This window comes from Cupressus sempervirens, unplaced genomic scaffold, assembly GCF_028749045.1.
Source record: "Cupressus sempervirens isolate cs-2001-9-10 unplaced genomic scaffold, ASM2874904v1 CseChr00s100002_03, whole genome shotgun sequence".
NCBI classification, from domain to species: Eukaryota; Viridiplantae; Streptophyta; class Pinopsida; order Cupressales; family Cupressaceae; genus Cupressus; species Cupressus sempervirens.
In genome coordinates, this window is record NW_028322207.1 from 2,489,376 (window position 1) to 2,561,464 (window position 72,089).

The following is a 72,089-nucleotide window of genomic DNA, read 5'->3' on the forward strand; positions in this document are numbered from 1 at the left end:
ATGGTATGATTGAGGATGCTACTATGACTTGGGATTCCTAGGAGTATCTAGTAGATTTTTCCATCTTATCACCCAAAGCTACCTTGGGAGGTTACCCTATTATTCTAGGTAGGCCTTGGTTAGCCACTATAGATGTCAACATAGCATATCGTTCTAGAAAGATGACCATTTCTAATGGTTCAAACATTAAAAAGTTGGCTTTATACTCTCCTGCTAAACCACTTTTGCAAGATGATACAGTCATGTGGCCGAATTTAGGAGATAATGAACCCAAATCCAAATCATTGAGTCAGTTAAAGGTGATTGATAGGAACCCATTTATGATCTCCGAAGAAGAAGAAGTAGTCCTCATGGCCATCCTATCTAATGAGCATGGTGAAGATTCTCCTCTATATGGTGACAAGATTTGCTCCCTAAAAATAATGCTTCCTCCTAAGAATGTAGTTTCTTTTTCCTACATCAAATAGCTACCTTCACACCTTATTACCCCATGAGATTTAGTCAACTAATTTTTTTGAGGTAGCCATGTTAGACAAGGTGTCCAAAATTGAAGTAAGTCTAGGTAAAGAGATAAATATCAGTAAAAGCCTTTCCCTTCCCAACCTAGAGAATTTACTTTAGTTGCTACTGGAAAACCAGCAAACCTTTGCTTGGGACTTCACAGACGTGAAGGGGCTTGACCCAAATCTTTGTACTCACAAAATTTACATTAGCCCTAAATGTAAATTTGTAAAGTGGCCACAAAGAAGAGTTAATCTAGCATTAAGAGATATTGTGAACACTGAGTTACAAAAATTGTTGAGTGTTGGATTTATCTATCACATTTCTGATAGCTAGTGGCTTTCATCTTTGGTCATAGTGCCTAAAAAAGGAGGTAAGTGGAGAGTATGCATGGACTATAGATAACTTAATGTGGACACTAAGAAAGACCACATTCCTTTTCCCTTTGTGGATCAAGTTCTTAACAATTTGGTTGGTCTGAAGTATTTTGTTATAATCTAGAGCTTTCGTTGCACCAAAAGATCGACCTGTCCATGCTTGATACAACCACTAGACTTATAGAACATAGGAGGTAGTTAAGCCATGTTACAGGAGATAGGTAGAATACATGTCATGAATCTTGAAGGAGAACGTTGGTGATTAGTCCAACAATCCCCCCTCAGCATTACATGAGGAGATTCGAACGTGTGACCAAGCTCTGATACCACTTGTTACAATCTAGAGTTTTTGTTGCACCAAAATATCGACCTATCAATGCCCAATACAACCACTAGACTTATAGAACATAGGAGGTGGTTAAGCCATGTCACGAATCTCAAAGGGGAACGTTGGCAGTTAGTCCAACATATTTTTCCTTCTTAGATAGATTCAATGGATATAATTAGATTCAAATAGCACTAGAAGACAAAGATAAGAAAAAATTTACCTATCCTTGGGGCATATTTTCTTTTTTGGTACTCCTTTTGAACTATGTAATGGACCTGCTACTTTATAGAGGGTTGTGATAAGTATTTTCTTTGATATTTCTATTGATTTCATGGAGATTTATATGGATGATTTCACTTTATATGGGTCAAATTTTGAAGAAGCTAAAGATAATCTAGAAAAGGTCCTAAAATGATGTCAAGAACACAACTTCTCCTTAAACAATGAGAAGTAATTCATGACGATGGAAGACAAAGTTATTCTAGGCCACTACATTTCATCCTATGGCATCCAAGTTGATCCCATGAAGATAGAAGTAATAAGGACTCTGCCCACTCCAAAGAAACAAAAAGATATCAAAATCTGTTTTAGACCTACTAGTTATTATAGAGGGTTTATAAAGGATTTCAACCAAATAGCAACACCATTGTATAATTTGTTAAAGCAAGACTTTGAATTTTCATGGAATTCAAAATGTGACAAGTCATTCCAGCAATTGAAAGAAGTCTTGACCAAAGAACCTGTAGTGTTGAGCCCTAATTGGCACCTACTATTTCATATTCATATTGATGCTTCAAACTATGCCATAAGTGGTGTACTAGGACAAAAAGAAGGAATATTTGAACATGCTATATATTACATCAACAAGAACTTGCAGGGAGCAGAGTTAAACTACAATGTCACAGAAAAAGAGCTACTTGTTGTAATCTATGCACTTAACAAGTTCAAACACTACATCATTAGTTATGATATTTTTGTACATATTGATCATGCACTCATTAAGTACGTGATGAACAAGCCTGCCATTTCAAAATGTACACTCGAAAGTGTCCCACTCTAAACCCTTCTATCCAAACGATTCCATGAGTTCGGAATGTTTGAATGCCGGCTTAGAGCTCCCTATCCATGGAGTGCAAGAGAGTATATTTCAAGAATAAGAAAGCTCTCAGATGAGGCTTAGAGATACTCTTCTTGCTAGTAAACCATGCAATGGGAGGTTCCAAAGACAAGATGCAAGAATGCAAATGTCCCAAGGAGTTCCTCAAGAATGCAATGCAAATGAAGATTAAGTTAGAATGAAATGCAAAGTGCAGCTATTCTAAGCATGGATGAGAGTGTTACAATACCATTATTAAGCTATGTGAGATTAAGCTACATGTAAAAATGAAAGCTAAGCTAAGATGCTATGGTATGAGAGAATGTAGACAAGAAATAGAAGTTCTCCACAAAGCTCCAAAGAAACCTGTTAGAAAACCTGCAGCATAACAATGTTCAAAAGATGGATTCTTTGAGGGGGAAAGCTCTCTCCCTTTTAAAGATGTACGGACGGTGGAGATCAAGATGAAGATGGTGGATGATCAACGGTTGAATTCGAAAATAGGAGTGATCCATGTGCACACACAAATCAACCAATAGAATATAAGTTGACTTGTCATATAAGACAAAAGTCACAAAGCCTTTTCTTTTAATTGCAAAATAGAAAAAAGACTTTATGTGTGCACTTTAAGTGGGTTTAGAAGAATGGGGTCTTTTATTTAATTAAAAGGGGACATGTTCTTTTAATCAAATAATAAACTTAGGATAGCATAGTCAAACTATAGGTTATAATCAAATAAATTGATTATTAGCAATTTGGCTTAGGTAAGTGATTAAATTAATTTAGCCAAAATGTTGAAAAGGGGGCTAATAGTCTAGATGACCATTTTTAGGTGATTACACAAACACTACATCATTAGTTATGATATTTTTGTACATATTGATCATGCACTCATTAAGTACGTGATGAACAAGCCTGCCATTTCAAAAAGATGAGTTTGTTGGTTGTTCCTCGTGCAAGAGTTTGACATCAATGTAATAGATGAATTGGGAAGAGCTAATGCGTGGAAGATTTCCTCTCAAGACTACAAGTTCCTGATGATCCTACAACCATTGATGTCAATTTTACTGATGAGCGCCTATTTTCTTTGATAGCATACAATCCCTAGTATGTTGACATTGCCAACTACCTTGCTATAGGAATAACACCAACACATTTCTCCCCAAAGGAACAAAGGTTACTAGTAGAGAAAAGGTTCAATTACTCTTGGATTGCTCAATGTATGTTCTATATTGGACCTGATCAAGTAATGCGTAGATGTTTAAGGGAAGATGAGATATACGATATTTTGTGTGCATGTCATGATGGACCATATGGAGGACACTTTTCAATAAAGAGGACAACTTTCAAAATTATGGCAATAGGGTATTATTGGCCAATTCTTCACAAATATGCAATGAGATACATAAAGAAATATGACGGATGTCAAAGAATGGGTAGACCTACTAAATCTCATGAAATGCCCCTACAACCACAGGTAGTAGTTACACCTTTTTTATATGGGGAATTGACTTTGTTGGCCTTATAGAACCTCCATCCAAAGGTAAGTCATACATCTTATTATGTATTGATTATGCAACTAAATGGGATGAAGCAAAACCTATGAAACCGACTAGGGACAATAATGTTGTTGAATTTCTATATGAGGTTTTTTTTACAAGGTATGGTGTCCCTAGGGAATTAGTGACTGGTTAGGATGCCCAATTCACCTCAAATCCCCTCACTAAACTCATGAATGAGTACACCATTACACATGGTAAGTTGTCCCCTTACCACCCTCAAGCTAATGGACAAGCTAAGTAATAGGGAGATTGAGGCAATTTTGACAAGGATGGTAGAAATCCAAAAGAGAGATTGGGCATCTCCTCTTCAAGAAGTTTTATGGGCATATAGGATGACCTGGAAGACCACAACAAGCTTCACACCAATTGAATTAATCTATGGGAAGGCAACAATAACGTTGGTTGAGTTTGAACACAAAACACTCCTGATAGCATTGGAACAAAACATTGATCTGAATGAGGCACGAAAGGAAAGGGTCATGTAGCTTAATGGACTTGATGAATACAAGAAGTTTGCCTTGCATAACACTAAAATTATTCAAAGGTAGTGCAAGAAGTGGCATGAAAAGTTTATAAAAGACAAGTAGTTTGTTGTTAGAGACAAGGCATTATTGTATGACTTGCGCTATCAGTCCAATCCTAACAAATTCTAAACCAGATGATTAGGACCATGTGAAATAGTTGCAGTATATAACAATGGTGTTGTGCAATTGTCCACAATAGATCCTGTACGGTTCAAACTTCTGTTCAACAATCATTTCTTCAAGCTCTACAAAAAACCACAAAGTAGGGAAGAGTTCCTGCAATAATTAAAATTACAAGGAACTTCCTATGCTCCCACAACAAAAAAATTTGAGTCTTCCACTCAGACTCACTCATCTCTTTGAATTTATTTCAAAGCTTCATAATAAATTCTTTCACTTGTGGAAGCCTTATTTTTCATATTCATCTACCATCTCATCTTATGTCTTTCCACCCATCCACCTCACCCTTCCCCACCTCAACTACACATGATGACAATGTAATCATTTTGCCAAGATGGATAGGTAAGTATGATGTTCTCGTACATATATTTACTCATTTAATTTATAGATTTATATTTTAATGTACTTAACTGTCTAGCTCAAGCACATGATAAGGTGGGACCTGTGGCTCATTTTAAGTTGGTGGATATATGCCATTTTTATTCATTTTTATTGTATGGTCTGATATTATTTTATTTTTCCATATAAGCTCCTACTTAAAAGAGTGATCACATGTCATGATAAAAAGAGGTAAGTTCACATTGATATGACTATTTAAGCATGTATGGTTGCTTGATAATTATGGAATGGCATGTTGCACACTAAATCAGTTTAATCATGATGTGACATCCATAAAAGATTATGAAAATTGCCATTTTTTTATTATTTGTTAATTTTTGTGTGATTGTCGTCACTTTCATTTTCTTGTTTTTGTTAGTTTGAATTCTTGAACATTGCAATCTTGCACTATGAATTTGGTGTTCTAGGTCTGTTAGTAGCTTGAGAAATGGTGATACAACAATGATGGGAGGTGACAATTTTTTTGTAAACCTATTGTTCATGACCTTGTCCTTCAAGACCAGCCTACTGAATAACAATTTGAAATTATGGGTTGGTTGAAATACTTTCTCAAATTGGTAGCATATGATGATGTGGTGGCTTTCCAGTTCCTAAATTATCTGCATGATGGCATATATAGCTACATTTAAGGGACTATGTGTTGAATGTAATGAGGATATTATTGTAGAAGTTTCAGGGTTATCTTAGGAAGGAGAGTTGTATGAAGAAGATTTTGATGTCAAGTCTGCAAAAGCCCAATTTACTCTATACTGACGAATATCTAGAGGTTAACAAAAAAGTAGGGCACGAGGGGAACTTCATTTTCAGAACCCTATGACTAGTGTGTTGAGTAAATTAATGCACTATATAACTTGTGAGAGTCGGTATCAATGGCTACATGGGCTCCATTCCAAACTCCATAGTTGCCTTCATCATTACAACATGCCAGTGAATATGCCCAGTTTCATGTTCAATCTCCTAAAGAAGAGGGTTGTTGTACTCCAAGCGGGTAAACCTAATTATGTCGATCATCATTGTTTAATTAAGTTGTTAATTGAAAAATATTTGCAAAAGGATGCAACTGTAACATTGGAATATTTTATATTAAATGATACATACTCTCCTAGAGTCATAGGGCCTAGAGGAGAAGGGATAAGTAGGATAATTAGAACTCCTATTGGTAAAATGAAGTTCATTGAACACCTGGAACCCTCTTCTGCTAAAAACATCTAGGCCTAACAGGAAGAGGAAGGTCGTAGTCTCTCGGGAACACTCTCTAAGAATAAGAAAGGAGAGGTTACCCCTTCATTTGGGGTAAAAACTAGGTCTTCCACCCAGAGGGATGAAGAGGAAGTAGTAGAAGATCATATATAATAGGATGAAACTTAGCCTAAAGTGACATGGATAGATAAGGACCATAGTGCCTCTACAAGATGACCTTTAAAGAAAAAATTGGTTCAATTTGAGGAGACACCTACAGCTTCAACTGAAGGTGAGCCTTCTTGTAACAAAAGAAAATGGGTCCCTAAGACCTCACCTAAAGAACCTATTAGGAGGAGTAGGAGACTTTTTGGAACTCCTGACATGGGTAAAACACATGATGAAAGTGATGTTTCTTCTAAACATGTAGCACATGAAACAATTGACCTTGAACCAGAGAAAGAAAGAGAAACATCTATGCCACCAAGGAATGATGAGGAAACACAAACTAAAATCAACGTGTCATTAGAAAAATACTAGAAATGTTTCTAATAAAATAGATGAAGTGGTAAATGAGGACATTCACGAGGGAATTGATTTGGTTCCTAAGAAAGAATCATTTATCTCTGAGGATAATGTGAACACAAATGAAACTTAGCAAGATCTTCCCCCGGCAACTAAGGAAGACACCAATGCTAAGTTTTCTAGTGAAAATGCAAAATTTAGTGGTCAAATAGCTATGCATATTCCTAATTCAGGATTAGAAACTCTTGTTCAAGTTGTAGAGAGGTTGAAGAGCCACATCACCTACGGTTGAGAAACCTAATCAAGATAAAGTTGGCACCCCACAACAAGAACAAGGTGCATAGACACAATAGGTGGAAGTTGAAAACCATGAAAGAACAGTTTCCTTGACAACCGGCACACCAACTCATGAAGCAGAATCAAGTCACCCAAGGGTTTATATAGCACCAACTTTGATTGATATAGAGAGGCAATTGGTAAAGCCTCTACCTAATTTGTTTACTCCCTTAACAACTGAACTTAGCTTGTATCAACATTTGCTATTAGAAAAGGCTAATTGGAGGGAGGAAATTTTGAGATTGAAAAGAACTATTCATAATTAACAATAGGAATTAAGGATTAAGGATTATGAGATTACGGTGTTGAAAGATAAGGTCACTCAAATTACAACCATGGTACCTTATTTGCTTCAGTGTTGACCACCAACTCAGGTATATACCCTTTTCCTTAACGAAAAAATATTAATTTTTTCAAACAACTAGAATAGTTCAAGGACTGAGTTCCTTAGACACACCTAATGAATTTTATTATGCCCTCACAAACTCCCCATCTATGATTAAGAACCTCCTTTGTAAGCTCTATTTACACAACCTAGCAGTTCCAAATGATAGGGAATCGAATCCCTTAATGTATGTAGGAGATATTCAGCTTAGAGCCCTTATGTCTTGGATACAAAATGAACTCACTAGGGAAGAATAAGAAAGACCTTGTATGGGAGAAGAGATGACTATGCCCTTTCTCTTAAGGCCTGAGGTTGAGGATACTAAGACCTACTACATGAATTGGTTAAAGGTAGTTAATATTGAATCAATATATTGTAAAATGAATCCTTTGAAGGAAGTTGCCTATATAGAATTTGAACTGTTAGTTGTTAGGGAACTTAGGGAAGTTGGGAGGTCTACTATGCAGAGGTGGATAAGACTTCCTAATGATTTAAAGGTAAAAGGACCTCACTCACCACAGAACCTCATCATGGCAATGAGGAGAGCTCCCAGGTATATCAATTTGGGCCAAGAAAGAAAAAGTTTATGGTTTCCTCTAAAATGTCAGCCACCTTTTCTCATTCATCCTTTGTTTGGTGTGAATGAGGATCTTGATGAATATGATAGAGTTGCAGAGGAAAGAATTTGATAGAACTACATGGAAAACAAAAGATATTATTGGAATTCTAATGAAGGAGGAACTAGTGAGAGTATCTCTGCTGACTTCCATGTGAAAGCCCGGGTGAATAATTATATGCTTGCTAAAGGACTAGCAAGGTCTTAAGTTGGGGGGAGTGATGGGACTATTTTATAGCATTTGTTTTGATGAGTTTCTTAGTCTTTTTGATAGTTGTCTATGAAGAATTTTAAACTGCGACGATTGTATAAATATGTGGATTTGTAAACTTATGTGCTTTCCACATACTTTATGGTTTATGGACACAATATTATAGGTTAAGACTTTTGGATGATTAATGGAGTTAGAAATGTGCATGCTAAATGAATATGATGTTCTCTTCCTATAGCATAATGGGTTATGTTCCTATAGTTGTATGTTGTGAGCAAAGATTAGTTAGTTAGTGCATTAAATGTTTTAATATGGATTAATGTTTTCAATTTATGTTTTGAAGTTGGACATTGTGCTAACCCTTCATAAGAATGAGTCAATTGTACCTAAGGAGCAACATTAATCACTTGGCGACACATCCCTGCAATAATTACAACAAATGATTGAAAAGGAGCAAGTCATCATAATTGTCAATGCACCTTCCTAAATCGAAGGCCACGATGAGCTATATTACAGGAAAACTTGTTTCATGATTAATGATTCCCTACATTTGTTTTAATTCATAAAAAAATAATTGAACCCACATTGAGGAGAATCTTAAATGTATGAAAGTTATTTCAATTAGATAGGATAAATAAGAAGTTGCTCTGATTTTCTAGAGTTAATCACAAATCCTTTTGTAATGCAACAATAAGTAGTTAAGTTTATGATTCTATAAATCTCAATTGTATTTCCATAAGTTGAATATGAATAACATGATGCTCTTTCTATCTAGTATTTGAGTTCTGAATAGTTTCTTCATTTGCTTATCCAAGGGGGGGCACTTGGTGGGCAAATGTTGTCTTTTGGTAGAAATTAGTTTTCATCTTTATTTAGAAGTAAGTTAGTATTTTGTTATTCCTGCAACCACGGGTAATAGAACTGGTGGTTGTTCTTGCAACATAGGCAATAAAGTATATTCATTTCTATATTGTGGTACTCTCAATAGAATAACTGCTTTTATTTCAAGTTCAGTGTGGTAGCTTAACATTTCATTCCTATAACTTAGTGATGGCACTTAAAAAGGAATTTAAAGCCTATACTTAGCAAACATCATTTCAAGTTTATGTCCCTGGTCAATATAGTAAATGATTCCAATAGGTCATTTGGTTTCCACTTGAGGATGCCCAAATGCACAAGTTATAAAGCTTAGTTTCCAAGATGATATATTGGTCGAGCATGGAGTCATCATGTAGAGATTGTAAGAGGTTCCTTGAGTCTATAAATATTATTGCCATCCTAAGTCGTAATGGTCTTTCTTAAATGGCCTACTTGCAAGCTCATTCACCACCCTTCTCTTATGCCTTGGGCCCTTTCTCCTGCAAGGTGGATTTTAGACCATATGTATACCTATTCTTTATCAAAGAGGCATTAGTGCTAATCCCAAAAATAAAGATGTGTGTCATGGTTGGCGATCTTTAGGCTTGTCAACAGACCCTCAAGGTTGGAAGAAGAATTGTAAAAGGATGCCCTTAGTGTTTCACTCTTTCACAGTGCAATAGAGTACCCATATAGTTTCTCTCCCTTAGTTGTCACTGCAACAAAGTGCCTTTAGTAGTTTCTCTCTCCTTGTGTGGTAGGATGCCTCAATAGTTGTTCTTTCTTAAGTTTCAATGTAACAAAGTCCCTTAATCGTTTTCTCTCTCACCATTTAGTAGGGTGCCCCCATAGTTCTCCCTTAACTGTCACTTCCACAGGATGCCCTTAGAAGTTCTCCCTTAATTGCAAACTCTCCTCCCACTCTCTGGTGAGAAACTATTATGACATTATATTCATGTTTTTAATGTTTTTTAACATTAGACTGAGATGGGAGAAGAAAGTTGATTTTTCCCTTGGTTGTGTTCACATTTTGACGAAATGAGCTCTCGCTATGCAGATTTTTGAATTCTACTTTGCACAAGCATGTACTACCCTTTGTGTCGATCTCTTATGCCCCCACTACAATTTTCCCTGTAGTTAAAGTGGTTTCTAATGCCTAGTACTCTAGGGTTTGTGTTAAGGATTTGCATATCGTTGATGGTGATCCTATGGTTGGGAATCTAGTTTCTTCCACTAAATGTTTAATCGTTACTGGTAAACATGGTGTGATGAATGTTAGTGTTTCATCCCCCACCTCGGTGGCTTTTTCTAAGCAGTGTATTGATGGTGGGTTGGCTAGGCAGGATGTTATGGTGCAATATGTTTTCCCAGCTCCCTTGGTCTCTAGGGTTTCAATGGCAACGAGTGTTGTTTTGGATTATGGATTGCCCCATTTTTAGGTTCATTAAATCACTAATGTTGCTATCATGTAGGAAGTTGGGGTTAGGAAGGAGATCTCAGGGGGGTTCGAAAGGCCCATCTTATGCCCAATTTGTTTGTATTGGTTGTGGTTTGGGGACATTCACTAAGTCTACAGTCTCTAAACATTTTCCTTCATACAACCCTATTTCAAACAAGCTAAATAAGGATATTGTCTCAAAGATTGAGCAATGGCTTGAGGCTCTTGAGGTGGATGTGCTCATTTGACAATTTAGGCGTTTTTTGCCCTCTCTCAAGGAGCTCCATACTTGGATCTCAAAGCATTGGAATCCATATCTTACTATTTTTGTCCAAATCTTTCCTTTGGTAAGGGGTTTCTTTGTTGTCAAATTTGATAATGTGAATGATAGAAAGCAATTTCATGTAGTCATTTCTTCACTTGGGAAAGTCACTTCCCTTTCATGGTTAAACCTTGGCACAAGGACTTTAATCTTGTCATTGACTCTTTTTGCAAAATGCCTATTTGGGTTCAACTTCCTAATCTCCCTCTTCATCTCTGGCATGATTCTATGCTTGAGGAAGTTGGTGAGGCCTTAGGTCATTTCTCAATGGCGCATTCTAAATCCTCTAATGTATTGCACTCTACCTACGCAAGGATACTTGTTGATAGAGATGCTTCTAAAGGCCTTCCATTAGAGGTTAAGCTCTATATCCCTATTGGCTCTTGGGTCCTGTCATTAGCTTATGAGGGTCTCCCATTTAGATGTAGGAAATGCTTTAATATCACGCATCTTGCGGCAAAATGTGTGGCTAAAAGATCCAATCTAAGAAGCTCTCTTACTAGATGGGGGCTTTTTGTGGCAACCTTATACGGTGGTCAAAAGATATGAAACTGAAGTGGAAGTTTCTTAGGTTGTTATTATTGTTCTCTAACTTCAAAATGTTGATGTTGTCCCTTCTTCTATTTAGGTTGATGAGGTTGGCCTTAAGGATGTTATTGAGTTCCCCCTTAGGCCGATTTTGTCAATGGAGCCTTCGATGTTATTGTTTTTGTTGATCATATTTTGATTGATAATGTTGGCTTAGCCCAACATGTTACTATGGCCGGAAGTGGCTGCATCGTTTTTTCCACGAATAAGATTAATGTTGTTGGACCTCCTTGTTTGGGCTCTATGATGAGTGGTACTTGTGTTATTGGAGGTGCTTCTATTGTCCATGCTCATAAGGGACCCTTGTGTTCTACAATCATTATGCATCTATAATACTATTTTTGATCTATTCTCTCCTCTGCTGCAATTGCTTCCAAAAACCTTCGTGTTTTGCAAACAAAATTGGCTTGGAAATGCATACTCAATTAGAGAATGCACTATCTTCTATAATGACCTTGGCCAACTTACTCTTCTAGAGTTCAGTTTTGTTCAATTCTTATACCTTGGGTCATGCATAAAGTTCTCTTTGTACTTGTTTCTCAAAATCTCCTAGTTTCAAAGCAAATGCATGGTATAAACATATTTGATAGGGAGAATACACTTTGATAGGATTAAGTTGGCAACTGATATACTCAATTCAGATTACATCTGCATCATTAGTTTAAGTTGCCTCTTTGGAAAGAATCACATAAAAGCCATTTGACCGTCATAGTTTTGCTTTGTGCCATTCAATTTTTTATATGCTAGGAATTTCAGTATGCTTAATGGAAACGGTTGGTTGGGTAATCATAAGTTTGTCTTGTTTACCTTGAAGAGTTGTTATATTTAATTTTTTAGACATTTGGAATCAGGTGAACTAGTCCAAGATGAGAAACAAATTTTGTTCATTGTGCACACCTCTGTTAATTTTGAAAAGCCTTCGATTTAATTTTATTTGTGGAACCCATCTCAAAGTATTATTATGTAGCGTCAGATGCACACCAACCTTTAAAAAGTGTCCAAAAAGTTTTAAAAAATCCAGCTGTATGGCAAAAAATTATGGTCTACATTATGCACAATAATATTTGATACCAAGTATTTTTTTGGGCAAGCATATTGAGTATGAACCCTGATTAGCATTTACTGGGGTGAAACGTTGTACAATGGTTTTCAATGATATATCCAATCACATTAACTTTGAACAGCTTCAACCAACTGGATTTCGATGTTGATCAATTTTGACTACAAGGGTATGTTCAGGCTTTGAACCACATGGTCCATCCGAATACATAGCAGGTAAATATGCTTTATAAGCTGGCATATATCTCGAGACAAAATCTGCAATCTATAGGATGCAAACATGTTAATTTTTAATAAAATACATAACTAATAAACATTCATTTCATGTAAAGATTAAATGTTGAGTCTGAATCTGCAGGATGTGAAAATACCTGTTCATCAGACATTCCAGGCTTTCCTTCTTCTCTCATTGCAATCTCAGCCTGCCACAAGATAAGATACCTTAGAAATCTACTTCAACAGATATAATAAAGGAAAAACATTATCACAGGAACCTGTGATAAACCTCAAAGACATACCTCCAGACGCCATTTATAAACCCATTGTGGTTCATCAACTTCGATAACTATCCATGACCCAATGAACTTCTCCCATGCATCATAGTAAGATTCAAGGTTTCTGTTTACAGACTCCAACTAAGAAAAACTGTTTTCAGTGACTAAAATCAGAATTAGAAAACAATGAGCCAAAATGGACAGTGAATCTATTATCAAACCAAAGAACATACTGCCATTTTCAAGACGATAAAAAATTGGGTTTCCTGCTCATTAAAACTGAAAATAGAATGAAAATCAAAAAATTCATCTTGCAACATTACATTTTTTAAACGTTTCCTATTCAAGTCTTGACATGGAGTGTTAGGTGGATACATGACAACAAATGTTGAGTTGAATGTGATCATTAGATATTTAACATAGAAACTTATAAAGGATAACATTGGACACTATCAATCATAGAGAGTGAAGAAAGAACAGTTCTTCATATTATGCTTGAATCCCTATTGCCTGTAGTGTTCTTTGCCAACTGAATTATGTAAATGTTAGTTACATCCTAATTATCAATTAATATATCTGTCATGGCCAACTATAATATGGCCATTGCATATATCGTCATACCCTCCCTTAACAGTAAAACTGAAACATTGTACAGCATAAAGCTCATCTCCAAACCTAATAAGAAATTTAGTATTAAGTATCATTAAAATTAAGCAAGTCATATGATACAGATTCTTACCCTTCACTTCCGTCTTTCACTTGAATTGTCTAGAGAGAGAAGAAAGAAATTATGTTATTGTTCATAAATGACCAAAGTAGTTCAATGGGACTCAAGAATACAGAAGTTTACAATAAAAACCTCTAGGAAGAGAAACCTAGAAAAGCACCACAAAGGAGAGGAACAAAAGTAAAGAAACCTGAAACAAGGGACCACCCACATAAGTGGTCAAGAAACTAGTCCTTATAGCCAAGAAGTGGAAATGGGAACCCCAAAGAGCAACTGCTAATGAAAGTAGAAATCGAGTAATCACTGTCTGAACTAGAAATTGTTCCCTAGTGCCATCATCGATCACTGTGAAGGGACTAATACAAGATTTGATAGTGCTCGTCAGGGATTGTTAAGGGCCATGAGGTCATGCAGGGTAATCCCTCAAGGAAAACAGCACATTCAAGGCTAGGGAGATGATGTATTGGTGAACAAGTTCATGATGTGCATCTGCCCCTGTAGCTGGGAGGGATGACTGGAAAGTCTATGCCCGTTGGAAGAAGATGAACCACACCCTTGAGAAGAAATAGGACACAATTTATAGGAACAAATCTGCTGGCCATATCCTGTGCATAACCTACAACATTGCATTCTATTCTACTAGTATCAAAAACTGATGAAGATAAGAACTAGACTGAAAAGCATTGTCACTTCTAATAAAATCCCTACCAATTTTTGCCTCCTAGTTTAAGATATCCAATGAATCTAATTGTCATTGAATGATTGCTATAATTAGTGAACAAAAGTTGTTTAAATCAAAATCCAGTTTTCTTTCTTGAGGAATAAGGACATAAGCAGTCTTCCCTTGAGATATTTGCACACACATGCTTCCCCAAGAGTAATGCCTTCAATTGCTTTATAAGAAAGTTTATTGAGCACAAAAACAGTATGAACTGTCTCCAACCAATACTTTTCTCGAACTCCTTTACCTTTTAACATGATCTCAACAATGTTCATAACCAATTGATTCTCTCCATCACAACATATTCCTGAGGTGCACAAGAATCTGAATTGCTTGTGTCCCCTCTTAATTGTAAAAACCATAAGCTACTTATAGAACCATAGTCAATTCAAAATGTATATTCCCAGACTACATTCATTTTCAACAGCAGCCTTGAACCCATAGCAGACCCAAACCCACCCTAAAAAAAATTAGTTGAACCCACAAACTGAGATCTCCAACCTGAATCCAAATCTGAACTGGGACCAGCAACTTCCACAATAGTACTCCTCTCCTTGTGGTGAATCCACAAAGTCATCCATCATGCCATATCAATCCCATCTAAGTAGCTGAATCGGTCCATTTCTGTAATCAATTCCAAGAACAAGTAGTACCAAAATTGGAATCTAGGTTGAATCACCTGTGGGTATGCACAAGGTTTGACTTTGGCCACCAAATCCTTTCAAAGAAAAGAAAATTTATCCCAATTGATTCTATCAATAACATGGCAATTCCATGTAAATTCTTGACCACTTGCGATGGATTTGACTTGCAAAATCACAAAAAAAACCTCAAACTTTAGTGTCATCTTTATATTCCGTGCACTTTTTCTTCCAAGGGGTTGAGATTGAGATGTCATCTACTTACACCTAACTACACATCAAATTCTCTGGACCCCATTTCAGTATGAGACCGGTCATGCAACCGCGAGTGAACAAGGGCCTTGGTTCCCTTGCTTTGCTTAACAGACAGTGTTTTTGACACCACGTCCAAGTTGTCTATTATGGATTCTTTGATTAGGCCAACGATCCTTTATGGCTCCATGGTTTGGGGCCCCTTCCTCCTGGCCTCTAATTGGACTTCTATCGAGTGGGTCTAGACACTCCCATGATGTATTCTTAAAAGCCGCCAATCTACGCCTATAAGTATCATTTTGGCTAACTTCGGGGCTCACCCCCTTAAACTCGACACCATCTTCAACATGACTTGGTTTTTGTATTGTCTTTGGGGGTTTGCCGACTATGTCGAGGCTCACTATAGATATTCCTACTTGGCCTATCGCTCCTAAGAGGCGATTGTTGCAAATGACCCCACTAGTCAGGCCCAATGTTGGTATGCGCAAGCCTCATATCTTCTTAGCTCGATGGGCATTGATATTAATTGTTTAACTCCCTTCCAATACATGTTGGATGCCCCCACTCTTCTCCCTACCCAATCAAAGTTGAACAGGCATGTCAAGATGGACATCTACAAGAGATACATTTACATGACTTGGATCGACCCCCCTAGGGGGCTACTTTCCAAGATAGCCTTTTATGCTAAGCACTATATTGATATACAAGACGAGATCATTGTTTGATCCTCTTATGTTAAGCGGCGTTGGATTCATGCCCTGTGTATGCCTTTGGGCTCCTTTAGAGTGGGCTCCCACCGACTCCACATCTAGACCAATCACCAGATTGATAGGGATGGTCGAATTTGCCTTCTTTGAGGCATAAGGGTTATGGAGATTGAGTGGAACTTCTTATTCCACTGCCCCACTTACTATAAGATCCATAGGAGGCTCTATTGTCTGTTAAGAGATTGTCAATCCCTTGCTTCCTCCATCAAATACACGGACCAGCAGTCCTTGCTCTATCTTCTCGAGGCTACACATCTTCGCGATCACTGTTTATAGCTTCAATCTCCCTCAAGACTTGCGCTTGTTCAGCTCATCACCTCCTTCACGTCGTTCACTTCTCCCACAAGCACCAAGTGTTTGTTGGACACCTCGACTTCAATTCATACTAGAACTATGAGATCTCACAGGAACTACACACCTCGACAACAACCCTCTTCTAGTTGTTCTTGGAGACAGCCCCAAACCACCCCCACTCAGCTTGGTAGATACCCCTCTATGCGGGGGTACTTCCCTATCATTGGTGGCCCCTTGTGGTGTTTGTAGGTGTCCTTCCTTTCTGTTTCTTGTTTGTTCACTTTTCCTTGGACATCGTTTGGTGTCCCTTTAGATTGTTGTTTCTTGGTTGTCTCTAGTTGAGCATTAACAAATTATCTTATCTTATCTACTTCACGTGGCTACTTGATATTTCACGGGGATAATACTTGTGACAACAAAGCAGTGAGCAAAGTATAGTGTCTATGGGGTGAGTTGTGATTGTGTGGAAACCAAAGTGAGCAGGTGTGTAAAACAAAAGTTTCTACGTCATAATAAAATAGTGTTTCTACCAAACGTAAGCATACCAAAGAAGACCATGTCCTATGCGTGACCATGTGCAGACCAAAGTTTCTACGCATGACCATGTGCAAACCAGAGTTTTTGAGCTAAACAAAATTGGAGTGCATAATCCTTCATCCACTCAGTGAAGTGCAATAGGTTGACATCAAACAAAGCAGAGGATCTAGTCTATGGGAATTCCAGCTTCTCACTCACAAAAAAGATGAGTACAAGGAACGAGCAACAAAGTTATGGGATGTAGAACCAGAGTGTACTAACTTATGGGATGTAGAACCAGAGTGTACTAACTTGGATCTTTCTATTGCTGCACTATCTTCAATACTTGAGGAGTTGAGTGGCCAGCATTCTTTTACTGCAAGTGACAATGGGGTTCCATCATCTAATGTCAATGTTGGTGCTAATCTTGATATTGATGATGGCCCATATGGTTCTAATTACTGCACTGAAGTTTGATTCCTAATTGTATTATTTCTATGTTGAACAATGATTATCTATCATGAGATTCTCATTTGATCTTTTTGATATCAAAAATTGAGTTTAAATTAGTATGTTATTTCAAAATTTTAAAAATTGCAAAGGTTTTGTTTAGCATATGTATTGGTATGTGACACCCTAAACTTAATTTGTTTTTTAGCTACATACATACACACACGCATACACATACACATACACATACATGCATAGACACATACATACACACATACATATACACATACATACACATACACACGCACATAAACATACATATGCTATGGACATACCCAAACATACCGAACCCCCAAAACAAATTATGTCATACTAGCATTTCGTACCCATGAACCTGAACCCATCCCCATACCCAATTTGACAACTTAGGATCCCATCCATCATTAACCCATCATAGGAAACACATACATATGCATGCATGCACATATAAATGCATACTGTTGGTTCTGAAAACCACAAATTGGAAATCCAAGAGCTTTGTCAGTTCTCCAATAGGATTACCCAATCAGTTTTGGCTAAGGAATGGGAATAACCTTGATTCCCCTGCACTTTAGGCTTTGCTACACCTAGTCAGGTGTACATTCACCTTAAACCCCGACTGCTTGGTTCAATGGTTTTTCTAAAGCGAATTTAAACTTTGTGAATTATAAGTTGGCAAAATCTATAAACTTTGTTCAAAATGGAATTTTATGAATGCTTTAATATGATTGAATGTTTATATAATAACTGAGTTGATGCTTGTAAGGAGATATGGATACATGTATTCATGCATACATGTATTCACACATGCATATACAAAGACAGACATACACACACACACGCATACAACCATACACACACACACAAACACACAAACATACACACACACACACACACATATTATGGAGGTACCCAAACATACCCAACCCAAAAAAAAATTCTCATACCGGGATTTCGTATCCACAAACCTAAAACCGTACCCATACCCAATTCAGAAACTTAGGATCCCATCCATCATGATCCATCATAGGAGGCAAACCATCAATAGGAACCTATTCTTCCCCTAGACTGTCAAAATGCATCTCAAAGAGACGATTATGAGATGATAACTCTACATCCATATCAAGTAAGGGTTTTAACTAGAACTTGGAAATCATTGTTACCTCCCATTTGTGACATCGTTTTTTTATCAATGGCCAGATTCTCCCTGCATCATTTTGTATGTAGCTATATGAGATCCCTCCTTTGTCATTTCTCTCAACACTACCATTCTATCCTCAATCTGAAATTTCAGCTCCATAGATTTTAAGTTCGAGAAGTTCTCAACAAGAGAACAAAGCCATTGCATGACAACAACATTCATTCGTCGTGTAATCACAACATAATATCATCATTGAATTTGTACAATTTAGGAGTTTCAAGTATGGAATCTTTGTCATGCAAGACATAGTGTGTGCATTTGCAAACATGACTCTAAAAGCTCCAAATTTCTTAGCCTTGGGTCTACATTGCATCATAATGTCTTCATCAATGAAATAATCAGTGGCTCATGTCAATAAGAGCACTAATTTACTGTTGTTTCAAGAGATCTCTAACACTTCCCTAGAGAATTCAGCTAGAGTGCCTCCACTTCCCTTCTCTTCCTCAGGCTCTTTTGTTGATTCCTTTCTTCACTGTCCTCTATTTCAGCTTGGTAGTCTGAAATTTCTAATTCAGATATATCAGCTAAACATGCCATCAATTGACAGTTCTTTTCCTTTTGTAAACACTTATGTCCTAGGGCCCATGGTTCCTTGCATGTGAAACAAGTGTTTTTCTTACTTTAGAAGTCATTTTCCACCTTCAAAGATGGCTCTTTGGGCTGAACATTTTCCTTGTTATCATGCTTCCTACCCGTTTCATCTTGGAAGGCCTTGAACGAGAATTATTTTTTGGTGGCAGTGAGCTCCACACTCCTAGCCTTCCTCATAGCCTCCTACAAACTCAAAGGAGCAAAAACCTTGAACCATCCTCTAATAGGCTCCATTGGTCCTCCACTAAAAAAGTACTACTAGTATACTGTCTATAATATGAGAAAACATAACAGATAACCTCTGAAACTTGGAAATGTAAGCATCCGTGGTGCCTATGTTACAAGTTTCAAGTACAAGATCAAGTTAGGGAACAATGATTCGGATGATATTCGGCAAGAGAAAAAATTTGGAAAAAAAAATGGATTAGATTATCTTATATAAATTTAATTTTTAAGTATAAATAATAAATCTATAAAAGTAAAATAATGTTATATTAAATTTGTACATGTTATACAAAAAATTATTGAAAATACTATAATAAATTTTATGACATAAAGAAGTCTAAATTTTAATTTTAATATTATTACTATCTAAATCATAAATATATCAATATACAACTTTAATATATATATTGATCCACAAGGACGCATCCCCCCTACCTCCTCCCTGAAAAAAAACACTCATAGTCTTCTATAGGGGAACGTTTCCGAGCCACGGGGACTTAAGGGAAACGCCCCCCCAAGAGAATCACCACTTGCGCCACCTCCATTGGGGGCACTCCCAGGTTTCTTGCTATGTGGTACGTCATTACATACTAAATGCATCCTTTAAATTCTAGAAGATTAGTTTTCCTTTTATTGAGAACTTGCAGAGATTCTATATTGCAAATTTTTACATTCAAGATTTTGATTTGCCTCAATTTGTTTATCAAGACCACCCCCTCAACCACTAGTCCGTCGCTGTTCCCCCGCCATCACCTTTTCATTCCCATATTTAGGCCATTGGTCCCCCCATCTCCAAAGTGGAATCAAAATCCTGCAAAAATCGCTCAGCGCACCAAAAAAAACATTTATGCTCCACGGTTTGAGTTGAGGCTTTCTTGAGTATGAAAAACACAGGCAATAATTTGTTCGTCGCTAGATGGATTTCTATGTCTCTCTAGAATTGATGGAGTGAACAAAAAACTAAATCAGAGCCAGAAAAAAAAAATATTTTCAGAATAAATTTATTGGAAAAAAAATTATGCCCTGCGCCTGTTCGAATATAAGACGAACTTCAATGAACTTTAAGTCATATTTTGAAGTTTTCTGAGCTTCAAACTTCATGGTCAAAGTTCAGCAAACTTCATGACTTAGCATGGTACCGTGTTGCCTCAACTATACTAGCTAGGTTCTCGATAAATCTCTCTATGAGTTTGTTGCTTAACTCATTGTATTTGATAATCAGATCATGCCCCAGAGTGAACAAACCATGTTACCACCAATCACAGGCTTCTCACAAAATGTGAAATTTAATTGCCTCGTTCTCTGCCCTGGTCCTAAGAGCCAAATAGTTGTCCAACATTTGAACCCAAGCTTTTGCTCTGTATTTGTCTCTAACATCAAAGTGTGGCAAGGTAACCTTGCTCAAAGCCTGCTGGAAGTCCCTCTAAAATGTTGGACCCCTGTTCTCAACTCTTCCACCACCTCACTTATTCCTCTGATTTAGATAATCTTTCAATTATAAGCCCTGCTTAATCTAATCTGAAAGATAAGTATACTCAGCATAAGCAATGCTCACCTCATCAACCAAAGGAAATGGCATCACTACGGCAACTTGGGCCTCCTCCCTAAATGCGAAAGTGGGTTTGAGAGGCCTTGGAACAGATCCTGACACTATTGTAGTAGTGTGTCTCTCTGTCTTATTATGTTTATTTGAAGAACTTGTTTCACCACTTTGACCCTGAGCAACATCTTGAATTCCCTAATTCAAACTTAGCAAGCATTTGAGACATCATATCCGACATGGTAGTAAATTTCTTCTTTCAGTATCAGTACTAGTTAAACCAGCTTTGTCCTTACCTTTGTCACCCATGAGCTGTCATTGTTACTAAACAGCCCCTGCAACCAAGTGCTAAAAGCACTGGCTGGCAAGAAACCAGCTCTAATACAGTACTGAGTTGGTGACTCTTGGGGAGGCATTTTCCGCCAAGGGAATGATCAGAAATCATTTTGGCCAAAGTTTTCAGTATTGCACAAATGGTTCTTTCTAGGTGATTTTGAAAAATTAGACTTGAATAACTGCAGATCAAAGAAATTCACACCATTCAGCCTCTTAACAGGTTCAGTTTATGGCCTCAAAAGATGGAACAACAAGTTAGAGTAATTTTGTTTTATTTTTTATTTTAAAATATATAAATACATATTGGCAGTTAATTATGAAAGTAGTTAAATTTTAGGTTTCGACATTTTTAACTTGCAACTCTCATGTTGTGTATTACGGATTTGCAATGTATAAGATGAATACCTTATCAATGTTATCATATAAATGTTTAGAATTTTCATACACTTCTAAATTTTCCCCAAAATTTTATATAGCCACCCCCTTCAATGTCCCTAAAAATGGCTTCAAAAAACTGTCCTAAAATGGAGTCCCCCCATCCCCTATTGTCCCTATCCCAAAAACTTAGTAGAATAAAATATTAATCAATTCAATTATTAACTAATTCATTCTCATCTAATCTTATGGACTTCCTCCTTGTATCACAAATCTTTTTATGAAACTAGGATTACTTCCATTTTCCTCAGCACCTGCTAAAATTGCATTCCCATGATGATGAGGACAACAGCAAGAAAAGGGGAAAGGTGGGGGATATTATAGGTGCTTTGGGTGACTCCATGAGGACGCACAATTCAATTTCAACGATTCTACAATCAATAGGGCCAATTTATCAATTCTAATACATCAAGAATATTTTGAAGTCTCATAGAGTAGGAAACAATCAAAACTTGAATCTTGTAAAGAGTGAGGAGACTCCAGTGTCCTGGCTTATTTTATTTTTGTGTAACTTTAAATGCATTTCAAAGATAGGTGATTATACAATAAGGCTGTATGGAACAGATAGGTTAATTAATTTCATGGCTACACCTGAAAATCCCTATCAGAATACATTTTTATTATTTTATTCAACCAAAGCATTGTCTTTATAGTGCTATATTTGTGTAGAACTAGTTATCATATGATTGATGCAGAGTGGCAAATATTTTAAACATAGTTACAAATGCAAAACATGACAGAATTAATGCTATAATGGGCTGCTATTCATATGTAGTTTCTGTCAGCACTAGTCCATTTTAAACATAGTTACAAATGCAAAACATGATAGAATTAATGCTATAATGAGCTACTATTCATATGCAGTTTCTGTCAGCAATAATCCACCTTACATAACAAATTTATAGGATAGTTCTTATCAGAAACTTAACATTCTTGTATTGACTATTTATATCTTTGTCATCACTGAAAAAACCAAAGTTAATTGGGCATTGAAATTTCTTAATAACTTCCAATGGAATCTTGGTAATACCTGTGGGTCAACTGACTTTACTGTGTCAACTGGTAGTGGTTTAAATCCAAGCATCCACCCCTCAAGAAAAATTACCTGTGAGATTTGCATTATGCAATCAAATAGATAAAATGAAACTACATTCTAGCATTACACTTAATCGAAAAATTCCAGACGTTCTGCATAAACACAAGCATAATGTCCATTTGAAAGCTAAAGTGGTATGTAAAAAGTAAAAACCATTTATAACTTATGCAGATATGCAGGTTTGAAGTTATGACTATTCTAAAGGTTCAGGAATCAAATTTTCAAACATGTATCTGTTTTACCATTGTTATTTACTAGGGTGGAATTTAGCAATAAAAATGTGAACTCTAAAGAGGTCTTGAAATAGCATTGTTTTTATTTCTAAATCTGCACAAAAAAAAAAAAGCCTTGCTAGTTCCAAAATCTTTATAACTTCCAAGTTATATCCCTACCTCCAAAGGTCCCTCAATTTCAGGCCACCTTGAAGGAACTGCTCGATCACCCAACCCATTATAAGCAGACTGCACTTGAAATAGCCTAGTCAAAAAATGTTTGTTGGACTTGATAAAGTGAAAATAAATGTCATTTATTGTGCAAGACAACAATGTTGCAGGATCTACCTTATCATAACGAGGTACCTTTGCCTTTGTACCTAAAGTAAGCCACTTTCAAACATAAATGATCACTATTGAGCCAGCATTCAAACGTTAAAGCATAAATAAATGACATCATACACACAATGGCAATTTTTTAATTATGAAATCACTTGCTCTGCAGGACAAGTATGAAGAACCTCCATCAAATTGCAAAGAATTTTGTGAAGGGTTGTTTTAATTCCTTTGTAAGTCTGTACAAATGAAACTGTAAAGAGAATACGATAGAATGTGACAAAAACAAATGAAAAGATAACAGAGTGGCTGAGACTGGGAAAAGACATACCTTTTTTCACCAAGCTAGACAATGTCTTTAAAGTATCAGTTCCAAACGCTAAATCATGGCTTCCTGCATTACCCCGTAGCTGGACGTATACACAATTTACAGGATTTTCATATAGCCTCTTTTAAATTTTAAAATGACAAATATAACTATCACCTAAGCTAAATGTTTACATAATTCATTTTGTCCCAAAGACTGCCTTTACAAAATTTAATTTCCACCAAAATGACTCAAATGTATGGAGATATAACAAATGAGAAGATTGTACTAGTATGTTTCTGGATTCGATTGTGTTAAGATTTTTACCATCAACGTTTCGAATCACACTACGTGATCCATCATCAGGATGAAGGGCAAGAGAAGCACAAAAATATAGTATATTGCCAATATACTATATTTTTGTGCTTCTCTTGCCCTTCATCCTGATGATGGATCACGTAGTGTGATTCGAAACGTTGATGGTAAAAATCTTAACACAATCGAATCCAGAAACATACTAGTACAATATAATGGATTGTGGAAATTTGTTCTCTTTAAATGAGAAGATTTTAGGTTCAAACCTCCAAAAGGGTGTTCCCTACATTTTCAGCTGCAAGCTTTTCCTGAATTCAAAACAAAAACTGATGAAACTGCAGTTATATACATATGTATTGCATGCATGCTTTTCATAAGCAAACAAGAACTTGCAGAATTACATAATTATATAATCAAATATATCCTCATACCTGATCGGCTCTTGTCAAATAGAAGTCATCAATAGATATTGAGGCAGCTTTCCTGGAAGTATGCATGATATATTAAAACACATTGAAAAATGTGAATGTAAAATGTCAAAAAGAAGCTACCTTTATTCTCATGAATAGACAGATATATGTTGTCCCAATCAAATTATTTCAACATAATACCTGCCTGCGGCATTGAAAAGATGATCGAGAGTATAGACGAGTGTTGTTTTTCCACTACCCTGAGGTGCACTGACACCAATCTAGAAAGAACAAAAGAGGGGACAAATTAAATAGCATTCAAGTAGAACCTAGTTTTTATACTTAGTTTGCTCTATAGCATACATTATAGACCTATATGCAATTCTTTTTAGTTTAGAATTTGAATAAAATGCTTTTCTAAAATAATTTCAATAAAACCAATTTTCATCTTTGAATCCGTCATTCCTGGCCTTTTCAGTACATGCACATTATGGGATACACATATTCCCTTCTCAAGAAATTTAAAGGATCAATACTCATTTTGCAAGGACACACAATTTCGCTTGGTACAGGACCATAAGCCTGTGATGACATTTCAACTGGATAGTCATGCTGACCCTGTAGCAGAAGATATGGCAGATATGTTTGGCTGTACGAGGCTGAAATCTCTGTTAAAAAATCTCATCTTTCTCTAAAGACATTGTAAAATGTATGTAATACAGATGGAGTTTGGTAGCTCTGATCTATGTAATTTAACTTGGAGAATATCACAGGGTTTTGTGAGAAGACACCTTTGCAGTCTATTGCAAGAGATGGAAATGAAACAATTAAGAGTTTGATTCCTTTGAGGAACTTGCATTAGGCCTGGATAAAGTGTACAGAATTTCTAAACAGTTTAGTTAGCCATTGAGTATAAGTTATTGATGTTCAGGATTCCAATCCCCATACAGTTATGCTATTAAAGATGGTATTGCACCACATGAAAAAGGATGGACCTATGTGAAATTATTTGCTTCTAGCTAGTCTTGCAAATATATAATGTTTCTGTTGAATGGGGTTGGAGGCTATATTAATAAGATTAAAATTCTTTACAGGCAGCACTCTTGATCACCTTTATCAATATATTCTAGTGAAGGAATTGTATATGGATGAAGCAGCCGAATTTGGATTCAAATATTTAATTGTTTCATTTAATGCACCATGCAAAGCACATGAACTCTATGTGTGGTACGAAGATGCATAGGAATGACAATGAAAATTCAAATGAACTCTTGGATTGCATTGCAGGCTTTTTATTGCAGCTATGAATAAAACTTGAATCTGTTTAAAAATAGCAACTGTATTATCAATTTTAGATTGTCAATTATTAGGTATCTAAATCTGCTGTACAGCTTGCTGATTGGTTACATTTGTCTATGAATTGGTTTCATATATATGCCCAAAATACCAAAACACAGTCAGAATTATTCATATAAATATACATTCAGATGATGAATAAGATATTTGTCTTACCATCATTTGGTATAAGAGCCATGGTAAATCTGTATTCTTGTAGTTTGCTACAAGAAATCAGTTTTCAATGGGTAGCTGAGAAATACACATTCATACATAAGATGGCAATACCAAGGATTGTTGGTATATTGGGCCAGCAAAAACAAATAAGAGGAATCAACAAAGTTTCTGACCAAGGTGACAAAATAATGTTGTTAACTATAGATGCTAGAGATAATGTGATGAGAAGGTGATCTGGCTGCACATCTGATACAATGTTATGTTAAATCGATGTTGTTGTTGAAGTTGCTTTTTAACAGAGAAGCTTCAGAGCCAAAGCCCTAGAAAGCATGAACAGAGAAGGCAAGGCATTTAGTCGTTAGCAGCAAAAAACGACTAAAGAATGGGTCATATATAATATATATATACAGAAGTGCAGAAGCAGAAGAAAATGGGAAGCATCTGAAAAAACAGCCACAGAAGGACCACGATTTGAAGAAAAAATGAGCTGCATAGACCAAAAATGCAGTGAAAAATCCCGTCACTAAAAAACACAGGTCTGTGGAAGCAGACAAAAATGACCTGCACTCTGTAGAAATGATCCCAATAGGTCTGCAAAATGGAGGAGAACAGTTCAGTTCCAAGAGAGAAAGATACGGGATTTATAGAGGCGCGAGTGTGCAAAAAAAATGACACCCAGAACAACAATTTTTTTTTTCAAAAAATACTAAAAAAGAACGATTGAAATTCTTAGAAAAATAAAACTTTGTATGCTTGTTCTGATGCCATATTACTGAAGAGTAATTGGCAAAATATTTTGTTGTATTAACAAATGTATCAAATTGATCACTATTAAGAATTTACATGTACAAAATAGAAAGTTTCTAGTAAGAAACTAAAGAAGATTGTCGAAATGATCTTGTCTAAATATTTTACATAATATACAAAAGATGACCACTAAATAGGAATATTCTAATATTCTGATAAGTCATACTACCAAAAAAGAAAAGATATTTATAATTTGACATATTGACTCAAGTGCAACTAAATGCAATACAGAAAGGAAAGAACAATGCATGACATTGACTAAGTAAAGTGGTACTCTCCACGATGGAGGTAAATCTTCTTTACAAGTAAAAGCTAAAGGATTTATTTCCCATCAACTCTCTAAACAAAAGTTTGATAAATTGGCACTGATAAAAAAAAAAAGTTTGATAAATCAGCCATTTGGAAAATTATGTTAAAGCTTTTGGATTTCAACATTTAGAAAACCTGCAAATTAACATCATGTTAAGTCTTCTATTGCTTAAGCCTTAAATAACCACCCGTTTAAGGATTCCAAATTAACATTCATAGTCAGGTGAAATCTTGATAGAGCAATTTTCCAACCAAATGGGTGATAACTGATAACTGATGGGATGGAGATAGCTTTGGGTAGATTTTAAAAGGAGTCAAGCAGATTTGCACTCATAAAAGGGTTGTTTGTGATATTTTGAGAGGAAATAAAACAAACACAAAAGAGGTAGTACTTGAAGCAATTTATCTCTCATATTGAGAGTTTGAGATGGAGAAGTTTCTAAGCAAGGATTTGGGAGTTGATATTAGTATATGATGTTTTTCCCTTGTCAGAAACAAAGAACTTACTTTCAGTCAGTCAGCTCATTGAAATTAACCTGGAAGTTAAGTTTGACAAAGATAAATACGAAAGTGCTGTATTGTAAAAGATAATAGCAATTCAAAGAATGCAGCTCAAGCTTCAGCAGGAGGGGTTGTTTATTCTTGATATCATTCCTTGTCAACCACTTACTCTTCTAACAACTGTTGGAAATACATGCTCATTATGCAATCAACATTTTGGTCCATTAAAATTGTTATAATCAACTATATTAAGGGAAATATACCCACTGTTCTGATGCAGCTTAGATTCAAGATTGAAATGAATAATATACTCACTGATCAGAAAAGGGCTCAGAGACCAAATTAGCTTAAGATTAATTAAATGAACCACCAATCCAAAGTCATAATATTCAAAAATAATCCACAAGTTCAGTGCTCAGAAAATATCGAAGTAGCACAGTACATTGACTCAGAAACAGTAGTAATGTGCAAATCTGAATTATATTCATAAATACCTGATTACAGCACAAAAGATTAATTTGCAAATTGATTAAAGTGTCAAGCCCAAATTTAGAAAGATGTGCAGTAAGGATGTTGATTCCACAGTTTGTTCAATCACTTGTTTCAAGAAGGGTATTGTTGGTTCCCAAAACCACAGATTAGAAATGCAAGAGCTTTGCCAATTCTCCAATAGGATTAGTCAATCAGTTTGGCCAACGAACGGGACTAACCTCAATTCCCCTGGACTTTAGGATTCGCTAAACCTAGGAGGGTAAACCTTTCTTGAACCCTGATTTCTTACTCCAAAGCTTTTCTATAGCGAATCAAAACTTTGTGAATTCTTAAGTTTGCAAAATATTTAAAAAAAGGTTGAATGCTTGATATGATTAAATGTTTTTATAAGATTTTATCAGTAATGGAGTTGATGCTTGCAAGAAGGAGATATAGAAAAGAACCACTGACTTCAACTATAAATCCAATAATTGTATTTCAATGGTTCCGAATACCAAAGCCTTGTTTATTCGGCCAATAGAGTCTACCACAGTTGAGATTCTTATGTACAACTTTATGAGACAATATACTTTAAAATATTATCAATTATCCCTGTGCTCTAAATGCAGAAAATAAACCACCTATGCAATTCGATGCTAGTCCAAAAAGGACTCTTAACTTCAATTAGACAAGGATGAGGAAAAACATATATTTTCACACTATCCCTGATTATCAAACAAAGAATGCTATGACAAATCTAGTACATAAGCATTGTAGGAAATAATCCAAAAATTGCCTTATTGATCACAAAGGACAAATCCAAATTGTAGTTTTATTCTCCTTGCCTTACATAAACACAAATAGAGATCTTTTATTTCTCGTCAAAATAATTTATATGAGTTCATGTTACAAACCATGCTTCTAAATTCACAGTCCTTACAAAGGTCTAAATATACCCCAGTAATTTATTCTTGCTTTTTCTCTTGTTCTGTCATCTTCTCTATTCTCCAACTTCTCACTTATTTATATCTTTCTTCATTTGGAGTTATGACTTTTCAAGACAAAAAGTCACATCTCTTAAAATATATTTTACTTTTGTTTTGATTAATCACACCCCTTCATAAATATAATCACATTAATTTATTTTCTTTTAATGTTATTGCAACCTTACACCGCAAAATTGCTTTAACCGATGGAATGAGAAGCTTAGTTTAATATTTTCAATCTTCATATCAGGCTGCAATATATTATAAATTATTTTGTCTCCCATCGCTGCTCAAGATTTAGAGATCCTATTACGAAAGTAATTGGTAAAATACTTGCTTGTTATTAACAAAGACCGAGAGGTCTATATATACAAAAGAATGAAATGATGTTTCCTTAAGAAAAGATCATAAAGAATAGAAACTTTCTATTCTAGCTAAGAGAAAACTAATAGTTATCTAACACCAACTAAATATTAGAAACATTCTAATATTTACAATAAATTACCATTAACTAATAATAGATGTTTATCTATTATCGTAATACCCTCCCTTAATGGTTAATCTATCTACAATGCCTGTAATCACCCAAAAATGGTCCAGTAAATTATAAGACCACTTTTGGCTCTTCTAAATTATTCCAATGCTAGACCATAAATCACTTTTCTTGATCAAATCTATTTATTTGTTATTATCTATGGTTTGACCACTTTATCTTGAGTCTCTTATTTAATTAAAAGAAATTGCTCCCTTTTAATTAAATAAAAAGCCCCACTTCCCACTTATCCTAAGTGTGCACACATAAAGCATTTTTCTATTTTTAAAATAAAAGAAAAGGCATTTTTGTCTACACGTGAATGCACAACTTTCTACATGAGGAATCTTTTATTTTTTAATAACTTTAATTCTCCTCCACGCATTTCTTTCCCTCTCAAAAGTCAACTATTGATTGTGATTGGTGGAGATGCTTGTGCACATGGATCGCTCAAGATGCATTCTCCTCCCTTGATTATGCCTATTTTGCCTCTTAATCTCTATCATCCATTTTTTCTTTAAAAAGGAGGTTCTCTGCCAATTCTTGTATAAGGTGAAGGAATTGGAACTATCGTCACACTACAGGTTGAAGCCTTGGTACCTTGGAGTCTCATTGCATTCTTGGAATACTTGGAGCTTGCCCTCATCTTACATCTTGGACCTTGTTCATCATGGCTAGGCTAGCATTATCCATCTTACATTTCAATTCCTAGATTAGCTTATTGCCTTCATTGCATTGCATGCACTTATACTTTCACAATAGCTAGGTCTTGTATCTCATTTAGCTTAGATCTTGCATTTCATTTGAATCTTTTGTTCTATGGTGCACCTTGCAAGGGTTTCTTAAATGGGTTTATTTGAGAGCCATTATCATATTGTTATTTGCTTGCTTTAGCCTTACACGTCATAGATAGGAAACTATAAGCCGCCTCTTAAGATCCTCTTCATCATGGGTATTCTCAAGTATAATGGTTTATAGAAGTGTGTCCACAGTTTTTACACAACACCAAGTCGTCCTCTGAATTTGAAAAACTTATCAAGACCAAGCGGCTTGGCAAAAATGTTTGCAGTCCAATCTATGGTAGGAACATACTACAAGTCTATTATCTCGTCTTCAACCAGCTGTCGTATGTAGTGACAGTGAACATCCACATGCTTGGTTCGTTTATGGAAGATTGGATTTCGTGCTAACTTGATAACGCCTTCATTATCAACAAACAAAGTAGTCAATCCTGCTAGTGACATCTGCATATCCTCAAGAATCCAGCAAAGCCAAACAGCTTCACATCCTGCCTTAACAGTCCCTCTGTATTTGGCCTCTATAGAGGAGAGAGAGACTACCTGCTACTTCTTACTGGTCCATGTGACGGCACCATATCCAAAACCGAGCACATATCTAGAAGTTGACTTTTTATCGCCAGCAGAGCCTACCCAATCTAAATCTGTAAACCCACTAAGTTTAGGATTAGAACTTCGAGAGTAACGAAGTCCATAATCTAAAGTGCTCTTCACATAACGAAGCACACACTTTGCTGTCATCCAATTATTAGCCTTGGAAACTGTCATCGAGTGTGAGATGTAACTGACTGCGAAGCTAATATCATGCCTAGTAGCAGAGAGGTAGATGAGGTTGTCTACTAGTTGCCTGTATGTAGTATCATCAACGGGAGGAGAATCAGACTTTGTTGATAACTTGAGACCTTTCTCCATGGGTGTAGATGTAGGCTTGCAATCCTGCATATGCAATTTGTCTAACAAAACCTTGGCATATTTGAACTAAGAGATGAATATACCAAAATTGTTGCCAAACCTCAACACCTAGGCAATAATGCATGAGCACAAGGTCAATCATATCAAAAGATTAGCATAAATTTTGTTTGATTCCCTAAATCAAAAATGTCAAACTGCCAGTGATGATTAAATCATCCACATAAATAACAAGAAGAATGATGTCACTGTCAGTGGTCTTGATGTACAAATTTGAGTCTGAAAAACTCCTCTGGAAGCCTTGATCACTAAGGTACTTATCAATTTTTATGTACCATGCTCTAGGGGCCTACTTCAAGCCATAGAGAGCTTTCACTAATTTGAGAACCTGATGGTCTTTACCAGCAACCTTGAAACCAAGAGGTTGTATCATGTAGGCCTCTTCGTGGAGATCACCATTCAAGAAAGCATTCTTGACATCCATCTGATGGACCTTCTAACCAAATTGTGTTGCCATGGCTAGGACTAATCTGATGGTGCTCATCTTTGTAGTAGGAGCAAAGGTTTCCTCATAAACAATGCCCTGATGCTAAAAAAAGCCCTTTGCAATTAAACAAGCTTTGTACTTATCCAAAGTACCATCAGATTTGCATTTGATTTTGTAAACTCATTTGCAGCCAACGGGTTTCTTCCTTGGTGGAAGATCAAAAAGAACCCAGGTGTTATTCTTCAGTAGGCTCAATGTTCAAATGTCATGGCCTACTCCCATTTTGCAATTCCTTTAGCCTCGAAATATGTTTAAACACATTGTGAATGTTGGCCATGAGAACAAAGTTAACAGACTTTGTTGGTTTGCTCTTTTTTCTGAGCAGTTCTCCCATCAATGAACTCATCATCACGAAGATCAACAAGTGTCTTAGCCACTGCCACTACTTAGGTCGAAGAGGAGAATGACCAACATTAGCATCAAGAGATGCTTGGTGATCAAGTTCCTCATTAGAAGAAATTGGATCAAACTTAGGTGAAGCATCTACAAAGCGAGGTGATCCTGAAGGAGAAGCTAGAGGTGTTTGTATAGGGATCATTGGTATAACTGGAGTTGCAAGAGCTACTGGAGCCCTCCCATTAGGTGGACCTAATGGAAGCCTAACTCCCAATTCATGAGCCTTCATAGGCTATTTTGTTGGATCAAGAACAAGAGAAACAGGCATGAATGATCCTCACTACTCATCAAAGACTACATCACGACTGTACATGAGATGAGATGTCTCAGTGTCAATCAAGTGGTAGGCTTTGTGAAGACTACTATATCTAGCAAGCATGAGTTTCTGACTCATGGCATCCAACTTGGTGCTTGATGCATCAAGGATCCAACCAAAAGCAAGGGAGCCAAAAACCTTTAAGTGACTGATTTTGGGCTTGCGACCTAATCAGGCCTCTTCCAGAGTTTTACCTATAACTGCCACTGTGGGTAACTGGTTCAAAAGATAAACTGCAGTGTTAATTGTTTCTGCACATGACTTTTTTAGGACATGTCTATGTTTGACCATGGAACGAGCCATCTTGGTGATTGTTCAGTTCCGATGTTCAACTACAATGTTCTATTGTGACGTGTGGGGTGTGGTTAACTAGCGTTTGATGCCATGAGTATCCAAGAAGCTAGAGAATTCATTAGAACAAAATCCCGCCCCACCCCCATTGTTTGATCTAAAAGTAATAATAGATTTCCCATACTCTTTTTCAACTAAAGGTTTAAACTTCTGAAATACAGGAAATGCATCTGATTTCTATTTAAGAAAATACACCCACATTTTTCTATTGAAATCATCAATAAACACTAGAAAATACCTCAACCCAAGGAGTGTCTATAAGGCCGCAAATATTAGCATGAACAAGCTGAAGTACCTAAGAAGCTTGCCATGAATCTCCAGCAGTGAAAGGTGTGCGATGTTGCTTCCCAGCCTGGTATGCATCACAAATGTCAAACTACTAAGTCTAAATCTCTAGCAAACCGAGGACAAGCTCTTGTCGAGCAAGCTGAGAGAGATAATGCACATTTAAGTGCCCATATTGTTGATGCCAAAGTGTGCTAACAAAAGGCTGCCAAGCAGCTATAGCTAAGTCGTGAGAATCACAAGAATTAGTAAGTCAGAAAGGACCATGATCCTCAAGACCTACTGCAACAATTGACCGAGTTGCCCTATCAATGATGGTACACTTATGTGAACTGAAGGTGACATCCAACTGCATAGAATGTCGCAGTAACTGACTGACTAGGAGTAGATCTAGTTTCATCCCTGGAACATAGTGCACATCGAGGAAAATGAGATTTCTCCTAGCAGACTAAATTTGAATGTTGCCTTTACTGACAACGGTGTACTCTTCTCTACCACCAAAAATAACAGGATCTAAGTAAGGTTGGTAGTTAGTGAACCAGTCTCTACAGTGGGTGAAGTGACGAAAGGAACCTGAATCAATATACCAAGTAGACATTTTCACATGATCTACAGGTCTTTTAGTCATGAAGGTGTAAAAGCCAAATTTTGTTTGCTCAATGTGCTCTACACTATTCACTTTGGGTTGCAAACCTAATTGCTTAGATTGGGCAGTTAAGCATTTCCGACATTCAACCCTTCATGTAACTAAACTTGTGGCAATAGTTGCATTGAATGTTCTTTTGGGAGCCTTCTAAAGCTAGAACAAAGTACTTCTGTTGAGAAGACTACTAAGACTTGTCTTTATCTTTCTGAAAGGATTTAGCAGCAAAGGCTTGCTCTATGGAGGTGGAGTTGGAACTGCTACCGAATTGTTGTTTCCACTGCACTTGCTGAAGCAAAAGTGTGCAGAGATCTGTGAACTTCAGATCAACACCAAAAGATGTGATGTTGAGGGCCTCAATAAAATGCTCGTAGGACTTCGCTAAACTCTGGAGAGTGATAACCACAATGTCCTCTTCCTACATCTTGCAACCAATTACGAGCAGCTAATCGCGGATTCCTAAATCCTATTCAGGTGAGCCTAGAACAATGTTCGCTCATCCATGATAATAGAAAATAAAGTGTTCTTCAAGAAGAAAGCTCTTCTTTTGACAGAAGTCTCATGAAGATTTTTGAGATGTGGCCATATCTCAGCAATTGACTTGCCGGATGGAATCTAAGAAAGCTGATCATCAGCTACGGATAATTTGAGAAGCATCACCGCCTCCCAATTATTCAAATCTCATGCATCATGATCAGCACCATGGGCAATCGGATGTTGTGCAACACCCAGAACAATCTGATCAGTATTCCGATGATCAAAAATTGTTGTTATCCGCTGCTTCCAAGTGCCATAATTCCAACCATTTAATTTGGAATTGCTCTCAAGCAGAATATTAGTCAATGATGCCATAGCACATTCTTCAATGAAAAAGGTGAAAATCTGTGAAGGCACATTCTTTGAGGCAAAAAAACGGAAGACCCAAAAAATTTGAAAGGTGACCAAGAAGAGAGCTCGAAAAACCCAGAAAGAATAAGTTGTTGATTTCTAGATCCATTGGTTCAAAAATTGAGGCACATGGAAAAATCGAATGACAACCCAGTTGAGATCTCGATAAACCCTCCAAGAATTTGTAATCAAAAAAAAATTCCAAAACCCGAAAACTAGTGCTTTTGACGAAAACTCTAGTCATCGACCATGAAGGTCAAAGTTGTAGGGAAAAATGTCATTTTCTAGTAAAAATGTTGGGCTTTTTTCAAAAATGGTTGTGCATGGACTAACGTTGCTGGAGAGGGCAACACTGACTTAGCAATAAACAACTCCAAAAAAGTTACTAAAAACAACTCTCGATTTTTGTTGATTTTTGGTCATGAGCAGAGAAGTCATGATCACCAAAGACTCACAAAGTGCAGCTGAACCAAGCCCCCCAACAAGCAGAAACACGAGCAATAACAGACGTGATTTGTCCAAATTGCAATTTTTACAGAGGTCATGCATTTTTTTTAATCAGTCGTATTGAAAAGAAAAATGACCATATAAAAAATTACCTTCATTTTTGTTTGTATGGACGCAATTTGCAGACACGTGCAAACCTTACAAATGAATTTCTCAAAAAGACGGAAACCCTAGACGGGCTATTCAGAAAAGCCTTAGAAATAATGTCAAAAAATTTAGGCAAATAACTGCGAAGGAAATTATAAATTTTTCAAAAAAAATTGAAGTATTGGCTTTGATACCATATTACAGAAGTAATTGGTAAAATACTTGCTTGTTATTAATAGAGACCGAGAGTTCTATATATACAAAAGAATGGAACAATGATTCCTTAGGAAACGATCATAAAGAATAGAAACTTTCTATTCTACCTAGGAGAAAACTAATAATTATCTACAACTATTATTAGAAACATTCTAATGTAATGGGCACCCCTGGATGTCCCAAAAAACTAAACCAAATTGCTGAAAGGAATTATGTCAAACAGTTTGCATTCAACTTCTTATTTCTCTGTTTAATGTTTTAAACCCCTTATAATTCCGGAAATCAAACATTTATTGTTTGTTGTGTTTCGTGCATGGAATTGGTATCATACAACATAAACAAGAAAGCAACTACAATGATATGCAAAGTGGAAATGAACTGCTGCTAATAAAATGTTATTTTCAGAATTCATAAAATCAAATACATAGCAGATTTATCAACTCACTAATTACTTCAGCAATATTGTCATAATACTCCAGCCCATGCTTACGAACTTGCTGCTACAATACTTTGTCCTCCAATCAATCCACTACCTTCATAATACCATTCCCTCCAAGCGGCATAAGCGTCGGACAAGTAGTGAAGAAGATATGAGCAAAATATCAAATCTGCCTGTAGCCGGAAATGCAACTAAATTGCCTGATAATGAAGCCAATAAGAAAGAATTCCAAAGGCCAAACCCCAAGGGAATGACGTCTAGAATGTTACAAGAGAGGATAGACGTCCTCAAATGCCGAAAACAAAGCTGCAACTCACACACCAATTTCTTCTCATATTCAACCTGTCTAATGAAGCCACAAATGCTTCCTTTTATTCTATTCCCACGGGTCCCCTCAACTCATATGGGCAATGTGGGATAAAAGATGTGTAATATAAAACATATATTAAAATACCCCTTATGTCTCCCTTGGGTACACATCACCATAAAATATATATTAAAGTAACACTTTAATATTTTACAATTAAATTAGACGATACTTTAATAAAACTTCAGGCATTAAAATGTATTAGCAATCGGACTCCGAATAATGCGAGTGATAGCTCATCGGAAAGCTCTCACCGAGGAGTATTGAGTCCAATCACCAAAATTGACCTGCACTGTGTCCTGCCGACTTACTAAAAATAGTAAGTATGCCTGAAACTAAGTAAATCAACTTCGTTTTGGCCCAAACTGGAAATGACTAGGCCAAAACACTCCAAGATCCCATTAAACCCTTCGTTAGCCCTCGGGACCATGTAGAACAAAGCTAACGCGCACACACTTGGTCAACTGCTAAAATGGGGACATTACATCTAATATTTACAATAGATTAGAAATAGATTACCATTAGCTAATAATAGACGCTTATCTATTATTGTAATAGATCCCAGTAACAATGCAAATATGGCTTCACATGTATGACCTTGTTTGTCTTCAAGGAATTGTTCAACTTCCAAAAAACTCATCGCACACAGCTCCATGGCTATTTCCTTATCATCCTACCCCCCTCCATTGGAAATAATTCTAGATATGTAATTGAAAAGCATTGTCGTGCCCTAGATTCAACTGTTTCAATTGTCACTTGCATAGTCACCAAAGCTTGAAAGATGTATGGAAATTATTGTTTGTGCAAATCATCATAGAAACAACATTTAAACCTTGCCATCTTGGTTGCCTTGTGAAGCCTAAGGCATTCGGGTCTCTTTTTGTCGCTTATTTGCAATCTATCCAAAAGGTTCATTTCTTATTTCTCAAATACAATCATAGATCTTTCTATGTAGACGTCTTTCCTGAATGTGTGTCTATGGCACATACAAGTCTCCTCAAAATTTGATATTGACGATATTATAGATGCCCCAATATTTGTTGCTGAATATATTTTGTTGTGTAAAAATATTTTGTTCTACCAATTTGATGATGCTTGACGAACCTACTTGTTTGACCAAATGCTACAATGATATGTATTCTTCCAGAACGCAACAATCACTAAATTGTAACCTTTGCAAAGTCGCTGCCGCCAAGAATTTTGATAGAGCAATCCATGTAGATATGGCACAGAGTTTGATGTCTCAAGGACGTCGATAGAGTGAATGCACAAATATGATTCATTCAAGGCAAATTCAATCTGCAAGTTAAAGAGTCCAAATCATCTATGTCGTGCAAAAACTTCCATGCTGAAATGAATTTTGATATGGTTCATAGTAGGCATGAAGATTTCGGCATAAGGGCATGAATTCGACAACTTCAGGATTCTAAACTGATTGAATTAGATCTCTCACTTGCAATGGGAATATCAACAAGTGACCATGATATTTTTCTAAGTTACTGATTTGGATGCAGGTACGAGATGTGGGAATTTTTGTTTTTGGATGCGGATGTGGGAGGAAACGTGTGTGTGTATTTATATATATGCAAAGAATGCAAGAAATATACAAAAACAAATCATTTGATAGTATGACTATGATACTTCACCCTATATCAAAATTCAAAATATTTCAAAATTCATATGATATATCAATATGTGCTTGTCCAACATTAGAGTTTGGTCTTAGCCAATATGTTCAAGTAGGTCATGTTCAAGATTTCAACAAAATAAAAACTTAGTTAATGATTGAAGATTCAATCAACTAATATGCATTAGAGTCTGAATCATAAGGATTTGCAAGAAAATGCACATTCTCATCATCATCTCCAATTGCTGAAAGATCATTTGAACGAAACATGGTTCCAGATATGCTAGATGCACCACGTGCCACGCTATCATCATCACCATCTCCAACTGTAGTAAGCTCATGAAGTGTTGCATCCAAATCGCACACTCAAGGGCTACATCCTAAAGCTTTGTTGCCCATTCTTTATAATGATCATTCTTATGTGACAAAAGACACAAGTTGGTGTGGACAAAGACCAAGTCCTCAGCTTTCTTGGAGCCCAACTGGTTGCACTTCAACTAAATGGATAAAGGAGTATGTACTCCAATTCCTTTATGCAATAGAAGAACTAACAAACTAGAAGCCAAATGAGAAGTGGCTGTAGGTGCAAACAAAGTACCAAAATGAGTTGTGAATGCTTCAAAATTCACCTATAGGGTCGTTTAAGGGTTTCATAGGGAAAAAACCAACTTAAAAATCAATTTAGGCACATGCATAATGGGGGACTTAGGTTGTTTTTGGGTTTTTTTATGTTATTGGCCGTTGGGCCTGTGGGTGCTGCATGATACTTCCAGGAGCCCTGCGGAAGCTGGCTGGAAGCCTGTGGCTGGCTTCCAGAAGTATCACGCATCTGTCCGCTTCAGATGCGGAAACCAGCCCTATCTGATACGAATCAGTATCCTAGATATTTTTGAATCATACCCAACCTTTCTTCTCAAGCAATGAGAAATTAGAGGCTGGTCTGGGTCCTTCAGCACTGCTATAAGCACGAGTACAAAATCATTACAGATGACTCAACCTATTTGTCAGTGTAAAATGAAAAATCTATATATTACCGAGCCGAGGTACAAAATCACAGAAGTTTATCTGCAAGCTGTTAAGGATTTAACAAGTGTTTAGAGTCATTCCTCTTATGGGATGTCATGGTCATAGAGATTAATCCAAGGGCATAAATAACCATTGAAGCAGAATTCAATGAATGGTAAAATGAAATATCCCCGACAGGATGATTGACTCTTTAAGCGCTAAAATTTTAAAAACTTCAAGAGTTTGACATTTTGTCAAACAATTAGCAATCGAGCTGTGATGACTCTTACCTTGAGACCTCGGAAGACAATACTGGACTATGGTATTTTTAAATATATTTGGCATTCACATGAGGAAGAAGAATGTAATAATTTGCCAACAATAGCAAGTTAAATGGAAATGATAATGCCGACAGTATTCTATAACAGGGCAGCTAATAACAATTCAATGGAAATGAATATCAGATCTGGTTAAAGCACGAATTTGGTCTGCTAAGATTAGTTGATTTATTCATATTCCTTTTTACAACCAATTGACAATAAAGAACCTAAGTCCGAACCTCTATTTTAAAGGCTGATGGTAGATTCCAAACTTGAGGCGGGTCCAGAGTGGATCGTATTTAACTTCAGACTCGGCCTTGTTTGTTCAGAGGGAATCGCTTCAATATTAATTGCAACCTGTTTCAAACCCGTGTCATTGTACTCTGTGATTATTTAGTGATCTTTCCAAACTCCACGCAATTGCCAGTGCTGTTTACGGATGCTGAAGGAAGTCGCTTGTATTGAAAGATGTTTCTTCTGCCCGTTTCCTTCTCAATCCCGAATGTTGCAGATGGACAGATTTGAATTTATTCTATCCGCTCCCTTTCTCTATTCTGCCTTCTATCATTTGTGCCTGATGCCGACTGCTATTAAGTCCGCTGCGGATTGGAAGTTCGTATCTGAATCTTTCCCCTGATCGCCTATCAACACTGCTGTTGGTGGAGCCTGATCGCGATACGCAAATGGAAGTCGAGACAACTGGTTGCGAAGGAAATCAATGCCGGTTGGAAACACCAAATGCGCCTCTGCCCTTTGATCTCAGAGATCAGATGACCAATCCGACTTTTGTGCGATTTTGAACCTCCAAAGATAGCGCCCAAAACTAGTATGGATTATGCGGCCCTGTTCAACAAATAATCTGCTTGTAAAACAAAACGCGTGGTAAATGATTTCAATCTGGCCTGTGTTCCGCCTTTGATCTCCGCGCGGAAACGATACAGTCACCCGCAAATCTTCCAATCTTGCTTGAGAATGGATCGCCAAATGATGAAGGAATTTTCGTGTGGAAGGTCGCCCGAGCCGGATGACAAGGTTCTTACTTGCTTGGGAAGAGATCGATGTTTATAATTTCCTCAAAACTCAACCCTTAGACCTGCGGCATGAATCAGATGCTGGACTGTTAATATCCTCCTCCTTAGCTTATTAATTTGATGAATAGCAACTAACCAATGAGTTGCGAGTCTTCAGTTCTGCAATGCTTGTGTAGGTGGCAATTAATTCCACACTAGCTGATCCTTTAATGAGCAGTGATGCGAGAACCACAAAATTGGCCTTAAGCCACAGATAATTGCCCTGATGAAATGACTGAATGTCACCTCCAATCTGCAATAATTCGGAAGATATTTCACACCCTCAAAATTGCGTACCGATTGAGAGTTATCGTTCTCAATGGCCAACTGTGACAATTGTAGAAACCCTAGGTTCCACAATGCACTTGTGATTAAATCACAATCTGAAAATCAAAGAGAGATAATCAACTGCCCTGATTCGAATGGAGCCCCCGGGGTGCCTATTTATTCTTTTCCCTCCATCCTCTTCAGAGACTTCTAGAACATTTTTGATCTTATCCCTCAAGTGACTTTATTAAATATTTTCCAAGTCACTTTATTAAATATAAAGTTATCTTTTAATAACTATTTATTTAATTAAAATAATTAATTAGTCGTCCTTGGACAACCATTAATTAAATTAATTAAATCGAACTGTCACCAAAAAATTGGGGACATGACATAAAAGGACCAAAAATGTTTCAAGCATATGCACATTTGGCAAGTACAGAGCTGTCTCAACCTATACTGATATCTTTCCTGCATGATTGAAATTAAATTTTGAATTGGGGCATCCACTGTAGCAGGAGAAACGAATTAGATATCTGGAAGTCCAAGGGTGAAATATGAACTGCTGTATAGATTCTAGAATGCCCCAAAATTGTGTGGTCTCATGGAGATACTATTTAGGGCAGTTTGAATGCAGGTGAATTCAACATATAACAAAAGCAATGAATTCCAATCACAAGGTGTCCTCAAAATGAATATCTCTGCAAAGCCTGTGAATATATTCCTGTGTAGATAGTGTGCAAAATATGGACACAAAGTATCAATGCATCGAAAAAGAAATCAATTTCCATATTCCAAGTAAATCTTCACAACTGGCTTGGGTTCTACAGGAACAGCTTTACTGTCACAATCATCCTCAATGTCTCCATTTTCAACTCTATTTACATCAGCTTCAAATGCATCAGCATCTGTCCTGGAACACATATAGATCACATATAATCATTCTTCCTTTGGCATGGTATTTTGGACTTCAAATTTTGCCAAAATTTAAAGTTCCATCAGGTATGATATGCAACATGTCCATGTGCTACCGCCCAGCCAATACTTCTTACTTCTGCTCGCCTTCTGTGTGCCCCAGCGACTCACCTTAATCAGAAATTCCTACTTTGTTGCTGTCATAAATACATAGCAAAGCAGAAGAGGCATTCCTGTGGAAAGAGTAATGGCAGATCAGGTCGTCCCTGTGTCTTGTCACCATTCCAAATTAGGCATTTCACACAAAACCTGTCTTCCTTGTTGCTGTCAAGCAAATACTATGCCTCCGGTATGATTAAAAGGGACAGAGACTCCTCACTATCCTTGGGAGTTTTTATGATTTTTTTGTTGCATAAGATTTCTTGGTTTCTGGAAGTAAATCCAATTTCTAATTCGCATGCCATTATAATCAAAAGCTTGCATATATATACAAGTTCAGTCCCAGAAAGAGAACAGTTAAGCCAGATGTAATAATCAGCCTAGGCCTTGATGAAATCAAATAATAATATCCAATTGTTTTTGCTATATTCCACCGCAAGTAAGCCCAATCCCAGCATACTACAAGTTTGGCTCATTGAAGAATTATTTAATAATCACAGTTATTAATAATTAATTATTTAGTAGTGGTTTATTTCACCGCAAATAGGCTGGCTGACCCAGCCTTAAATTGGGCTAATCGAATTAAGTAAACAGAATATAGTCATTATGTTGTATAGTATTAAGGATGACATGGGTTTTTTCTCTATAATTGTAATGCTGGAAAGCAGCATAGGAAAAACGAAACATGCCATTTCACAAAAACTCTCCACACAGATTAAGAGAGGGAGTACACATCCAAAGTGTTTATGCATTGTGGTTCAATACAAGGCACCCATCTTGAAATGTTGGCAATGACTTATAATCCACTACAAAAGAGTTGGTGAATGAAGGAATGGAGAAATCCAAGAGATGATGCACTGCATGCTCAATGGCATGAATATGCAGAAGTGAATTCGACCTCAAGTGGTAACCACGCACCATTGCACTTTCTCAATGTAGTACAAAGAAAAGCTTTGGATGGTGTTAGTGACTGTTACACCCAAATAAACTTGCTCAAGAAGGATTCCAACAATAAATCATATTCATATTTTTTGGAGCACAACTTATGTACAGGTTCTTAAACAAACACTAAACAAGCTTGATAAGAAACGAACTGCATGCATCTTTCTTGGGTGTAGCAAAAAAATATAGTCTATAAACCAGTTGTTCTTAAGACTTTCACTTAAAAGATCTGCATAGGCAAAAATTTGATATTTGAATAATATCAAATATCATGCACTCCATCATGTAATGTCATTTTGTTTCTATTGACTCTGAAGTATGATGATTGATACAAAAGTTTTCAATAACATTCACAAGACTTGGCAGTCTATTGGATGCAAAAGCTATGCAAGAACCAGCAAAAGCACCAACCACCAAACCCTATTTTTTACTATCCTCTAGTTTTTTGCTAGTCATGGTTCTTAGATCCTCTATATCTAAATAAATCTCTGTATGACTCAAAGCAAGCATTTTGTGCATGGTACATCAAGATTGATGAACATCTTCACATAGTGTTTATCATAATCTTTGAAATTATAACTTGTACATCTGAGACAGGCATAGAGAAGTAGCAATCCTATCATATATCCTGATGATATTGTTATCACTGGCAGTTATGAGAAGATGATGTCTCAAGCGTAGAAAGATCTCAATAAGTCATTTGATATGACTGATCTTGGCTTGTTGCACTACTGTCTTGGGTTGAAAGTATGGTAAACCCAAGATTGTGGTTTTATTTATCAAAGAAAGTATGCTAAGAAGTTACTTCAAAAAATTAACAATTGAATGCAATCAACCAGATTGCAACACCCATGGAAGCAAGCTTTGAGCTTTTTGGATTTAATTACAAGAAAAGGTGAATGATACTCTACAATATATTCATAGGAAGTCTCATATTTCATTTATTGGTTTGACCTACCAAAATATTAACATACATCAAAATTATGTGTACCAAATGATGAGAACCTCCAGCTATCTTATTGGAGGAAAATAATGTAAAAAAAACATTAAATAAGTCTTCAATGAAGAAGAAAATGATATCTGAGGTAGTAGATGAAGAAGAACAAAGAGATTCTAAGAATCTAACATTTTATAAATGATAGATCCGGCAATAAGAAAATTCAGAGGGAACACTGTTCAGAATGATTGTGAAGTTCATTGTGCAACAAATCCAAAGGCAATCCTGGAAGGTGTGGAAAATATGGAACAGTCAAAAAACATATCTTAAAGAGAGGTAAATTTGGTTTAATGGTGGTTCAATCTTCAGAACTGAAAGTAATGAAATGCTCTCATGAGAAATCACACAAAGAGCTTGTCAATCTGCCAGCAGAAAAAAGAAAGACATAGGCTGCAAGTGCTAATCTCGTAGAAAGTAAACGGAAAACAGAATTGTTGGCAAATACAAAGCTCTTAGTATTATATAGTGATATGCACAAAAGGAAGACACTGATTATGGAGTAGCCTTTGTTCCAATGACAATATTAAAACCAATGGAGCTTGTTTTTTAGTTTTCCATGCAGCTTAGTCGGGGCCACCACTAGCTGGATGTCACAAGAGCATTTCTATATGGAGATCTTAAAAAGCAAACCCACATGAATCATTTTGAGGGATTTGTAATTAACGACAAAGAAAATCAGGTATATGAATTAGTCAAATCTTTGTATGACACAAAGCAACCATTTTGTGCATGGTACATCAAGATTGATGAGCATCTATTCACATAGTGTTTACTGTAATGTAATGTCCCCATTTTAGCAGTTGACCAAGTGTGTGCGCGTTAGCCTTGTTCTACATGGTCCCGAGGGCTAACGAAGGGTTTAATGGGATCTTGGAGTGTTTTGGCCTAGTCATTTCCAGTTTGGGCCAAAACGAAGTTGATTTACTCAGTTTCAGGCATACTTACTATTTTTAGTAAGTCGGCAGGACACAGTGCAGGTCAATTTTGGGGATTGGATTCGATACTCCTCGGTGAGAGCTTTCCGATGAGCTATCACTCGCATTATTCGGAGTCCGATTGCTAATACATTTTAATGCCTGAAGTTTTATTAAAGTAACGTCTAATTTAATTGTAAAATATTAAAGTGTTACTTTAATATTTATTTTATGGTGATGTGTACCCAAGGGAGACATAAGGGGTATTTTAATATATGTTTTATATTACACATCTTTTATCCCACATTGCCCATATGAGTTGAGGGGACCCGTGGGAATAGAATAAAAGGAAGCATTTGTGGCTTCATTAGACAGGTTGAATATGAGAAGAAATTGGTGTGTGAGTTGCAGCTTTGTTCTTGGCATTTGAGGACGTCTATCCTCTCTTGTAACATTCTAGACGTCATTCCCTTGGGGTTTGGCCTTTGGAATTCTTTCTTATTGGCTTTAGTATCAGGCAGTTTAGTTGCATTTCCGGCTACAGGCAGATTTGATATTTTGCTCATATCTTCTTCACTACTTGTCCGACGCTTATGCCGCTTGGAGGGAATGGTATTATGAAGGTAGTGGACTGATAGGAGGACAAAGTATTGTAGCAGCAAGTTCGTAAGCATGGGCTGGAGTATTATGACAATATTGCTGAAGTAATTAGTGAGTTGATAAATCTGCCATGTATTTGGTTTTATGAATTCTGAAAATAACATTTTATTAGCAGCAGTTCATTTCCACTTTGCATATTGTTGTAGTTTCTCTCTTGTTTATGTTGTATGATACCAATTTCATGCACGAAACACAACAAACAAATAAACGTTTGATTTCCAGAGTTATAAGGGGTTTTAAGAGGTTGCATGCAAACTGTTTGACAAAATTCATTTCAGCAAATTGGTTTAGTTTATGGGACATCCAGGGGTGTCCATTTCAGTGGTATCAGAGCTATAAGTCCTGCCATCCTGTGGAGGTCTTATAGGGAATTTGGAACAGCCGGATAGAGGGAAAAAGTAAGTAAAAAAAAACACAGGCTAAGCATTTATGTTTGAGCATGCGACAGGGGTCTTTTAATTTCCGCGATACCAGAGCAAGACAAAATAGGATTTCAGACTTGCAAAGCAAACAATCTAGTACATCCGTGCAGGGGGACATTGAATTCAACCATACAGACACAGAGGAGATATTCTGTGATCAGGACAATAATATGGGTGATCGAGATGACAGGAATACAGGATTAGGCGGAGGCAGAAATGCTGGTCCAGATCAAGGGGAGGTACTGTTCCGACAGTTACTGGATACATTAGAGCAGGGGCAGCGTATGCAGCAGGAGCAGAATAGGCGAATGGACATGATGTTGCAGCTCATGGCTAGACAGATGGGTGTCAATATTAATCCAGGTGATGCCAACAACAGAAACAATAACAACGAGAGAAACAATAACAACGGGGGAAACAATAACCATGAAGGCCAAGGCAACAACAATGGTCCTGAGAATAACATTAATGGTAATAATGGACACGGCAACAATGGGAATGAGGCTGATAACTTTAGACACGTTGCACGCCCAGCACGGACTGTGAGCTCGAGACCTCTTCTACCCACTTTTCCACCCAGAGATCCGGTTCATCCAGTAAACGAACCGCAGATTACCGAGTTACAGGATCAGTTCAGGAGGGACTGGGAGGCTAGTGGACCAGAGTTTCAGGCAGATATTTCTCTTAGAGATTATATGGACTTGAGGATGAGACACATGCCTAAAGCAGGAGGGAGGAATCAAAACTTTGAGCTGAGGAAGAAAGTTGGAAAACTTTCTTTACCTTATTATGATGCTTCAGGGAAGATGACTGCACGAGCTTGGGTGCAGAAGGTAGATACATACTTGCAGCTTAATCCTATGCCTGAGGAGGAGGCTATCAAGTATGCGGCTATGCACTTGGATGGCGTTGCACATGAATGGTGGCATCATGGCATGGTGACTTTGGGGCATAATCAGATTACATCCTATGAGGAATTCACCGAAACATTGATTGGGAGATTTGACACTAAGGATCCCGAGTTACATTTCAAGGAGCTAGCACAGTTAAAACAGTCAGGTTCTGTGGATGCTTACATTGCCGAGTTTCAGCGCTTGTCTGTACTTGTTACTGATATCTCTCCTAGGAGATTGGTGGTGTTATTTTGTGATGGTCTTGCTGATCCATTATGAGGTTGGGTGAAGGGACATGATCCACTCACGTTAGCTGAAGCAACTAAAAAGGCACGAGATTTAGCCCCTTCGGTATACAAAGGAAAAAACCATTCAACAGATTCTTCCTACCGCAAGGACAAAGACAAAAAATCATTTCAGAAAGAGTATAGCAAACCCAAAGAAGGATCAAAAGGACTAGACAATGAAACCTTGAATGAACTTCGAAAGAAGAAGCTGTGCTTCCATTGTAGAGAGCCTTGGGACTTATCTCATAAATGCTCTCTCAAGGCTAAGGCAAATCAAATGGAGTATTTTTCAGCAGAAGAGTCAGAGTCAGAAGGGGAGGATCAGCACTCCGATTCAGATGAGGGTAACACTATAGAGGAGAGCAACATTCCTAAGGATGATAGATCGTTGGCACGCTTGACAGGGGCCCAAAAGGCAATCACATTTAAGGTCAAGGGTACTATCCAAGGGCAGAAAGTGATATCTCTTATTGACACTGGGGCTACACATAACTTCATAGATGCACAGTTGGTAGCCAGGAGAGGGTTACAGACAGAGGAGCATGATGGGTTTAGAGTCATGGTGGCTAACGGTGATAAGTTATTATGCACTCGGAAGATATCTAATCTTCGCATCAGGTTTGGAGATGGCTACGAGTTGGAAGATGAGTTCTATGTTGTGGACATGGGAGATTATGATGTCATCCTCGGCATGACATGGATGGCTTCACTAGTTGAGTTCACACTCAATCTAGCGAAATTGGAGATGAGATTCCAGCATGAGGGGAGAACTGTGGTACTTAGAGGGCTTTCAGATGGAGGTTGCAGAATAGTGTCCTTGAGGAGAATGCAGAGACTTTTTCGTCATGATGACATAGAGTGGGCAGCAGAGTGCCACATTATGCCAACTTCACCAGAGCCACAAGAAAAGAGTCATCCACTAGATGTCCAGAAGATACTTGATAGACACGCTAAAGTATTTAGCGATATTCCTCATGGGGTTCCTCCTGACAGAGGGATGGAACATGTTATTGAGCTCGAGGAGGGAGCCAAACCAGTTATGATTACTCCCTATCGTCATCCTAAGAAACACAAGGATGAGATAGAGAAGGCGATTAAGGATTTGTTGGAGATGGGGCATATCAGGCCCAGTAAGAGCCCTTTTGCTTCAGCAGTAGTATTGGTAAAGAAGAAGGATGGGACAATGCGCATGTGCATCGATTACAGGGCACTGAATAAGAAAACAATTAAAAACAGGTATCCCATTCCTAGGATTGATGAGCTGATTGATGAGTTGCATGGGGCATGCTTCTTCACCAAAATTGATTTGCGATCCGGATACCATCAGATCAGGATGAGAGCAAAGGACATTGAGAAAACAGCCTTCCGATGTCACTATGGCCACTTTGAGTTCATGGTTATGCCATTTGGTCTAACCAATGCACCTGCTACATTTCAAAGTTGTATGAACCAGGTATTCAGGAAGCAACTGAGGAGATTTGTCTTGATCTTCTTTGATGACATCTTGGTCTTCAGTAAGACCTGGGAGGAGCACTTACATCATCTGGAGGAGGTGTTATCTATTCTGGAGAGAGAGTCATTGTATGCCAAGGAATCTAAATCTGAGTTTGGCATGACTGAGCTCCTTTACCTGGGGCATATCATTAGTGCAGATGGCGTTCGGGTTGATCCCGAAAATATTAGAGCTATTGTAGAGTGGCCTACTCCCACAAACCTTACACAGCTTAAGGGATTCTTTGGTTTATGTGGTTTTTATAGAAGGTTTGTTAAGGGATTCTCACAGATTGCTACACCCTTGACAGATCTTACCAGGAAAGGAGCCTTTGTGTGGACAGGGGCAGCACAGAGGTGTTTTGAGCATTTCAAGCAGGTAATGTCTTCATGTCCAGTTCTAGCTCTACCGGATTTCACAAAGCCTTTTGAGCTTCATTGTGATGCATCAGGTGATGGGATTGGAGCAGTATTGATGCAGGAGAAGCATCCCATTGCATTCGAGAGTAGGAAGCTCCGAGGAGTTGAGAAAAGTTATTCTATCTATGACCGGGAGATGTTGGCCATAATGCATGCATTGGCCAAATTTCGATCATATTTGGTAGGTGGACGTTTTGTGATCAAGACTGATCACAACAGTATTAAATACTTCATGAGCCAGCGTGATCTTAATGACCGGCAACAAAAATGGGTGACTAAATTGCAGGCTTATGACTTTGACATAGAGTTTGTCAAAGGTAAGAAAAATGTGGTGGCTGATGCCTTATCTCGGAGACCTCACTTATGTGCTCTGGCAGAGATTTCAGGAGATTGGAGAGATCGGATTATAGCAGAGTATGTCGGAGATGCTTGGGCTTCTGGATTGATTTCAGGTACCATACAGGATGATCGCTATGAGGTGATAGATGGATTGATCAGAGTTCAGGACAGGGTTTATTTGATTCCGTCATCACATTTGAGAGAGGCGATATTGAAGGCATTTCATGATGCACCCACAGCAGGACATCCGAGGGTCTTCAAGACCTACAGGCAGATCCGAGAGCGGTTTTCATGGAAAGGGCTCAAGGATGATGTTCAGAGGTATGTCAGGGAGTGTATGGTTTGTCAACAGAATAAGGGAGAACACACATTTCCTGCAGGTTTATTACAGCCCTTGCCCATTCCTGATAGGAAATGGGAAAGTATTTCGATGGACTTCATCACTGGTTTACCACGAGTGCAGGGAAGGGATTGCATCTATGTGGTGGTGGACCGCTTGACGAAGTTTGCTCACTTCTTTGCTATTCCGTCCACTTACACAGCAGCACAGGTGGCAGATCTTTTCTTTAAAGAGATATTCAGGTTACATGGGCTGCCCAGATTCATTGTCAGCGACCGGGATAGTAAGTTTACGAGTGTTTTTTGGCAAGAGTTGTTTAGGTTGTGTGGTACAGATCTTACACCTAGCACTAGTTATCATCCGCAAACAGATGGGCAAACAGAGATTGTGAATAAATGGGCGGAAGGATATTTGAGGAACTATGTAACTACACAACAAAAGGCTTGGATCAGATGGTTGAATATGGGAGAGTATTGTTATAACACCACTTATCATATGTCCATCAAGATGACTCCTTTCATGGCACTCTATGGTTATGAAGCACCTAGCTTCATGGATTTAGTTTTGGGGGACAGTAGAGTGCCCAAAGCCAAAAACTTATTGCAGAATAGTCAGGACATCCTGAAAGTGCTCAAAGAGAATATACAACAGGCCCAGAATCAACAGAAATTGTATGCTGATCAGCACCGAATAGAGCGTAGCTTCGAGGTAGGGGATATGGTTTACTTGAGGCTACAACCATATAGACAGTCATCGCTCAAGAAGAGCGGAGCTGAAAAGTTGAAACCTAGATTTTATGGTCCCTACAGGGTGATTCGCAAAGTGGGCAAAGTCGCCTATGAGCTTGAGCTTCCAGAGGGCAATCGAGTGCACAATGTGTTTCATGTGTCTAGGCTTAAGAAAGCCATTGGTCAGAGTGTAGTGCCTTCTGCAGATTTACCCCCTTTGGATGAGGAGGGGAAGCTTGTGTTAGTACCTGAGGCTATTGTGGATACCAGAGAGAGGAAGCTTAGAAACAGGATAGTGAAGGAGTATTTGGTCAAATGGAAAGACCTGCCGGAGGAAGATTCTACATAGGAGAGTGAGCAGGTTATTCAGCAGGCTGGACTGAGATTGCTTGAGGACAAGCAATTTCAAGGGGGGCGGACTGTAATGTCCCCATTTTAGCAGTTGACCAAGTGTGTGCGCGTTAGCCTTGTTCTACATGGTCCCGAGGGCTAACGAAGGGTTTAATGGGATCTTGGAGTGTTTTGGCCTAGTCATTTCCAGTTTGGGCCAAAACGAAGTTGATTTACTCAGTTTCAGGCATACTTACTATTTTTAGTAAGTCGGCAGGACACAGTGCAGGTCAATTTTGGGGATTGGATTCGATACTCCTCGGTGAGAGCTTTCCGATGAGCTATCACTCGCATTATTCGGAGTCCGATTGCTAATACATTTTAATGCCTGAGGTTTTATTAAAGTAACGTCTAATTTAATTGTAAAATATTAAAGTGTTACTTTAATATTTATTTTATGGTGATCTGTACCCAAGGGAGACATAAGGGGTATTTTAATATATGTTTTATATTACACATCTTTTATCCCACATTGCCCATATGAGTTGAGGGGACCCGTGGGAATAGAATAAAAGGAAGCATTTGTGGCTTCATTAGACAGGTTGAATATGAGAAGAAATTGGTGTGTGAGTTGCAGCTTTGTTCTTGGCATTTGAGGACGTCTATCCTCTCTTGTAACATTCTAGACGTCATTCCCTTGGGGTTTGGCCTTTAGAATTCTTTCTTATTGGCTTTAGTATCAGGCAGTTTAGTTGCATTTCCGGCTACAGGCAGATTTGATATTTTGCTCATATCTTCTTCACTACTTGTCCGACGCTTATGCCGCTTGGAGGGAATGGTATTATGAAGGTAGTGGACTGATTGGAGGACAAAGTATTGTAGCAGCAAGTTCGTAAGCATGGGCTGGAGTATTATGACAATATTGCTGAAGTAATTAGTGAGTTGATAAATCTGCCATGTATTTGGTTTTATGAATTCTGAAAATAACATTTTATTAGCAGCAGTTCATTTCCACTTTGCATATTGTTGTAGTTTCTCTCTTGTTTATGTTGTATGATACCAATTCCATGCACGAAACACAACAAACAAATAAACGTTTGATTTCCAGAGTTATAAGGGGTTTTAAGAGGTTGCATGCAAACTGTTTGACAAAATTCATTTCAGCAAATTGGTTTAGTTTATGGGACATCCAGGGGTGTCCATTTCATGTAATCTTTGAAAGTATAACTTGTACATCTGAGAAGGGCATAGAGAAGTTGCAATCCTATCATATATCCTAATGATATTGTTTCACTGGCAGTTATGCAAAGAAAATTTCTCAAGCATACAAAGATAATAAGTCATTTGATATGACTGATCTTGGCTTGCTGCAGTACTGCCTTGGATTGAAAGTATAGTAAACCCAAGTTTGTGATTTTATCTATCAAAGAAAGTATGCTAAGAAGTTATTTCAAAAAAATAGCAACAACTGAATGCAATCAACCGGATTGCAACACCAATGGACGCAAGCTTTGAGCTTTTGGATTTAATGTACAACAGAAGGTGAATGGCACTCTACAATATATTCACAAAGAGTCATATTTCATTGATTGGTTTGACCTGCCAAAATATTAACATATGTCAACATTATTTGTACCAAATGATGAATGATACAAAAGTTTTCAACAGCATCCACAACACTGGGCACTCTATTGGACCCAAAACTTGAACTATGCAATAACCAACAAAAGCACCAACTACCAAACCATAACCCCTATATTTGACTGTCCAATGTTTCTTTGCTAATCATGATTCTTCTATCTATTCTGATCAAGAATCTGCCATCTTAGTTATCCATTTTCCTCAAACAAAGCAATTAAAGTCTATTTTTAGCGTATTAACATAATTGATTTAAATGTTCTCATAAAAGCATACACTCCATGATGTAATGTCATTTTGTTTCTATTGATTCTGATGTGTGATGAATGATACAAAAGCTTTCAACCACATTCCCAAGACTTGGCAGTCTATTGGACGCAAGAACTATGGAAAACCCAACAAAAGCACCAACCACCAAACCATAACCCCTAATTTTTACTATCCTCTATTTCTTTGCTAATCATGGTTCTTCGATCAATTTTGATCAAGAATTCCGCTATCTTTCTTATCCATTCTTCCTCAAACAAAGCAATTAGAGTCTTTGTTTTTGGAGTATTAACATAATTGATTCAAATGTCCTCATAAAAGCATACACTCCATGATGTGATGTCATTTTGTTTCTACTGATTCTGATGTGAAGAGACAACAAACCTTCTAAACCAACTCTTCTTTAAGTGTTCTCTGGTTATCTATTTCACACCTATGAAGGAGTGAGCTGGTTCTCAATCAGGCTATCAGCATTCTCACTTTCCATTTTATATCCACTCTTATATAGTACTTTTGCTCATGCTCGTCTGTGGAATTAAATTGCTTAATATAAAATTCCTTTTGAGGTCAAAGTTATTTTATCAGCATTATAAATGTTCCTCTCTCTCTTACATACCTTCTCACTTCCACATTAACATTTGAGCACTCTTGCATGTTAATTTTTCATTTGTCCATCCACTTGTTATACTGATTTTGTTTCATCCAAATGCTGTCTTCTAATTTATTCTTCATGGACTGCCTCCACTTGTTATACTGAATTTGCTTCATCCAAATGCTGTCTTCTAATTTATTCTTCCTGGACTGCCTCCACTTGTTATACTGAATTTGCTTCATCCAAATGCTGTCTTTTAAACTTTATATTCCTGGACTGCCATATCGGTCTGCAGATATTCTCTATTACCTTCAAATAACCTAACAGCTAAATAATCACAAACACTTCAACTGAAGCGCATAGATGTGGCTCTTATTGAAACTGCATGCAATTGAATATTTTGTAATCTCAATTTCAACATTTCATCTTATAAAAATAAAAATAAAGACACAAAAAAGGATTATATGATCCATCATTAAAATAAAACGATAACAAAGTTCTGTGCCATGTGTTAGATTTATTACATTAATCGGGCTAGTTTCTAAGTTTAGTTTAAATAAATAAATTAGTTAAATGTATAGTTGCTGGAAGTTATTCCCGTAAGCAGATTTTGTAAGGGAAAATAAGGCTATATAAAGATACTCAGACATCAATGTATATAACATTCAGTATCAATTCTATATGTATCCGAATGTATCCAGAAAATCTGAATGAATAAAATCAGCATTTTATATTTTTAGCTCTTTCATTTGGTATCAGAGCCTGGTATACAAACAATGGAGACTTAACTATGAGATGAAAAAATGTGTTGTGCCCAGAAGTGATGACAATGTTTGTATGCAACAGTGAAGTTTTCATGCAGTACTCACAAGCATTGCATTCATTATAGACGCAAGAGGAATGATTCTGGTTGGTAGAAAGAATATATGTTTCTAACGGTCTGAGGAGTCAAAGAAGACAAATTCTCTATCAGCGCATTCAAGAAAATGGATTAAGGAATGGAATCATTGCCAAAGAACACTATCTGTTAACATCAGATTACTATGGGAAAGTGATGGGAGAAGCATCATTAAATTTATTTATTTTTCTCTTTCGCAATAAGATCACGAGCAATGCTACCATGTGTCTATCTGGTATTCCGTGAGATCATCAATTTGGAGAGTATGTGATGTTTCTATAACAGAGATTTTACTTGGCCTTTCATAATTTGCAAATTGCTTTGGTTCATATGCTAGTCAACTTGGAGAACCATTTCCTACAGCGTTGGATGCATTTTCATTTGAAAATTTGTAAAGAGTGTTTGCTTTTCTATTGTACATTTTTTTAAGTTGCTTGACTTTCTTTCAAAGCAATCAAGAAGAAAATTGATAAAATGACTACTATTACTAAGTTTGAAGGTATTGAATTCTACACATGGCAAATTAAGATACAGTTGCTTTTTATTGAAAAAGATCTATGAGATATTGTATGTGGGTTGGTGAATAGTTTACAAGATTTTGCTATAAAGAATAGAAGTAAATAGGAGGTTGGAGGATTTTTATCATCTCGAGCTAACTTCTCGCTCAGAGATGATTACTGCATGAGAAGCACCTATTTGTGTCCCTATAAAGTCGGGGCTTGGCAAACTCATCCCTGAAGATAAAGAGGGGACTTGATAGATTTGTGTCCCTGAAGAAAAGAGGGTGCTTGGCTGCGTGATTGTCCCTCTATGGGGGGGGCCAAGATTTGAAAAATGGTGTTAGAGACACTCGGAGGAGATGTCAAATTTTGGAGGAAAGGCTTCCATGACATATTAGTGGTGTTTGTTTCTACGGCACTTGAGGAGGCGTTAGACACACTCGGAGGAGATGTGGACTTTCAAAGGAAAGGCGTCTCATGTGCAGCACCAAAGGAGGCATCAAGCACACTCCATGGAGATGTGAAATTTTGGAGGAACTGTGTCTCATTGTGTAAGGGAGGTGGAAACAATGTTATTATGAGGACAACTTTAGGATTTGCAGTCTGAAGTTGGGATCTAAGGGCAACTTCAGGATTAGGATTTGCAATCTGAAGTTGCAGAGAGAAAATCTACTTCAAAGATTGGTGAGGAGCTTCATCAAAGTTTCTAGAGGAATAATATTGGTTAAGACTTTCACTTTTATTGGATTAATGTAATAAGGGGGAATATGTTGGACTTATTACATTAATTAGGTTAGTTTCTAATAAGGGGGAATGTTAGATTTGTTGGATTAATGTAATAAGGGAGAATGTTAGATTTATTACATTAATCAGGCTAGTTTCTAAGTTTAGTTTAAATAAATAAATTAGTTAAATGTATAGTTGCTGGAAGTTATTCCCGTAAGCAGTTTTTGTAAAGGAAAATAAGGCTATATAAAGATACTCAGACATCAATGTATATAACATTCAGTATCAATTCTATATGTATCCAAATGTATCCAGAAAATCTCAATAATAAAATCAGCATTTTATATTTTTAGCTCTTTCACCATGCACTATATCCAAAGTGTAAGTGATGCAAATGTTAATTCATTCCCCACAAAAAGGGAATTTACGAAGTTGAAAACAAAAACAATAGTGAAGCAGAAAATACATACGACTAAGGGAGGAATGTGTGAATGACCATCATGTCGAATCTTGTCCCTGTGCTGCGACAACTGACGTTGGCACCAGAGATAGACGGGCGCGTAGTAATGAAAAACTCTCGCCTTCTGCTCGGGGGTGAGAAGATGCTCGTCAAACCCTAGAAGCCGGCAAACACGGTTTCCGCACTCGAGCCATTCCCCAATGTTGTCCTCGCTAACCTCCACTGTTTTCTCCGCCAGCGGCCCTTCGCGTATAAATGCGTACAAATCAGCCATGGTACCCGCGTTCACTGTGCTTGGCAAACTCCTCGCTAATATTTTGCCCGATTTCGAGGCCCTGTCTCCTCCTACAAGACCACATTGCGACGTCTGTGAGAATTTGACGTAAAAATTTTGGATTTTTTTCACGCGTGGCTTGGCAATTGTAGTCCTTATTCGAGGGGTTGCGCGGTCGCTTGGGGAAAAAAATGGGGAAAGCTTCCCCCAATTCTTAAGCTTGGGATTTGATTGATTGAAGCCATTTAGCGTGGGTTTAGGTGCTGAATAGCAAAAGTGGGCGTCCAGCAATGCTGATTGAAGATGCATTGTACTATGCTCAAGGCAATCAGGAATTCACACGTTGAAGAGTCTGGCTCTGGCTAACATGTGAAGATATTTGAATGATGAGGCAAGCTGGATAGCGGAGAATATGCTATCAGCTTGGAGCCACTAGTTTTTTGGTCTCGCCGATGGCCGTTGGACTTCGGTTTCGTCATAGTGCCAAGGCATTTCTAACTCTTCGTGCGACGGATAATGGAGAAATGAATGAATCGCGTCTCCTCCTCAACCCCCATCTTTGTAGGCTAGTGATATTACATTAAAGAATTTAATCCCACTTCTAGTCATGATGAAAAGGCCTATATAAGGGCCTCTATTAACTGGAAAGCAAAAATGTTGATGGCACAAATTAGAACTAGTTCACATCAGCTGCGATGTGAAACTGGTAGATGGCAAGTTCCAAAGGAAGAGTGGGCAGACAGAACATGTTTATTTTGCAATATGGGAACAGTGGAGACAGAGCAACACTTTGTCATGGAATGCTTGGCTTACAACGACATCAGATCTGATTATACAAAAATTTTGCAGAACAAGGACTTCAACTATTTATTTGAGGAAGATCAAGTGAAGAGAACAGCGGAGTTGATTATCAAAATTTCGAGAAGAAGAGACAAGTTAACCAAAACTTTGCAACTGACTAGTTTGGCTCCTGACTCGGGAGGGCGATTGCATGGGTCCCATAGACTACTTTAGTCTCGTGGACGTCATTAAAATCTATCATATCATATCATATCCATATTTCCTATTTTTTTAAGTAGTTTAACAATTGAATATTTGTTGAGGTTGGGTAAATATATCCATCGATGTAGAGGATTTCAATAGGAGATCATATGACCTTGAGGTTACTAGAATGGAGATGTTTTTTAATTCTTTCTAATTACTTCTATTAGTGATTGACACATTACTCTCTCAAACCTCACATTTGTTAAAAACAGTCGAGACCACTAAAAGACTAAAGAGTCTTCCTATTCTTCTAACCCCACAACTTAGCTTTCCCACATCTATTTTGGAGAAGGTAAAGGGCTTTCCATCATCCTTAAATTATCTTTGATCTACATGTCTAATGGAGATTTGTTCATATTCATCATCACCGTCCGTAAATATACATGAATATTGTAAGTTTTTTTCAGAGAAAAGATAATGACTTTAGTCTTAGAGGTGTTGATGTGTATCCCTACTCATAGCAAAAGAGTTCCAAATGTTTCAAGTGCTTTCTTAAACTATGAGCGGGTCTAGCAATAAGGATAAGGTCATCAACACACAATAGCATACTTAACACACAACCACCAGATTTATGCTTTCTACATTGGTCTTGTTTAACCACTCTTCAAACTTATCAATGTAAAGACCAAACAAATTAGGGGATAAAAGAATTCCTTGTTTGACACTGGTGTTGCTCCAAAGTATTCAAACATGCCATCTTTATTTCTAGTTTTGGCTCTAACTCATTCAAACAACTTGTAAACAACAACCTTGTACTCTTTATGGACCTCCAACTCGTTCATCCTAAGCCACGTCTTATACCTACAAATGATGTCAAAAGTAATATTGAAGTTCATGAAATACTAAAAAGCTTCTTCCCCTTATTTCTCCCACACTTTTTCAATGAAATGTCTTAGTGTTATGCAATAATCAATGGTAGAGTATTTTTGTCCAAAGCTCGCATGTCCCCTTGCTCTTTTCTCTTCTTTTTCTTCCCAATTGTTGATTCTACACTCTAACATACTCCCAAAGAGTTTTCCAATAAGGTGATTCACCAATATAGTACAATAATTAGAGGGTTTGTTGATGTCGCCACTCTTATGGATAGAAATAATGACACTAATAGTCCATTCAATATAGAAATCACCATGTGTGACCATGTTAAAGATGTTCTTGAAGTGTAAAGCAAAGAGCTCTACTAGCCACCTTAAAAATTCTCACTACAAACCATCAATATCCTAAGCTTTGCCATTTGCTAGCTTCTTTATACCAAGTTTAATATCCTCAATAGAAAATAGTTCAACATAAGTATTAATTATAGGGGTGATTATCCTCCCCATATAGATTCTCATATAAAAGATTCACATGTTCCAACCATTGAATATTTGTAATATTATTTTCCATTTGCTTTCTCTTTTGTTGTAACTCCCTCCAAAATCTGTCAGTACAATGTTTCCTTAAAGAGATTAATTATTTTCAACAAGCAGTCACATAACTTTCTTTTTTAAAGTTTACCAACCACTTGTATTCCTTTGTATTTTCTATGTTTGAATGTCTCCCTTTAAGAGCTCTCTTATAACACATATTTATTTGCTTGTATTGTTGCTTGAAAACCCAATCAAGAAATATTTGTAATGGTAAAATATGCATACTTATTTAGCAATTCATATTTTTAAGTGCAGGATATTTTTTTTACATCAAATTAAATTGTTTATTGTAATTAAAAGTCAATTGTGTAGGTTTTTAGTCAAATTCATTCATCCATGTTTCCCTAGTAGTGCTTCATAAGAATGAACAAAACACTTAGCACTCATTGTATCTAGGTAAGGCTCACAAAGTTGAAGGATTAGGTCTTTGTAGAAGGTCATCTATCCTAGTACTAGTCTAACTCAATGCACATAACCAAAAATTTCCCTCTAACTTAATCAGTTGATGAGCTAAAAGGGCTCTATAATGAATGGTTCATAAGAACAATACTTGTTGAAGGTTTTACAATCGGGTAGCAAGACAAGTGAGCTTAACCTTAGAGAAAACCCCATATTTAAGTGTACTTGAATTAGAGTAATATTGAGATGGTAACCTCCCAAGAAAGCCCAATGTTCACCTCTCTAAACATAATCTAAATGCACTAAGTGTTGAGTGTTATATTCATTCTCATGAAGATGAGTTCTTGTGAAACATAGTGAATGTGTTTGACTCAAAAAACTATATAGTTAAATCTTGATGGCAATATCACAATTTGACTTGTGGAAAATGTCTCCTAGTAATTAATTGATGAAATAAATGTACTCTATGATGAATGGTTCATAAGGTACAAGACTTGTTGAAGGTTTTGCAAATGAGATAGAAAGCAAAGTGGACTAAACCTTAGAGGAGACTTCATGGTTATGTGTGTTTAAATTGGAGTAGTACTAGGATGGGTGAACTCCTAGGAAGGCACAATGCTCTACTTTTGTGAGTATCACCCAGTTGCAATGAGTGCCAAGTGTTTCATTCATTCTCATGAGAGAGGGGTAATTGTGAGTCACTACTTGTTAAACACAGTGAATGAGTTTGACTCATAAAACTGTAGATCTGGATCCTTATTGCAATATCATAACTTGACTTTTTCATAGAAAATATTTCCTATGTATTATTTATTCTCATGAGAGATTGGTAATTGTGAATCACTACTTGTTAAATACGGTGAATGAGTTTGACTGGAGAAAACTATACATTTGAATCCTTATAGCAATATCATAATTTGACTTTTTGTAGAAAAAATCTCCTACTTATCAATTTATGAGCTAAAGGGGTTCTATATTAAATGGTTCATAAGTCACAACAATTGTTAAAGGTTTTCCAATGGGGTAGCAAGCTAAGTGGGCTTAGCCTTGGCGAAAACTCCATCGTTAAGCATGCTTGAGTTGGAGTAGCACTAGGATGGTTGACCTCTGATGGAGGTCAAATTTTTCACCCTCTAGATACAATAAGTGTTAAGTGTTTCATTCATTCTCATGAGAAATGGATTCTTGTGAACCACTAGTTATGAAACAAGGTTGAATGAGTTGACTCTCTATATAATTAAATTATAATAGTAATATCATAATTTGTTTTAAGATTCATCTTGGGCGATTTTATATAGTGTGGCATTGCTATTAACTATGTGGCTTTTGAGTCGAATTCATTAACCCCTGTTTCATGACTAGTGGTAGACAAAAACTCATCTCATATGAGAATGAATGGAACATTTATCACTCATTGCATGTGGATGATGTTCATGGAGACGAAGCATTCAGTCTTCGCTATGCTTCACCTACGCAATCAATTTTATATATTTTATTTTATTTGACTTAGATTTGTATACATTTTTACATACTTTCTATTTATTGTGCTTGTTTCTCTTTTCTTATATAGACATTAAATTGCTCATTAATACTAATTTTCTAGTGTTATCACTTTGGAGCATTAAAAGGAACATAATTCTACATCAAATAATTCTAGAATGTCTTGGATGATCAAAAAATGTTGGCTTCAATCTTCTCCACAACTATATAAATAATAAAATTGAGGAGATCAACTTACACTAACTTGGCACTTGTGATTGAACAATTGCCCAATATATCTTTGAATACCACCAGTTTGTATTATGAGCACATAATATAAACTAGATAGTTAAATCATAAAAAAGAATAGACAATAAAATCCAAAAGCTCATAATCACGTTAATATGGTCGGTGGGAACCTAATAACTATAATACAATAAATCACATCATAGGAGTGTATAATCATTAACATTAGTGTGCATTAAGGGAAGGGTGGTTGGGTGCTTAGGCAAGAAAGAAGGGGTTCTAAAGTGGTTTTGTAGTGAAACACCTAAAAAAATTCTCTTTATCACACAATTGGAAAAAAGATGACGCATTAAGCTAAAATGGGACTTAAGACCTGAGTGGGTGAAATGACCCTTTACTTTTTGTGTAATAAATGAGATTTCATTATAGAAAATTCACCAACTAATGCATGACAGAAGGAAATATATGTAAAAATTACAAGTTTCAAAATAGGCAAACTAAGTGCCATGCCCCAATCTTACAAGGCAAAAACACAACAATATTTTTTTTTAAGACAACATTTAAATTATATAGTAGCGATCTTCAATGATAACAATAATCAAATAAGACATTCATACTAGATAATGTTATCTTAAGGGTAGGACTGTTATGACCCAATGTGCATGTATCGAATTCCAAGGGGACACCGGTCATTGATTGTCCATATCCATCTGGGTGGTAAGGTAACTTTACTTCTACATTCTGAATAACTTTACTTCTACATTCTGAATAACCGAATGCTTCATAAAACATGGCCATGATGCCAAGGTAGTTTCGTATGGTACTTTCTACATCTGTCTTAATGAGGATGAGTTCAAACATTGTTAGTAAAGCCTTTTCTCACAATCTTTACCATAACTAAAGCTTGGTAATGGTTTGGAGGTTCCTCTATTTTCCATTGTTCACTAGATAAAGTTTGTATCCTTATTCTATCAAAATTACATGTTATAGTCCTATTTGTGGGACTCGGTAAATGACTCTAACTTGTTGACTTAAGAAGAAGATATATCTAGTTTACTCAATGACGGGTATACATATAATGTCCATACATACTATTAAGGTTCTATTAGAAACATAGCTAGGACTCTACTTGAATATATCTCTGTACAATTCAAATGCAATACAAAATTTAAATATATAAGTACCATCATAATCATCTACTAGTTCAACCTCTTGATTATTCAATGGACCCTCTAATCTCATCATGATCTCATTACTTAAACCACTATACCTGACATGCTTCTTTTACTACATCATATTAGCTAACCCATATCTTATTAAACTTAGCCCCATTACTACTTTATTATCATGATCCACACTAGCTTAGATTTATAACTTTATGACACCTTGACCCTCCTACATTAATGTTATATTATAGCAAGGGGATTACGAATTACAATTATCGAATAAGTAACATCTAATGAAAATGTTACGATGATGATGGAAAATTCCATCATCTCTCTCATTATGTATTGATGGCATATATCCCATGATTATACCCTTTAACCTAGTACATACATTCTACTTGAGTGATAACCCAACCAACACGTATGATATACTATTGATGCGAAAATATACACAACATAAGATATTCAATAAAAAAAATATAAAAGTATACATGCAATTATATATCATCTCACTAATTCTTTAACTCTATCTACCCTCTACTATATTTTTGTAATAAAACAATTTACCTTATCTTATTATATATATAACACTATGTATGTATTTATAATGTTCAACATATACTTCAAGATTACGACTCTTAGATGAATGTTTTCAGGATACATGTTTAATATTGGATCTTCATCATGATTCACATATCTTGCATGTATGAAAATGTGTGTCAATGATATAATGTGATACTTAAATCCTTACACCCAAACATTTATGACAATTATAAGTATAACATTTAATTTGTTATTCAATGATTCCACTACACTAAACACGTAATTTTCTAATTAATTCAACTCTAATTACACCAACTACTAATTTAAGTTATCTACCATATCATTCCATAGCTTGTAATATTTACCATGTCTACTTACTTTAACACTATTACTAAATATTAAAACTAACTTATTTATTTTAACACTATTTCTAAATATCAAAAACTAACTACATTAATTTTACATTATATATAGCCCTAACCCCTAAATTACTTCCTCTAACCAATCATTAATACTAGCTATTCCAACTACTCTACACATTGCACTTAATACTACCTTTTTTCCAAACACCTTATCCCATGCAAATTTACCCCTTGACTCTATCCTTGACATGACCCTTTTATATAAAACACCTTTATAATGCACTAGCCATACTTAGTGCATTCCCCACTAATGATGAGACCTCCTAGCCGACCAAGGACCTTTTTCCAGGCAACGTCTATACAGCCATGAAAATGCACTTCCTTACGAAGGAGAGGACTTAGAATTTTTTTTTTAAAGTTAGGAAAAACAATGTAAAGGGAGTGCATTTTCGTGGCTATATAGCCACGGGCCTTTTTCCAAGGTGGGCGGCTTAAAGGGGGAAGCAAACATTTAAATTTCTGACTTAAGTCAGAGCAAGTCAGTGCTAAATGCACTTGGAAATTTAGGAAAGCATGGGAGTGTGGGGCGGCCTTCCTTGGTAGATTTAGGCGCCAAGGAAAAGCTGATCCAATACAAAAGCAAGGAGAATTTTTCTTGCTATATTATTGTTTTCCAAGCATCTAAACCCCAAAAGGCTTGTGTTATACCAAGATAAGGACACCTCGGTGGGCGGTCCTAACACCATGTCAGAGACTTTGACTTTTTAAACAAGTTACAAGTGCCTAAAAAAAAGAATGCACTTGGCAAAGGGAATTAGTTACTTTTTTTTTTTTAATTTTATTATTTTATCATTTATGTCCTATTCTACCGACCCCTACCTGGGAATTTGTTTGCTTGACTTGCTAACTACCCTATTTAAGACATAATGGTATATACTTGGAGATATATTCTAAGGATTTATATTATAATGAGAGCATACTGACTTATCTAATATTTTTCTATAAATTTACATTTAGAAGATTTCATGGCATATTCTCTTGAATATTTTATTGGTCTGTATTAGTTGGGTATAATTTTCACTTTCCCCATACAAATTCCAAAGGGATAAAATGAGCACCTAAAACAAGTTATATCTTATGCTCTTATACATTTTATATCATCTATTTGTTTTTCTTCTTCTATAGTCTAAGGTACTCGTAATAGGTTATTGCAATGATACATTAGGGTCATTATATATGTTATGAAAGTCTAAATTAATGAACTTATTGAATTCCTTTGGACAATAAACTCAGTACCAAAAGCACATGTAGTAAACATGACAAAATTCTTACACTAACAAAACTGATTGTTCTTATCCGAGTAATGAAAATTTGTTAAACCATTTGCTTTAGATCTAACCTTGTATTCACATGCAAGGATCCAATTCAATGATGCACATAAAATTATTATTCAAGAGAGTTGAAATGATAATATCATTCTATTAACCTAATCCTCCTAATATTACAATTCTTTTATGATATTTAGATTCTTTCTTGCAATCAACATAGAATTGAAGGAGCACAATAACTTAAACAACCAATATAACTTATCTTCCTACAACAAAACATGCTTCCTCCAATAACTCTTACATTGCACAAAATGGTGGTGATATCTCATTGTATGTTAACACAAGGAAAATGCTATTCACTAACATAGATGTTTCACAAGTCTTCTTGTTAATGAGAAGCAAAACACTACTCTTGCAATACTTTTAAATGAACACATCAAGATCGATTTTTTTGCTGCTCCATTATCAACCATCCACAATAGTATATCCATCTCTTATGCTATGAAATCCTTGAGACTTCTGAGTAACAAGTGCATCAAAACCTACAAAGATCAAAATTATAGAACCATGAAGGCTCACCTCCCAACCTAGGCCTCAAGGAGGCCACCCTCACACTAGGGGAAACAAGGCTCAACTGGGATACATCCAAACAACATCGCAATAACAAGGACCAAAATGAATACCACAGTTTAACAATACATTTACAATCCCCAACCAAGGCTTGCACAATGATTCACAGACAGAATCATAAACATTGGGTGAAGGTGGGCTCTTCAAGGAGGAGAATGACATATCCTTGTGGAACAACAAATCTTGCAATTGCAATATTCCAATAAGGCTTCCAAGAAACATGCCACAACAAGGCTATCAATAACACATGCCTCAACAAGGCTATCAATAACACATGCCTCAACAAGGCTATCAACACTTACTCCTCTTCACTTACCCTCACTTATACCTCCCATAGAACAATAGAAAGGCATATGGCTTCAATGGAGCCCATACTCCATGAAAACTATCCCTTCTCCAAGAGAAGGATTTCTCAACTCCAATGTAGAGCCCAACCAACCCCTTCACCCTAAGGTTTCTCTTCCCTCCCAAGGGTGAGTGAAGCCTTCACACCCAACACAACATTCAATCCACAACCACAATACAAGAAAAAAAAACCAAATGCAAGTAGATTCAACATGCTCATTCACATACACAAACATTTACAACATGCACAATATACAAACACATAGATCCTACAATAAACACTCCTTCAATTTCCATCTTCAACTTTCATAAAATGAAAGAAAACATGGCATGAGGCACTAACCTCCTTCCAAGCTATGGTTATGAAATGGTGATGAAGATCTTTCCTTCCTTGGCTTCCAAGCTTCTTCTTCCAAAACCCTATATGTCTCTACAATTAGAGAGTGGGTGAACAACCACTAAGTTTGGCACAAGCTCCCTAAAAGACCTCCACTTCCATCCCCACCTACCCATCTTAAACCCTTGTAACTTTCTACCAATAGGAACTTAACCAAGTGGTGGGATAAGGGAAGAAGTCATGTGACACTCTGATTTTCGAATTGGCTTGAAAATGACTAGTTTAGAGAGTCTCCTAAGTCCCCTAGGCCAACTTATGGTTATATTTAGACCCCTAACATATACTACTACCATTTGGGTGACTTGTTTTTACCAAAATAACACTTGGGAACCACTTTTAGGCTCTCTAAAGTTCCTATCAAATTAAATTTGAATTCCATCATGAAGGTTACTCATCTTAACACTCTCCTAGGTGGGTTAATTTAATTCCATAATGGGATTAAGTTTAGGTTAAGTGACTTCATGCCCAAAAATCCTATATGACATGTCATTTGCACATAGACAACACAAGTGTCAAATCACACACACACATTAAATACTTTACACATCACGATGACATGCCACTAATTAATCATGATCTTTAAACTTATAACACCCATGCACAATCACATTACAAAATAAACACAATACAATGAGGTTTTGAATCTTCCAAAGATTCACCTTGGCTTTACCATGTTCACATAGGTTTGAACCTTGTTTCCTCGAATAATCTCCATGGTTCAACTTTCCTGTACACTCAACTTAATGTCAATAGCCTAATGAAATAATATATAAATACATGCATAATAATCCAATATCACTTAATTGCATTAACATATTCAATTAACTTTCATCTAATTGTTTCCATAAAATATTCAAAACATTGAAATATCAAGATATGTATAACATTAATCTTTCTAATCATAACAGAATGACCGTTCTAAATACCATCACAATCCTTATCTATCCTAACAATGAAACACCGAAGGCATTTCCATTAAATTATTAAAACATGTAAAATGGATCTTAGTATATATATCCTAAGTGAAAATCACTATTGTGCAGACTTGTTGATTGGTGTCCTTTCAAATAAACTGACCAAAGTAATATTTTTAACAATGTCCTTTTTATCTTGTTATGAGGTGTGTGTGCCCCTAGGGTTAATTTCTCATGCCCTTCAATGTTTCCAATTAATGTCATCATATTATAAAACCAATCTACAAGTGCAACCATTATGATTTTTTATCATATGATCTATACTCATTGTTATTTCTTATGAGTGTGAATGTTAATTCATCTCCCCTAATTGTCTAGTAAATCATACGTTGAATCTTGTGACTAGGTTCTCAGCTTGAACATGTTGATTTTTCATTTTCATGTGGTCCTATCTTATCGACCTGATGTTATTGGATAGGGTATCAACCATATAATAATCAAAATCTACATCAGTCTCTAATAGGATCTCATAAATCATTATTAGTAACAAAATTTTTAATCATAACCTTATTAACTTCTAATCATATTTATTTCCTCAAGATCTATAATAGGGTATTAGTGTGGGCCTTACACTAATGAAAAATAAACAATCACCTACAAGTACAAAAATTGATATCTAGATTATACCACAAACCTCTGATTTCAGTTTCAAGTTGTTTTGGAGGGAAGAGGTTAATCAGGGCATCATATACCAAAAAGAGGATGAGAAAGGTGTCCTATTTAAGGGAAGAGTGTGAGCAAGGCATCCTATTCCTTGTACTTTTGACTAGACCTAGTTGTAGATCTTATACTTTCCAATTCTAAAATGATGTGTTTGCCACTTGTTACTCCACAAAAAGAAAAGAATAAAAATAAAAGGGAAATTGTTTGGTTAAGAGGGATTTGTCTTTGTGAAGACCCAGTTGAGGAATCAATCTTGAAAAAGAAACTAAAATGTGTGAAAGGAAATTATGTAAATGTAAGTTCCGTCAACTTTTATTAAAACCATGATATATATGAAGATTATTGTATGTTTCTTGAATGTAGTTGTATATTAACTTTGAATATTGGAAAGAATAATCAAGGATGTATTTCAAAATGCATATATCCATGAATAGTCCTCAAAGAACTTCAATGTTATATACTTGATGAACTCTTTCCTTAAAGAATGGATGGATGAATGCATGTGGATGGGAAAAAGATATACTTACTTGATTAAGGTCTCCTCTACTTGGTCATTAATAGAGAGAAGCTTTATACAATGGAGTAGGTTGTCTCCAAAGATACTTTGTATTCTTGACAAATTGATCTTGAAACTTAAATTCAAAATTAAAGGATATCACATGAAAATATTGGTATTTATATTGTGGATCATCAAATAGGGATAGATGAGTTGATTGTATAGATCTAACAAAAAATTTAATCTCAAAACTCAAATGAGGCTAATATAAATTAAGAAATCCCATCAAATCCATAAGATGGGCCCTTGATTCAAATTTTAGGAAAAACATCAAGGAAGAGGAAACAATGATTACCCTCTACTTGAGAAGAGGATGTCCTGCCAAAAATGGTTGAAAAGAAAATTGAAATTCAAGATGAAGGAAATTAATTTTAAAATGTAGGTGGTGGATAGTTAGATCAAGCAAAATGAGCATGAAATCTTAAGAATGCAAAAATGGACCCTAGTTGGGCATATAATTATAGGTGCTTGCAATTTAGGATAGTTAGGCCCCATTTTAACAAGAGTATGAGACTACCTCATGCACATGGTAAAGTAGATTAATGCATTGGAAAAATTTTTAAGGTCAAATAAATAGGGAGACGCCAATCCCCTAAGTGACTTAGGTTTTCATTAGATCCAAAACCAAGATAAAAATAAAAATAAAAGCAACACCCAGAGAGAGAGAGAGAGAGAGAGAGAGAGAGGGGGGGGGGGGGGGGGGGGGGGGGCGCTTTAATTTACTATGGTCCATGAAGAGAAAATTTTATCATAAATATAGAACTGATAGTCTACAAAGTTGTGTTATGCTAGTCAACCCATTGAAAAGGATAACCTAGTGTAACAAATCCCACTTAGAAAATCCACCAAAAAAGGATTAATATTAAGGAAAATATCATATCTAAGAAGGAATCTAAAAAAGAGATATTAGACCTTAGAAAAACATAGTTTCCTTGTGGAAGAGATCTTTTATTAATGCACATGGCATGGTAATTTAAGGATGATTCGAAGGAAATCATTGTCACCTTAGCTATTATGCATAAGTGATTGCAAAGAATCATTTTTTGTGTCTGTGTAGAAAATGTGAAACAAAGAGAGGAGTCTATGATCTCATGTTAAAGTAATTGCAAAGGCCTTAACAAGAGCAATGGATTTAATAGAGTATACATTTACCCAAAAGAGACATTTTCACTATGAGATTCTCTTAAGAAAGGACAAGCCAAGGGAAATGAAACACATTTAACAAAAAGAGCACAAAAGGGATCTACTAACTTTAAGGTTACTATATTCACATGATAACTCATGTGTATTGATAATTCTAAAAAAATTATTTGATATCATTCCTCAAAGGTAGTGGAGATACAAGCACAATTGAAAGAGATCGCATAAGATACAAAAAAAGAGTCTTTTTGAGTTGGCATTGTAGAGACCAAAATAATGGTAGCAACCACTTTGCATCATCCTATATAGGCTTATATTTGAACAGTCAAACAAAAGGGTTTGTAACATTGATGAATTTAATAAAAGAAACTAGTCAAGCTACTAAAAAAGAGCCTACAAGAAATAAAATTAAGTGGAAATATGATGCAGTGCAAGGCAAGAAAATCCCCAAAGGACATGTCATAGCACCCAGCAATATAACCACATAGCGGAAACACAACAACAAGAAATAATAATGCAAGATCTAATACCAAATTGCAATAATTCATTCATAAAATATAACAGATTACATGCAACATGCTCGGTTGTAAGGCCTTCAAGGTTAGGGCCAAATACAAACATCAATTACAAAACTAGTTCTACAAGATCCAACAATATCCAACTTACAAAAACCAATCTTAGCTAGTCCAAATACACAATTGGATAAGAACACCAAGAAGAATCCACACTTGTACCCTCAGGTCCACTAAGAGATCCTCTAGTTCCTAAGTCGCAGCTCTAGCTCTTCAAATTCGCATCTGTCCTTCATTCCATCCCAACTCAATGATTAAAAGACTCCACAAGACCCCTACTTATACTAATCTAAGCCACAATTTGTCCCATAATTCTAACAACTAAAGTTAAATACTTGAAGAGCCACAAGTTAGCTTGCAATGATAACTAAATGTCTACAAATCGATATCCGAGAAAAATCGTGATATCTCCTAGCTCCAATTGAATTAGAACTCATGCTTCAAACCAAAGGTAGAAATTTAGGTCCTCTATGATGCCTTAAATGTGAAAAGTCTGATTCACCAAGGATAAGTGCGCATCCATCCTAAAAGTCAAGAACAAAAAATTGTCACACAGAACTACTAGAAATTGATACTCTGGGGAATTGCCATATCTCCCAACTTATAACGAATTGAGACTTGTGACTTGGACCATAGATAGTACTCTAGGCCCTCTTCAATCCCTAAAGTTTTCAACCTCTCATTCATTTCAAAAAACTAGTTACATAGTCTACAACAAGAACCCAGAAACTAGAAAAAACATAGTTCTAGCAACAAGGTAAAAACAGTTCACACTTCAACTCAATCCATCCAATCTCTATGAAATCATGAGGAAAGGTTATCCAATGTGTCTCCAACACATACCTAACCATGAAAGAATAACTCCACCAAAATCCAAGCTCAATTCTCCTCAACACTTAACCAAAATCCTTCCAAACATGCAGGATTGCAAGCAAGCCTAGGATGCTCTTACATCAGACACCCCAGGTTCAAAAAAATGTTCTAGTAATTGGAAGAACATCTTCTGGGATTCAACACATAAATCACAAACTAGTTCTTCACATACATGTCCTCTAAGTCTTTAACTTGTACACTCTTTCCCTTGTTTTTCTTCTTCTTCTTCTTCACATCCACCATAGGTGTTCTACAGGTTTGCTTTCCATGTTGATCTCCAACCTTCTCAGAATCTGCCAACTCAAATCGACTACCAATACTCAGGTTCCTCCTACTGGGCTCTTCATTCTACAAATGAATCAGGGAAAACTTCCTACCACCTTTCTCAACAATAAACACATTCCTAACACAATCATGCACAACCCTGCAGTCATATTGCCAAGGTCTACCAAGTAACACATAACAACTATTCATATCCACAATATCACACAACACTTGATCCTTATACTGCCCAATTTGAAAACTAACTAGGTACTGTTCTCTTACTTCCAAAGTATGCTCACCTTGTAACCAGCCAATCCTATAAGGATAAGGATGTCTCATTCTCTTCAAACCAAGTTTCTAAACCATCTACTCAACAACAAGGTTATCTATACTACCACCATCTACAATCACCTTGCAGAATTTACTACCACACTTACAACAAGTCTTGAACAAACTAGTTCTCTAACAAGAATCCAATGTCCTCTCACCAATCAGTACTCGCCAAGCTAGCAAACTCTCTCCTTGCTTAGGCTGACTATCCTAGATTGTAACCTCATTCACAACAATAGTTGTCCTCCCAATTGGACATTCAAAAGATCTATGCTCTTCTTGACCACACTTGAAATAATTACCTTTGAACCCACCTCCACCTATCATTCATTTTTGTTCAATGGATTTTGGTTCATCTTCTACTTCGGGAGTATCCCCAAAAGAGATGTCATAGACCCCTACAATATAACCACACAGTGGAAACACAACAACAAGAAATAATAATGCAAGATCTAATACCAAATTACAATAATTTGTTCATAAAATATAATTGATTACATGCAACATGTCTAGTTATAAGGCCTTCCATGTTAGGGAAAAATACAAACAATAATTACAAAATTAGTTTTGCAAGATCCAACAAGATCCAACTTACAAAAACAAATCTCAGCTAGTCCAGATACACAACTGGATTAGAACACCAAGAAGAATCCACACTTGTACCCTCAGGTCCACCAAGAGATCCTCTAGTTCCTAAGCCATAGCTCTAGCTCTTCAAATTTGCATTTTTCCTTCATTCCATCCCAACTCGATGACTAAAATACTCCAGAAGATCTCTACTTATACTGATCTAAGCCACAAGTTGAACCAGAATGCTAAAAACTAAAATTAAATACTTGAAGAGCCACAAGTCGACCTGCAACAACAATTAAATATCTACAAATCAATATCTAAGAAAAATCGTGATATCTCCTAGCTCTGATTGAATTAGAACTCATGATTCAAACAAAAGGTAGAAATTTATGTCCTCTACAACCCATTAAATGCACAAAAGTTGATTCACCAAGGATAAGTGCACATCCATCCTGAAAGTCAAGAACATAAAATTGTCATGCAGAATTGCCAAAAATCGATACTTAGGGAGAATTACCATATCTCCCAACTTAAAATGAGTTAGAACTTGTGCCTTGGATCATAGATAGTACTCTAGGCCCTCTTTAATCCTAAAAGTGTGTAGCCTCTCATTAATTGCATAAAATTAGTTTCATATTTTGCAACAAGCACCTAGGAACCAGAAAAAATATAGTTCTAGGAACAAGGTAAAAATAGTTCAAACTTCAACTCAATCCATCTAATCTCTATGAAATCATGAGGAAAGGTTCTCCAATGAGTCTCCAACACATCCCTAACCATGAAATCATAACTCCACCAAAATTGAAGCTCGATGCTCCTCAACACTTAACCAAAATCCCTCCAAAGATGCATGATTGCAGGCAAGCCTAGGATGCTCTTGCATCAGACACCCTAGGTTTGAAAATATGTTCTAGTAACTGGAAGAACATCTTCTAGGATTTACCACATAAATCCCAAACTGGTTATGGACATACATGTCCTCCAAGTCTTCAACTTATACACTCTTTCCCTTGTTTTTCTTCTTCTTCTTCACATCCACTATAGGTGTTTCATAGGTCTGCTT

The 72,089-nt window shown here is 36.6% G+C and overlaps 1 protein-coding gene across 1 annotated transcript; it reads right to left on the bottom strand.

Annotated features, from left to right (window-relative positions):
- Nucleotides 1–12,451: 12,451 nt before the first annotated feature.
- LOC149527830 (P-loop containing nucleoside triphosphate hydrolases superfamily protein) lies at nt 12,452–56,090 on the bottom strand. The gene is made up of 11 exons (XM_089812100.1): nt 55,473–56,090; nt 24,591–24,670; nt 24,411–24,462; nt 24,246–24,287; nt 23,689–23,767; nt 23,370–23,401; nt 23,202–23,270; nt 22,744–22,818; nt 13,003–13,119; nt 12,856–12,906; nt 12,452–12,749 (listed from the first exon to the last, which is right to left on the bottom strand). The coding sequence occupies exons 1-11, from the start codon at nt 56,043–56,045 to the stop codon at nt 12,612–12,614; spliced, it is 1,308 nt and encodes a 435-aa protein (XP_089668226.1). The 5' UTR covers nt 56,046–56,090; the 3' UTR covers nt 12,452–12,611.
- Between the last annotated feature and the right edge of the window lie 15,999 nt (nt 56,091–72,089).

Excerpts from the sequence above, each read along its gene's own strand:
- LOC149527830 (XM_089812100.1), bottom strand. The coding sequence starts at position 56,045 with ATGCATCTTCAATCAGCATTGCTGGACGCCCACTTTTGCTATTCAGCA. Across the intron at positions 23,768-24,245 it reads TAGGGAACACCCTTTTGGAG|CTACGGGGTAATGCAGGAAG; the intron begins GTTTGAACCTAA and ends GTATACGTCCAG. Across the intron at positions 13,120-22,743 it reads TAAAGTCAGTTGACCCACAG|TTGGAGTCTGTAAACAGAAA; the intron begins GTATTACCAAGA and ends AGTTTTTCTTAG.